The 72,089-nt window shown below is 36.6% G+C and overlaps 1 protein-coding gene across 1 annotated transcript; it reads left to right on the top strand.

Annotated features, from left to right (window-relative positions):
* Positions 1 to 13,791: 13,791 nt before the first annotated feature.
* LOC140138834 (regulator of MON1-CCZ1 complex-like) lies at positions 13,792 to 66,029 on the top strand. Its single transcript, XM_072160604.1, has 19 exons — positions 13,792 to 13,914; positions 27,559 to 27,635; positions 29,530 to 29,614; positions 30,518 to 30,574; positions 32,701 to 32,859; positions 33,413 to 33,481; positions 49,214 to 49,317; positions 49,940 to 50,029; positions 51,015 to 51,084; positions 51,834 to 51,869; positions 55,475 to 55,640; positions 56,975 to 57,087; positions 57,850 to 57,919; positions 58,752 to 58,858; positions 59,761 to 59,868; positions 61,173 to 61,250; positions 62,624 to 62,797; positions 63,466 to 63,691; positions 65,129 to 66,029. Exons 1-19 carry the CDS (start codon positions 13,804 to 13,806, stop codon positions 65,203 to 65,205), a joined length of 1,977 nt encoding a protein of 658 aa, XP_072016705.1. The 5' UTR covers positions 13,792 to 13,803; the 3' UTR covers positions 65,206 to 66,029.
* Positions 66,030 to 72,089: the final 6,060 nt, after the last annotated feature.

Below are 72,089 nucleotides of genomic sequence, written 5' to 3'. Positions count from 1 at the left end.
TTTGCCAAACATTATTTGAAAGTAACACAAGCTACAAGAAAGCAAATAATCAAAAATGCCTTGATTGATGTTTTGGTCGGGGAGGACATTTTTGATGAATCCTATTTGGAAGAGAAACTTGAAGTAGAAATTGGTGGGGACTCAGCATTTAAGTTGAAAGAGTTGGAAATTCAATTAGAATTCAGGAAAATGGAAATGGACCAAAAGAAAATGGAAATGGATCAAAAGAAAATAGAAATGGACCAAAAAGAAAAACTGGAAATGATCAAGTTAGAGAATGAAAATAAAGAAAAACAAGAAAGGCTAGACATTGAAAAACAAAAACTAGCAATGGAAGACAAAGCGCGCCAAGAAAAGATGGCGCTTGAGCACCACAAATTAGAAACAGAAGAAAAGGAAAAGGTAGCAAAATTGGAACTTGAAAAACAAAAGTTGGAAATGGAAGAAAATTTGAAACAAAAAGAAATTGAAGAAAAGTACAAGTTTGAACAAGAGAAGTTGGCAAAGCTAGGTGACAAATACTCATCAAGTTTCTCCTCAAAGTCAGGGTTTGATGTTACAAAGTATGTAAAGCTTGTGCCTAAATTCAAAGAGAAAGATGTTGACGAGTATTTCCAACATTTTGAAAAGGTAGCTAAAATTTGAAATGGCCTCCAGAGCATTGGACCCTACTGTTACAAAGTAGTTTTGTGGGGAAGGCCAGGGAAACTTACTCAGCTCTACCAATAGAGAAGTGTAATAATTATGAAGAAGTCAAACAAGCAGTCCTTAAGGCCTATGAACTGGTGCCTGAAGCATACAGACAAAAGTTCAGAGATTCAAGAAAGCAAGCAGATCAAACCCATGTAGAATTTGCTAGAGTAAAAGAACACATGTTTGACAGGTGGCTTGGTTCAAAAGAAGTCAAAGATGATTTCGGCCAACTTAAGCAATTGGTTCTTAAAGAAGAGTTCAAAAAATGTGTCCACGCTGACATTAAAACCCACTTGGATGAAAGCGCTAGCAAAATTAAAACGCTAAGTGACGCGGCGACAATGGCGGATGACTATGGCTTAACTCACAAATTGAATGCGAGTAGATTTAGTCATAACAGAAGTTATTCAAACAGGTTCAGCCAAAACCAACCTAGAGCAAATCAGGGTGGTACACAAGAAGGGAGATCTCAGTCAAATCACAGATCCTGGTCTAATTCACAGAATAGTGCTGGTGGTAGAGGGACCCCATGGAGTTCAGGTACCAGACCAACAGGTGGGACTGAATTTAAATCCCAATTAGTTTGCCATTTCTGTAAGAAACCAGGACATACAGTGACCATGTGTCGGAGCTTAAAAGCCAAACAAGATGCACAAAAACAGCAGCAAACTGCTAGTAATACTGTAGGATGTGCAGTGTCACTTGAGTCAAAGAAACAAGTCAGTCAAATCAAAAACAAGAATTCCCACAAAAGGGAGGTGAGACAGACAAGGTGTGTGAAGAATTTGAACCATTTGTGTTAGAGGGAGTAGTATCACTTGGTGATAATGGTAGTCCAAAGCCCATTAAGATTGTGCGAGATACGTGTTGTGCACGGTCTATGATTCTGGAAGGAACTTTGCCCTTTAATGAGGATAGTTCAGCTGGTAATGCTTTGATCCAGGGTATTGGGATGGAAATACTTAATGTACCTCTCCACAAAATTAACTTGACATCTGACTTGGTTTCTGGTCCTGTAACCATAGGAGTTAGACATGAATTGCCAGTCAAGGGAGTGTCCATGTTGCTAGGAAATGATTTGGCAGGGGGAAGGTTTTCCTGACCCAATAGTTACAGATAAGCCCTGTTTACAGGATGATAGTAGTGAGGAAAAGGAGATATTTCCTGCATGTGCAGTGACACGGGCAATGAGTAAGAGAGCCTCATTAGAAACAATTGAGGACAACCAAATTGATGACATAGGCTACAGTTTGGAAGACACATTTGTGTCAAAGTTGAATGAGAAAGAAGATAAACTTCCTTCTCCAGGGGATAAAAAGACCCTCAAAATGACACAGCCTCTGAGCATGAACAAATTGGGGAAACATTGAGAGACCCATTAAGTCATGACAAGCTGATTCTGGAGCAACAAAATGACCCAGAACTCAAAGAGATCAATCAAAGGGCATTGACCCTAGAAGAAGCAGAACAAAATTCTGTCTGTTTTCACAAACAAGATGGTGTGCTAATGAGAAAATGGCGCCCACCTGATGCACCTGCCGATGAAGAGTGGAAGGTAGTGCACCAAATTGTGGTACCAAAAGTCTACCACACTGAAGTTATTAACATAGCACATGATAGTCCCATGGCAGGGCATTTGGGTGTTAAGAAAACTCATGAAAGAAATCTGAGACATTTCTGGTGGCCCACTCTCAGAAAAGATGTTTCTGAATATTGCAAAACATGTCACATATGCCAAGTAGTAGGGAAGCCAAATCAGAAAATACCTCCTGCTCCATTAAAGCCAATTCCAGCCTTTAATGAACCATTTAGTAGGGTTATTATTGATTGTGTAGGCCCCTTACCAAAGACTAAGTCAGGTAATCAGTACCTTCTGACAATTATGTGCGCGTCAACACGCTTTCCTGAAGCCATACCATTGAGAAATATTAAAGCAGTGACCATAGTGAAAGCTTTAACCAAGTTCTTCACATTTGTGGGGCTCCCCAAGTCCATACAGTCAGACCAGGGATCAAACTTTACTTCTGGAGTATTTCAGCAGGTCATGTATCAATTAGGTATAGAACAGTATACCTCAAGTGCATACCATCCAGAATCACGAGGTGCACTAGAAAGGTTCCACCAAACATTGAAAAACATGATCAGGACATATTGTTTGGAATTTCAGAGGGACTGGGATGAGGGAGTACACTTGTTGTTGTTTGCTGCTAGGGAAGCAGTTCAGGAAACTTTAGGATTTAGTCCTTTTGAGTTAGTGTTTGGACACACAGTGCGCGGGCCCTTAAAGTTGTTGAAAGAAAAGTGGCTCAATGAGAAATCAGATATCAATTTATTGGATTATGTCTCCAATTTTAAGCATAGGCTTAACAGAGCAACTGATATCGCCAAAGAAAACTTGAAACAGGGTCAGGCCAAAATGAAACAATGGTATGATCAACATGCCAGAGAAAGAGTGTTCAAACCAGGTGACAAAGTTCTAGTATTGTTTCCAATTCCAGGACACCCATTACAAGCCAGATATCATGGTCCATGTGAAGTGGAGTCAAAAGTGGGTGAAGTAGATTATATTATCAAGACTCCTGGTAGACGCAAGAGCAGGCAGTTATGCCACATAAATATGCTCAAAGAGTATGTTGAAAGAAGTGACAGTGGCATTCCAAAACCTGTGTGTACAGTAAAACATGCTAATGTAGACACACATGCCGATGTAGACAAAATCGCCAATGTAGACAAGAGTAAAGATGACAATTCTGATGTCACACTTGACAAGGATAAAGAGCTGGAGCACAAAGAGTATAATGTAAAATTGAACAATTCTGATGTGCTCATTAATTTGGACTCAAAGTTAGGTCATCTTTCTCAAGATCAACAAAGTCAAATTGCAAATTTGATTCACAAATTGACAATATATTTCCTGATACGCCAAGTAGAACAAATGCTGCATTTCATGATGTAGATGTTGGTGATACAAAACCAATCAAGCAGCATCCTTACAGAGTCAATCCATTGAAAATGGAACATCTCAAAAATGAGATCAATTACATGCTAGACAATGATATCATAGAACCAAGTAGTAGTGAGTGGAGTTCACCATGCATTCTTGTTCCCAAGCCTGATGGTTCATACCGATTGGTCGCAGACATGAGAGCTGCAAATGTTCATTCAAAGACAGACTCATACCCAATTCCAAGAATTGATGATTGCATTGACAAAATTGGGAATGCAAAATTTGTTAGCAAATTTGATCTTTTGAAAGGGTACTGGCAGGTTCCACTCACAGACCGTGCCAAAGAGATTTCTGCCTTTTGTACTCCATTTGGTCTTTACCAATACAAAGTTATGCCATTTGGGTTGAAAACGCACCTGCAACATTTCAGAGAATGGTAAATCAAATTGTGGCAGACATAGAGGGATGTGAAGCGTATGTAGATGATTTGATTGTTTACAGTCAAACTTGGGAACAACACATGGAACAACTCCATCAATTGTTTAAGAAGCTGTCTGAAGTACAGTTAACAGTCAATCTGGTAAAAAGTGAGTTTTGCCATGCCACAGTCACATACTTGGGATATGTTGTAGGTCAAGGTCAGGTGAAACCTATCAAAGCCAAAGTTGAAGCAATTGAGCAATACCCCACACCTGTAAACAAGAAGGCACTCATGAGATTTCTAGGAATGGTTGGCTATTATAGAAAGTTCTGTCCAAACTTTTCAGAGATAGCAAGTCCTTTGACTGATTTGTTGAAGAAAGATGCAAAATTCATTTGGTCAGAACAGTGTGAAAATGCTTTTCACAAAGTCAAATCTATACTCATGAGTTCACCAGTGCTTACTGCACCTGATTTTCAGAAGCAGTTTAAGTTGACTGTTGATGCCAGGCCAGTGACATAGGCTGTGGAGGTGGTTGTGATGCAAGAGGGTGAAGATCAAATAGATCACCCCATTTGTTACTTTTCAAGGAAATTCAACAAGCACCAGAGAAATTACTCCACAATTGAGAAGGAGTGTCTAGCATTGCTATTAGCATTGCTACATTTTGATGTGTATTTGGGTACCACAGTTTACCCTGTGCTTGTTTTCACAGATCACAATCCCCTCACCTTCATCAACAGGATGAAGAACAAAAACCAAAGACTGATGAGGTGGAGTTTGACCTTGCAAGAGTACAATCTGGACATCAAACATATTAAGGGAAGAGACAATGTAATGGCTGATGCCTTGTCCAGAATTGCATAAAAACTGACAAACAAAAATTCCTTTAAAAAGGAACTTGTGTGACAAGTAGTCACTGTGTATGTTGAGTTAAGCACTCGAAGTTAATATTATGTTGAAGTTGATGTAACAGAAGAAAACATTTAAGAAAGTTTTCATTACATTCAAACTTTCTTCTTTTAAGGGGAGGTGTGATGTGCCCTGAGTAATTTAATTTGATGATTTATCTTTGTTTACAAAGTTACATGAGTGATGACATTTTAGGGAATTCCCTCTCAAATTGAGCAAAACAAGTTGAATCATATCTAATTTGGAATATTTGGAAACCCCCTTTAGATTGTAAAGAGATGACATCATATATGGGATTCCCCTCAGGAAGTGATGTAATGGGATTTCCCCTCAGGAAGTGATGTCATGTGAAAGGTTAATGTTATAATTAAGACTTTGGAATTCCCCAGATTGAGCATAATGTGAAGGCAGTAAATGGCCCAGAATAGAATGGGGTTTTTCCCATGCTTGATATATAAGAGATGTAAACACAATTATTGACACAGTTGATAGTGTTGATCTGGGCTATGCTTACAGTCCAATTCCTTGAAAGAAAGGAAATTACAAACCAGAAATATTTTATGTAGTCAAAGTACTACTATTTACCAGTGTTGTCGGAGAAGATCTAGAATACGCCAAAGAACGTTATTCTTCCAAGAAAGGAAATATATTCTTCTGTCGACTTGCTGAAGTCTGGTATTTTGATTCAACGCAACTGTCAAAATAAGTGGGGACACCTGCATCGCAGTCCTGCTTCCTGAAGATATTGTGTGAAAGGTGGAAATAGCACCAAGTTTGGAGAAAGCAGCGCAAGGAGTTAAATTTGGAGAACGGCGCAAGGAGTTTAGCATAGGAGAACGGCGCAAGGAGTTTAGCATAGGAGGACGGCGCAAGGAGTTTAGTATAGGAGAATGGCGCAAGGAGTTGTAAACGTGTTTGGAGAACACCATTTTCGTGTAAGGATTTTATACGCAAGGAGTTATCAATGCAAGTGTACAAAGGACTTCGCTGATTGTCGCAGGACAAGTGAATAGGGATATATTACATCAGTCGTCCAGAACATTACAAGAACTTTATGATCACCAAGAAGAAGAATGCTGGCTAAGTACAAAATAGATAAAGAGTGATTATATTTGATTAATGTATATGTGCATTTGTAGTCATTATATTGTACCAAAGGAAACTTGCTTTCAATTAAAGACTTAGATTTTGTTAGCTTAAACGAACAGTGTATTTGTGTTGTGCATTCGTGTGAGTTCGGGTAAAAGGTGATTTTGGCCTTGAGTCAAGTACGACTCGTAACAACGGGCTGTAAAGCAGTATACAGACTTTTTATTGTACGTACAATATTGTATGTACAATATGTACGTTATTTAAGTAATGTTTAAGTTCTAACGAATGTTTGATGACGTAAAATCGATAATATATTTCTGCTAGATATTGTATGTAACATATTATCGATTTTTCGTCATCAAACATTCGTTAGAACTTAAACATTACTGGAAATAGAATGGCAATAGATTAAATAACGTACATATTGTACATACAATATTGTACGACAATACTGGAGTCTGAAGCGCTTTATTTGAAGTGCTTTTATGTTATTGCAAAACGCGGGATCGTGGCGAAAGCTAATAAATAATTCATACCAGGGTTTAATTGATCTGGGATGCGGACATTTCATTATTCGCAAACCACCGGGATTCGATATAGGTTTGCGTTGTAAAATGAAAATGTGAATAAGAGTGTCATCCCCCTGACCCCAGCCTCCTCTCCAAGTGTACGGAAACCCCATTAAGCATGTAACCGACTTCAGATAACTAGGCTCCATGATGGTGTCCAGGGCTAGTGACCCGAAGAGACGGAAATCTCTTGTTTGGACAGCCTAGCCCTCTGGAAATTAGAGCAACTGTGGAAAGTCCTATCATCCTAATTTCAACCAAGGTTAAAATGTTTTCACACAACCTGCGTCACAGTTTTACTATTCGGCTGCGAGTCGTGGGTAATCTCTAACATGTCTAAGGAGATGGAAAATAAAATCAACTCATTTGGCACATCCTGCTACCGTATTATGCTGAACATCAAGAGAGTAGACAGAGTACCAAATTCTACCATCTACAATCTGACAGAGACAGCGCCACTTGTTGAGAAAGCCATTTGTACTATTGTAGGGCATATACTCCGCTTGCCTGACGATGAGCCAGCAAAAGAGTATGCATTGTATGTCCCAACTCATGGCAAGAGGAAACCCGGACGGCAACGAACCTTGTTGTGGAAATACATCCAGTGTCTTTTGGGGGGATACGAACAGCATGCTGCATGCAGAGTCAAGGTCAACTATCAGCAATGGCTCAAGACCGATGTAGCTGGAGGAAACTTGTAGTCGCCTGCTCCGCAGCCGAATGATGATGATGATGATGATGTATTCTATTGCTAAAATGTTCTGAAAGACAAGTAAAACTTTATGCAAATGGTTAAGAATGAATTTACAAACCAATTTATTTATTTTTTAGATACATGTATGGGCAAATTCCAAGGTAACTCGTGCTACACTTTTGGGCATATCAACCTACGTACGTATGGGACGTCAGCTGTGGAAAACGATAACTCGTGCTAAGAGTATAGACCCTCCCTCGGGTCTATGGAGAACGACTGGTAATGTAGATTATATGACATTAAATAAACCCGATACATGAACCCTCCCAATCTGTAGACAATTTCCCTTCCCAGCATTTTGTTGGAATTCAATTTTACCGATCCTAGGTCAGACGAGTTTTCTATTATCACGTCTGTGGTCTCACTGTCTTGCCGTTTGTGTAAGCGGCTACTAAGCATGACCAATCAAGGGGCTGCCTGGGGAGGGTAAAATTGGGGGCGGCAAGACATTTTTGCGAGCCGAAGGGGGGGGGCAAGCAAGTTTTGGGAAGCCGAGAGGGGGAAAGTGTTTTTTGGCACACATTCTTAGGGTGCCTCTTTTAAATAAAACGCACTTAAAAGGCTTAAATATGCAAATTTTCCTGCTCGCTGCGCTCGCAACATGTATATAGTCCTTCAAGAATGACTTTCGGCTGACAGAAGTTTAAAACTATATAGCGAGGCATATTTAAGCATTTCCGTACGGTTTTCCTAAGCCTTTTTAGAGCGTTTTATTTAAAAAGCGCCCCAAGAATGTGTGCCAAAAATTGCTTGCCCCCCCCTGGGCTCATAATTAATTATTGCACAGCCCAAGTTATAGGCTTTTTAATGGATATCTGCTGAATAATGTCATACACTTACACTTAGGTTGATGGACAATAGTTAGGTTAATTCGCCAGGTTAATTAGCCTTATGACCCCATATCCAAATTCGTGCTGCCAATAGGTGTCTATCTTTAAGATTTTATGATATGTGTTAATCCAATGGCAACATCAAAAATGAGGATATCGCCCCCCCCCCATTATAGTTTTGTTGAAAATACAAATCTTCAGGATTTTTCAAACATTGTCAAATAAAACAAGTGTCACCTGCTTTCTTGTTCTTTGTTTTGAGCAATTTTGGAAAATGACCTCAAATGACCTTTGACCAATAACATAGCTTACATAATTAATACCCCAGGACCCACTTAATCGACAGAGGCCTTAAACTTTCGAAATGGGAGTACTTAATTTTAGAATACAAATTTTAGAGTGACCCCTCTAGATGACCGTCAACTCCAAATTCATGAGTAGGCCTACCTCTGAGGAACCCTTGATAACTCCACTGAAGTTGCATCAAAATCCACTGGGCAAGTTACATGGACTCACTTTTAAAAAGGGAACAATTTTATTGACAGTTTTAAATTATGCACCTTTTGTTTATTCATACAAAATACTGACGTTTAATATATTACAAAGAAAATTAAACAAAATGGTCAAAAGGATCATCCCCTTTTACAAGGAAGAAAATTGAAGTAAAATAAAAAGATCACATGTATCACACACTAAAGTTTGCAATCAGATTCTTCAATGTTTTTATTCATGCAGTTCCACAGGATTTGCCCCCCCCCACCTTGCGGTCTTCCAAAAGTCTTCACTCCCATTGCACGTGCCAAATTCTGGGAACCCAATTTGCAAAACCTGATGTGTCCAGATATATAAAATGTGAACATAAATTATACTCTGGTTGCTTCGAGGCTACGAAAAAGGTATAAAAATCAAAACCACTAATCCCTCCAATTAGCTCCTGCTGATTTCCCATTATAGAGCTATCAAAAAGTGTGCCAACATCAACAGGTATCATAATAACATTATACATAACGATTTTCTATCTGTTGGATTGTCTGCTGTGGTTTATCATTGGGGTGGGCTTGTCCAGCTGGAAGTGTAAATTGACCAAAGGGAGTAATTATCAGTAATTGGGCCTGGATTAATCCCCTTTTTTCGTAGCAAACATGTAGCGAGCAGAAAATTTTGCATAGAACGTTTCAGTACTGTTTTCCCTTTGAGCACATTTTTATTTAATTGCCAAATACCTCTTGTCCCCCTTTTAGTGATGGTAGGTCAATTTTCTTCTTTTTTTAATAGATCAAGGGTTAAGATTTGTTCATACATTTCCAGACCCTCTGGTAATCTAATTGTGATTGGTGCATCCCTAAGGTTTCTCTTCGGTATGAGTTTTGATGTGTCTTGCAAGGTTACTACGTACCTCAAAGTATTTCTGACAATATTCACACTGATAGGTGTTCTTATTGGTGTGAATTCTGATGTGCCCTTTAAGATTACTTTTAAATGCAAAGCATTCCTGACAGTACTCACACCGATAGGGTTTCTCTTTGGTGTGAGTTTTGATGTGTCTTTTGAGATTACCCTTTGTTAAAAAGCGGTTCTGACAGTATTCACACTGAAAGGGTTTCTCTTTGGTGTGAGTTCGGATGTGTGTTGCAAGATTACCACTTTCTGCAAAGCATTTCTGACAATACTCACACTGATAGGGGTTCTCTTTGGTGTGAGTTCGGATGTGCATTTTAAGATTATCATGTGCTGTAAAGCATTTCTGACAATACTCACACTGATATGGTTTCACTTTGGTGTGAGTTCTGAAGTGTCTTTTGAGATCACTATTGGTTATAAAGCAGTTCTGACAGTATTCACACTGAAAGGGTTTTTCTTTGGTATGACTTCGGATGTGTCTTGTAAGATGATTACTTTCTGCAAAGCATTTATTACAATATTCACACTGATAGCGTTTCACTTTGGTGTGTGTTCTCATGTGTATTTTCAGATCACCATTTGTTATAAAACAGTTGTGACAGTATTTACACTGATAGGGTTTCTCTTGGATGTGAGTTCGGATGTGTGTTGCAAAACTATCACTTTCTGCAAAAATATTTGACAATGCTCACACTGATAGGGGTACTCTTTGCTATGAGTTTGGATGTGCGTTTTAAGATAATCATGTGCTTTAAAGCATTTCTGACAATACTCACACTGAAAGGATTTCTCTTTGGTGTGAGTTATGATGTGTCTTTTGAGATGGCTACTTCGTGCAAAGCATTTCTGACAATCCACACACTGATAGGGTTTCTCTTTGGTGTGAGTTAAGATGTGTCTTTTTAGACTACCATTTGTTGTAAAGCGGTTCCAACAGTATTCACACTGATATGGTTTCTCTTTGGAGTGAGTTCGTATGTGTCTTTGAATGCTAGTTAAGTGCGAGAAGCATTTCTTACAATACTGACATTGATATGAGCTTTCCCCTGTACATATATATGGTCTGCTGGCTCTGAGTCTGACAAACGTATTCTGGTGTCTGTTATCATGTCGCTTATATCTATCAAAAGAGTGAAAATAAATTCCGCAATATAAGCATGTGTACGGTTTAAGCATCATTACCGTCTGCCTTAAGGAATCGTACAATGTAGTAAGGATAAAAATACCGTAGATGACCTTGTGAGTTTTAAGAATGCTTCAGCCACAATTTACCCGCCTCTGTAAATGTCGATTTCATTAAGTAGTTTAATACAGAAACAGTCGAAATTTTCTCTCGATGACTACCAACGGTAAATTTTCCTCTTGAACTTCAACAGAATCAGAAATGTACTTGCAGTCTTCAGCCCGTTAAGATGCCATTAACACCATGTAGAACCAAGCCAATTACATCTGGAAACAAAAATAAATTTAATGTATAAGGTGTTTCGGATAAGAATGGACCACCTATATTATTAAGTATGTTTAAATGAATACCACGCAATATATTTACATGAATTGTGGAAAAACTGTACTTTTATTTGAAGTTTATGAACCGAAGAACTGAATGTTGACGAACTTTCCTCTCCCTGGTTCTCTATCACTTTGTGGCAGCGATTCTTCCTCCCGCGAGAAGATTTGGAAGAATCGTAGGACCTCACAATTTCACATATAATCCTGTGGATCCTTGATTTTTTTGACCAGTATATGTTCTTGTTTGTGGCTAGTGGGGGACAGTAGACTTTCTCTTCCATTATGGACCACACATTTTCAACTGGATTGAGGTCAGGGGTGTTTCTTGGCCAAAAATCCTTGTCCCATTATGAGGGAAATATGTGACTATTTTCCCATTAAATCAAAGATGCCGGTTGCAAGTTATTTGTTCACACTACATAATGGTCTGAAAATTAACAAATATTGCTCCAATTTCACGGAGAAAGTTTCTACATGGAGGCTGACATGTTGTCTTGAAAATTCATTGATACTCAGATGTTTAGTGCTAACAATAACTACCTGAGGGCAACATAACTGATCATCTGCCTAGTCCATACTTATCCGAATCACCCTATATGTATAAATCCTGAGTTTAATTGGATAGCATGTGAGGAAAAACCATGCTGTGCATTATTTGCTGCAGCCCTACCCACCCTAAAAAACTTGTCAACTGCACACAGTTTTGCCAATCATATATCTAAGAAGTTTTCCATCCAATTTGTGGTACCGTATTGGAACTTTTTGGTGATGGAAAACCAGTCCTCGAAATTGCACATATTATGAAAAATCCAAAATCGAAATCCGGTAGCTCGGACGAACAGACGGACAACCAGGAAACATAAAACCCCCGGTGGAGGCATAAAAAAAAGATTTACCACCCCCACTCTCAACCATATGACTTGATGGTAAAATGTATCTCCCTGTAGGAATATTAAATAATATCTCCCCCTGTACATGTAGGAGACAGTAGGACTCAGTACAATAACAATACAACAAAACAAACACAAAGCATATTTATTAATAGGTGCATTAAAAAGTTAACACGTTTTAAAGCATTAAAGATAATGGCCTCAGATGTGTGGCTAATTAGGTCATTATTTGAGATGTTCATACATGTAATACTGTTTGATTGCTTTAAAAGGTATAAGGCCAAATAAAAAAATAAACATGTTTCACATCCCCTCCCGCTTCCTTTTTTGAGGTTTACTCAAATATTTTTTTATTTTTTGAAATTCAGTTATAAATTTTCAAAAAACATGTCTAGGAAGTTGGGATGCTTTCTATAGCCTTGATAAGATACAACAAACATTTTAGGAAGGTTTTGTGATCATTAGAGGGGTGTAACTCTCAGAACAACAAATAAAAAGTGCCTCCTCCTTTTTCCAGGCATTATTGTACACGCTAAAACAGCTCCAAGTATGGGTATTTACACCAATTTTATGCGATAAAAATAGAAAATAAAAAGCCCCTCTTCCTCCTTTTTTTCAAAACCCGGACGTGAAACATGTTTTATTTTTTACTTGGCCTAATAGTTAATTCACTGGATTCAAGATATATCTTCAGACAGATGAAGGGACAAAATTCTTGTATGTCAGTATGTGTGTGTACACCGGTATTGTATTGTGTTGGTGTGAAAATATTTAGCCTCCAGGAGCTTTCAGTGCTTTTAAATAACTTAATTTGACACCCTTAATGTAAACAAAAACAAAATTGGATGTTTTATTGGGGTGCGGACAACCTTGTTATTCGCATCGCAAAAGTCCGTTTTCCAAAATAATGTAAACTGTTAAAGTTTTTAGCCTTACCAATTCTTGAAATTCAGTACCATAATTTATTTATTTCGAACAAAATTTACGGGTAGGGCCTATGCATGTAGGCCTACATGACTCAGACTAAATGAGACTCTGAGAGTGTACTACATGATCCTATGATGATGATGTACTACATGAACTGCAGGGGTGAGCATTCAATGATTCATGCACATGTAATGTTAGTGCCGTACTATTACGCTGACTTTCGTATTCGGCGAGGAGGACGATTTCGACCTCCTGGTTTGTTTACAAACAGAGAGGTAGACAAAAACCGCTCCGCTTGTCCAAACACTCAAGTATCAGAAGGATGGTCCACAATAGCGTGATTCACGTAACCTGAATAGGGATTAAAAAGCTGTCACGTAGAACCATGTGCTTCTATTGTCCAATTTGCCATCAAGATTTCATATGGAAACAGTTCAGACCCAGTACAAGATCATGTCAGAAATTAATATTTTGTTCTGGGTCCGATTATTCGGACTAATGTAATGTATGTACCGTACTTAGGGTACGATACCGGTACTCATTAGTCATTAAATTTTTATTTTAAGCTTACTCACATTTTGATTTTTGGTCAGCCACATACAATGATAAATGTGCATCCTGATGCATGCATAGATGGACACATCGACGTTATTAACTGCTACTACTAGTACAGAGCAACACAAAGTAACCAGGATCAGAGCTTTTGTTGCTCTGCCTAATTAAAATTAGTGAAATCATTAATCATCAAAATCACTCACCCATCCAATATGCATTGATTGGAAAAGCAAAGAGGGCGGTATGCTTTTTTCTATACGACGAGCTGCCAATAACGTCCCTCGCCTAAAAAAAAAATAAAAAATGGCAAGTCCAACAGATCAAAATTTCTATGTGCAGTTATCGACAAATCCTGTTCGCTTTGAACCAATCAGTAAAGCAACAAATGTATTTTATGATGAAGTAAAACGTCAGGTAAGTTTTGGAGTGGTTGTCAAGACTTTGAAATATCTAGATTTGTTGTGGGGCAGGAACAATGCATCCGTATTTAATGCAATAATGATATGGGTGCTCTGTCACTGCTCATTCATGTCATTACATCCTGCCAGTTCAGTTGGTCAGTACGACAGCAACTTAGCTCACTTCGAGGTATGTGAGATTGCATTTATGGCCAATTGGACGTGGCAAATGGACGCGCGTCCGTTTTGAAACAGACGCCAAAAATGACCAAATGGACGTGAGAAATGATCAAATGGACGCAATGTCACTACTCGTGTCCATTTCCAAAACGGACGCGAGAAGAGGACAAACAGACGCGGATTGAGAACTCAATCCAACACTGCTGTCACTGACACTGTACTGCGCCGTGGAGTTCACCGTCATATTTTAGTATTAGAAAATTAGTAGGCCTATGCCTATTGTAAGAAAAGTAACATTGTAAAACTTAATTTGTTTATTATTTTATTTCTTCTCATTCTTCCTGTTAATTATGTATTTATTATGTATTGCTTAATTATTTATAGGTTGTTTATTTATTTATTTATTTATTATTAATTATTTATTATTATTTATTTATTTATTATCAATTATTTATTACCGGTATTTATTATCATTTAGGGGTCTACTTAAAGTGTTAGTACTTTTTTGTGGAAACTATTTATCTGTTCATTGCATATTGATAGTAGGTTATAATAATAATAAAATAATGATAAAAGATAATAGGCCTAGCTTAAAATAGAAGGTGAGGATTATGTAGGAAATGATATCATAGCAATATTTTTGTATTGTCCACTTTATAATAAGGTGATTAGCGCAATGCCACGTTATACAATAGGAACAATGGCCGAATAATGGTTAGGATATTGAATTCGTTGGTACTAATCAGTGTGCTATAAATAATCAATGGTATTATAGGCCTAGAATACTACATGAACGTTACACCTCTAAAGACCTCATTTTTGTCGAGTTTTCACACTTGAACGGCCCATTTTTGCTCCCAAGATCTTGTGGAAAAAGTCTGTTATACTCTGAAACCAAAAGCCGCAAGTTTTAGAATAACCAGAAAGAACGAATTTGTTTGGTCGTCCTTTCTCGAAAGGTCCCACATTTTAGCATCTGCCACCGACGAAAGACCCTATTTTTCGCCCCCCCCGAAAGACCCCATGTTGTATATAAAGTTACTACCGCATATGCATGTGACTTTATTATTGGAGTGACCCCACCACCACCACCAGTTTGAACCATTTGATTGCTGACAGAGTTTACACTTGGCATGTGGTTCAGTTCATGGCCCATAAAGACCGGGTTTTTCGCACGACCGCATAATTATAACTGAGTCCTCTAAATTAATTTTCTAGATTATAATTTTCTAAAAGGAAGACAAGACTAACAGCTACTAACTCAATTTCGTTTTGTTCAAACTTTAATGAGCATAATGTGTCACTCGAATACTATTAGCATGATATACATGTGTATTTGCCCACCTGAAGACTGAGTGGTTACTTATTTTATTGTTTTTGTTGTTGTTGTTGTTGTTAATTGTTGTTTTTTAAATTCATAATAACACATGACACAGAAAACAAAGGTATTATTATTTGCGCAAATTCACTCAGCAAACAACATCTATTACTTTTAGCAATAAAGGACTACTTGGCTAACTTCCAAATCTGGGTGTTTGATATACCTAGATTTGGAAGACGTATGTGCACTTTATTCAGTCGTATGTAAAGGCCCCTATACGGGTGTAACTGATAATTGATAATTTAGTTATTATCAAATTTATATTCTAAAGTTATTATTATGTACAGGCTAATGCCATGTTGAATTCGTGAAAATACTATCATTCATTCACTTTATTTATACACGGTTACATGTTCAAAAATATTTGTTCTTCCACACGTCCGTGGTGTAAAACATTAAACATGAAGTTTCCTATGTAATAGCTTTTATTCTTATCAAATTTGTTGATTATCTTCAAGATCTCCGAAATTTATCTTTTGGCATTCTGCGTTCAAAATCTTTCAAAGTCTGTCAATGATTATGAGGTGCGTGTTTAGTGTTTGTTTATGTGTATGGTGAGTATAGAAAAAAGAGGGATCAGCTTAGTGTGTAAATAATAAATATAGGCCCTGTAGTTAATATGGTGAGTCGTTTGTGATGCCATTTATATGGGGAGCTCAAAAGGCATTTTTTCGCATTTTGCGCTCAACATGATCATGGTCCATAAAATGTAGTGGGTTTTATTAGTCCGCGTGATTTGGGTTTTACTCTTTTTTGTCTTCCTTGGTGGTTACTTATTTATTTATTTTTTTATTTCATAAGAACACATCATGACACGGACAGCAAATGTAGGGCCTATTTTTAATTGCGCCTATTCACCAATTCAAACAACATATATTTATTTTTTGGTAACTGTAAAGGACCAATTTAATTTATTCATGCATATGAATGTCGTATGCTACCGGTATGTTTCATTCATGAAAATGCTATTATTCACCGAATAATTTGAATAAGATCTTTCAGGGATTTCCCTTTTAATAAAGGAGCACTGATGCAGTACAACGCACTGCAGCTGTCATTGGCATGTTCAAATAATCATTTACAAATCAGAATAGTCAGATTGCACATTTTTTCATAAAGAAGTATGATTAATGCTATAATATAAGCTAATATAGGCCTAGGTGTGATGTGTCCTAGAAATCAGTAAAGATATATGATATGCAATGTACCGGTATCATGCTAATTGAATTGAATTGAATGTACATGCCGGGACGATGTATAACAGGCAGAAAGGTATAAGCATTTGCATGATAAATGAAAGAATCATTAAAGATAAATATATATTTTATTTCCATGCCAAAATAATACATAGGCCTACATAACATTACATACATTTCATAGATATATTTTTAGATTAATAACGAAATACTCCTTTAGGGAGTGTTCATTAATACTTTGGTAGGGGGGGGGGGGCTGGTACACCTCAAATTTTTCGCTCGAAAACTTTTTTGACCCCCCCCCTCGATGGACTGCTAAACTTTTTTGACCCCCCTCTTTTGACAGACAAAACTTTTTTGACCCCCCCCCCCTTATCGTATAACAAACATTAACATATTTATTACTTAAAGGAGTATTTCGTGATCCTAGCATCCTCTTTTTATGGCATTTTTCAGTAGATATCCACGAAAAAAGCTTATTCCCAAAATTTCAGTTGATTCCGATTTTGCGTTTGCGAGTTATGCATGATTATGTGTATTACATTGCTCCATAGACAATGTGTTGTAATTTCGTTCTGGTGCACCAGAACGAAATTAAAATTTCACGATATCTTTGCCAAACGAATTAATCTGCAAGAAATATTTTGTACATAAACATTATGTAGCCAGAGGTTTCCATTGATATAAAAATCTCAACTTTTTTTGAGAAAAGTGGGGGGATGATGCTGTGGATCACGAAATGCCCTTTTAATAGTGTTGTTTCCAGTGGTGTGGTATCTGTTTCACATGTCATTGAGGGAGGCAAATGTTTGAAACATTAACATTCTCGGTGGGACAATTGCGCATGAAATATATACAAGTAGGCCTACAAGGAAATTTTCATTTTATACTTAATTTAGATTTGTCCCAAATCAGGGTGTTTATCTGATTTTACAGGGATAAATGAAATAGAGGATTTATTTGGAGGTTTATAGGCACGTCCGCATAATTTGGATCCGTGGCTATTATGATAGTACAAATGCTTGGCATAAACCACGCAAAAAATTTGGCCATATTGAGGCTTGAATGGTCAAATATTGTTTAAATTGGAACAAATTTAATATGCAAAAAGCTAAAATGGTCAAATGTGAGATTAATTTGGTCACGCAAATGTACACAGGTATATGCCTACACAGAAAAGGCACACTCAGCCCTTGAGCTAGTCATTTTGAACATTCATGTGTCAACTTCCATAAACATATTGACCAAACATTCATAATGGCTAAACATTTGACATAGTAGGCCTAAATAATGTTTCCACATAGGCCGTATTTATAATACAGGACCAAGTATTTATAGAAGCACGAATGTGTACACAGAAAAAGTCTCAAATTGATAAACACAGGTTTTGCAGTGTAGGCCTATTATACCAGGAAAAGTTTGAAACGCTTTCAATAATAGTACTAATTAAATTAATAATAATAATAATAATAATAATAATAATAATAATAATAATAATAATAGTTTCACAGTCGGATGCAGGACCTATAATCAGCACTTCGCTCTGGTTTCATGTTTCAATAATGCAGAAATAAAACAAAATCTACCGTGTTTTAAACACGATAGAATCTAATTTTCTGTCACGGTAAACACAAAAATGTTTTACGAACATCGATCAGGCCTAATTATTTTGCAGCAAACTGTACGGGCAAAACACGCAGTATGCGGCCCGTCTCTACATAATAAAGCTTTTAAATAAATATGTATAGTACTGAAACGGCTGGAGATAAAGACTATCACGTCCATTTCCCACGTCCATTAGGGCATTTTTGCCGCGTCCATTTGCCACGTCCATTTGGCCATTTTCCACGTCCATTTGGCCTTTATTGCAGACTGGACGCGCGTCCGTTTTCCACGTCTGTTTCGTGCTTTTTGCTCTGTTACATACCAGTCACTTCCGGTAATTTTTACCGACGTGACCTCTGCTGTTACGTAACGCAATGTTGAAAATCAGGTGGCAAATACGGGTTTTCAGAAAACATCAAAAAATGGAATACACGAGTCGCTCCTCCTTCCTTTCCATATTGAGCCCATAGATAAGATATGAAACATGAGTATAAGGCAAAGATAGGTAGAATCATAAAATTTTGAACTTTAGAATATCTCCTTAAAAATGCAATTAAATGAAAGATGACAATTTTCTTTAAAAAATGATGGTTCAACCATGTCTGCAGGTTAAATAATTACAAAGTTATGACCAAAAGTATGTCGCCTTTTTATTGCCAAAATGTGCATTGGCAATTGCAATTTTTTGGATCACAAAAAGTTTGTTCACCTCCTAATCATGGCTTGCCATATAGCATGATTCGACATATTCCCATTGAAACCTGTGCTAAATTTTAAACCATTTTAGCTAAAATTAAACTTTACTTTCATGATGTCCAGTTGCTTGTGTGTGGTTATTTAGGCATCTGTGAGTACACCCTGATATAAGAGATTTTACAACATGGGATTTATGAAGAATAAAAATGAATGTTGAATTTTACCCCATACTTTTACACAGTAAAGTACACTGCCAAATTTTGCTCACATGGCATGCCATGATGATATATTTTAGTATGCTATAAAGGGCTCCCTCTATAATCAATGATGTGAACATATCTAGCAAAGAATAACGTGTAAAAGTTGAATTATTGTGGAAAAAATGAATGCTTTTGGTGCGCGAAGTAGCCTAAAAAATGAGAGAAAATGCATGTCACGATCACTAAAATGGTTATATCTACAGCTTGGAGGAAACGCCGGTCTAATGCTTTTCTGTTATGATAAACATTAATTAACCAGAGCTTGTATTAAATTTTCAGCGAAAATGAGCGGTGGAACAACCTAGTCGTAGGTTGAAAAGTTGTGTTCTTTGAGTTCTCGTGTCGTAAGCGCACGTTGCAAGTGTCACGATGCTTCACGAAATGGATCCCAGCCGGCGCTGTCTATTATGCATGTTATATTGATCAATATAGGTAGCAATTAAAAACGTCTATTGTTATATATTTTATTAATGCAAAATACTCTATTGTGTAACAAAATATTGTAGTCGTCAAAGAAGGTAGTATCATCTCATTTAAACTGAAGTACACACAGTTTTAAAAAGACTGTTGATGAGTGAGATACTTGAACATGTTGAACGAGAAATAAGATAGCAAAATAATACCCGTTGCAAGAACAAGATGCGATGGCTTAGTGGACATAGCGAAGGTCTGCAGTGCGGAAGGTTGAGAGTTCGATTCCCATCATGTTATTGTTAGAATTTTTCAGTTCCATTTTCTTTCTTTTTTTTCTCTCCTTTTGTCTTTAATAATATAGGCCTAATGAATGCAGCTTGAAGGCCCGCCTTTTTCATGATTTATTTCTTGTTGCTAAGTATTTCATATTTAGGCCTAATCCTACATTTGATTTGATCTTTTTTAAAAATTGCATTTAAGTTCAGTAGCTTTCATGAAATAATTTCAAATAAAGCATGTCAAACTTAAGTAATTTTTAGTTCAAGATTATATAGGCCTATCAAATAAAGGAACATCAACACAGATTTTCACGATTTTTTAATTGGACTAGACCCTCCCTATCGACAACATATTTTATGAGCTTTTATGCATTCATATTAAATCACGAGATGCAATTTCAAACCTAATATTTTGGCATATTTGTCATTTTTACACAATGTCCAACTTACACCTCGGATTACACCTAATTGGAATCAGCAGAAGTTCGTTTTCCAGATAGAGCTTTGATGTCTTATTTAATCCCCCATTTAGGTGTTTTCTTTCATTTTTATCTCGCTACTCCTATCCTGCTTCAAATGTAGGCCTAATGTGAAAACCTTCCTGACAGTTATTTATTAATATTATAAATATTGTTATAATTTTGGAATTACAAAACTTCAAATTTAATAAAAATATGAAAACTAGGATTTAAAAAAATTAGTTAAAATAAAATCAAAAATCAAAGAGAGGTGCTAGAGGGGTTCGAACCAAGATCGAACTTCCAAATATTTAATTTACCCCCGGTATTTACCACCAAGCCATACCAGTGATTTGAAAGATACGGTAATAATAGCAATGTTATTCCCACTCATGGCTCACTCGTATATTCTATTTCTGGAATGAATTAACACCGTCCAAATAATGTAACACAAACCTTTATGCTGACTTTAAAATTGTTTAAACGTTGGGAGTATTATTTTCAAGGTAAATAACCAACAATGAACAATTGACAATGCAAGTTTCTTTGCAGGAAAAACATCGGCCTTACAATATATCGCGTGACAGTAGTCACGCACAAAGATAAACATTTCAACATGTTCAATATACGACTCGGAATATACCCCAACCAAAATTGATGAAATTTTCAGGCAAGCTCACTTTAGTTATTCTATAACATGACACCCATTTTTGATTCCGGCGCTTTTTCTTGCTTGATGATATGAACATTTTTGTGTTCGTGACATGCAATTTTTCTCATTTTCCGAGCTACTTTTGACATGATCAAGCTTCTTTATTGTCTATTTAATTCAACTTTTACAAGTTATTTGTTGCTTTACACAATGTTTGATATCTTATCTGTGGTTAGGGTACATAAATGGAGCAATATACGACCCGTGTCTTCCATTTCTGGAGCTATTTTGATGACGTGTTTGCCGGCTAAAATTTCAACATTGCGTTACGTAACTCGTGTTCACCAACCCGTATAAATTTTCTGTCAAACAAAAGAGGTCACGAAGTTGCCGTCGTACTGTGGTAGGATGGTTGACAATAATACCCTACCCGAGAAGAAAGCTTACAAAAAATGTAGGGGTGGTGCAATAATTATGTGTACCCCGGTGGTGAATTATAGGGGGGGTCTCACCCTTCAAAAAAAAAATTATGTAATCGCATTCACGATATACATAGAGCAAAAAAAAAAGTTGATATTTTTAAATTAAAATTTAATTCATCATTCATATTTTCCCAACACTACTTCCTACCATTTTTATAATGCAAAATTAGTTTCCTTGTGCAATTTCCTTTCAGAAAATACATACATTTATCATGATAGAGTGAATATTAAAGTAGATATGGACCCTTTGCAGTTTTTGCACTTGATTGCATTGACTTCTCGCCAATTCCATGCCAAAAGTGCCTTTTGTAATGTCCGTAACAAAATTTTAGAACATTATTGCTCAAAACAGGAGCATTTATTTCAAATTTGCTAATCATGCCTCCATAGATTGATGTCAGACCTACTTCAAGATAGTAAAGAAAAAAATCTGAGGAAGCACCTTGACAGTTTTTTTTTCATTATGAAAAACGTTACGGATGTTACATTTGAGATACAATGTAACGTCCGTAACACTAAATCAACAGTGTAGGACGGTACAGGAGTATTAATTTCAAACTTGCTTTTCATGTAAACTTACATAATGGAGTCAGGGCTTGCTCAATATAGTTAACAGAAAAAAATAAGACACAGAAATGAATGGCGATTCAAGGATATGTACCATCTGTCAAAATGGCAGGCACTTTCGCGTAACGTCCGTAACGCTCGTTTCTAATTTCTGTAGCCAATTAACTAAGGAAGCCAAAACAAAATTGCTTCATTATATTGAACATTAGAGTGTGTACTAGAAGCATACTAAGAAATAAAGTGTTATCCTAACAGCAAACATGTGTGCTATTCACTTAAAAGTTGCAAGTTGCATGTATTTGTAACATCCGTATAAATGGTGGAATTGTCCATCTGTGCATTTAGAGGCAACCTGTGGTACAAAATGTAATGAGAAACTAATGTGGAATATGAAATTGATCAATTTTGAAGTCAATCTTCTTTCTTTGAGTAATTGGCTCTAAAATGAGACATTAAAAAGCTCAATATGACAAGGAGTTATGAAGATACAATAATTTATTCAAACCAACACTATGGAAATCTTACATTTTCCTATGCTAATACATTACTCCTGACCCACCTGCTCCTGACCCACCTGCTCCTCCACCCGTCAATTTTCAATTCCAACTGATGCCATTTATTTAGTTTGACTCACTTTTCAGTACCGTACTAGTTTACACAGTTTTAGCCCTGTCCTTTAGCTTTAAAATGAGACCCAAAGTAGCTCAATACATGTAGGACAAGGGGTTGGTTCACTATGACATTTTTCATTCGCCTACATTCGAAAAATTGTAACACCTCCACCTTTTTTGGGGTACCAACTTGTGACATGCGACCTTTTGGATTCTCCCAATCCCAGTGCAATTTTGCAAGAATCCATTCTCGCCATATTTTTGTATACTATGATAAACTGAAATATTTACACGAATCATTTAGATTCTTGCAGTTTTGTTGACAAGAATCTTTGCGAGAATGGATTATCGCCGAATTTCTGACCCTGGATTTTTGGCAGTCATGGCAGACCACTTTGAGAATTCACCACCCCGGGGAAGGGTTGTAGCTAGGCCAATTTCTATGCCAGGTGGCAAAAAATTATTGCGAAGCAGAGCACGCTCTGTATTTTTCCTCGGAAGCTACCACTCCCTCGGAAAAATACCTCAGCCCAAAACAAAACCCTCCGATTTCACACAATGACCTCAAAATAGATGGTGCGCAGTTATTATCTAATTAATATATTTTGTAATTATTGGGAGTTCATTCTCTTGATAAGAAATCAAATGTTTGGAATTATTTCACATTTTCTCTCCAGATGGACGCAACATGAGAACTTTGACGTACCGTAATTATTGTTTTAGAATTTAAAATCACATGCATGTCAGAACTTGACCAAACTTCCGTTAGGCGTGCCTTCTGTTAGCTTGTTTTTAAACACCAACATTCACTTGTAAATATTACAAATACTTATAGTGTTGGGTGACATGCACTTTTCTGAAGTCGACTAGTCGGAAGCTTTGAAGTCACAACTTTGACCAAGTCGGCAACTTTTGCAGGTCATAAATTTTGAAGGTTGGATTGTTAAAGTAAATATAGATGAAAACAATGCATGCGGAACTTGTATAATTAATAATGTTAAAAATACCATGCAGCAAAATTGTCTTCACTTTGAAGATTCTGGACATTTTTCTTCAATTGTTATTTTTTAAGGGGGTACTACACCCCTGCCAGTTTTGTGCCTATTTTTGCATTTTTCTCCAAAATTATAGCGCATTGGTGACAAGTAAGATATGTATAGTATAGGGGCAAGGACTACAACTAACTGCACTGGAAATTTTATTTCAGCACAGACAACAGTTGTGGAGTTACAGTCAAAAATGAGGGAAAACCAATATCTGATCAATAACTCAATAACTACTTGCCTTGAGTTGCTGAATATTCAGTGCAGTAGTTGTAGTCCTTGCCCCTCTTGCTTGTCACCAATCCACTATAATTTTTGAGAAAAATGCAAAAATGGGCACAAAATTGGCCAGGGGTGTAGTACCCCCTTAAGACAATGGAGAAATTTAGGCCTGAAATAGGCATTTTATAAGACAGCGTTCAAGCTTTGACTTCGATTTGGAGGACAAATGTGTGAAAAATTTATTTAGGGGTGAAAACAATCAAAATTCTTGATCGTTTATATGTTTCCAAGGGTAAAATATCATCTATAGTTTCAGATTTTGGCACTTAAAACTCCCTATCTTTTATAGATTTCAAGAAAAATTCAATTTTATGTCCGATTTTGGCCAAAAACAGCTGGTTTGGGGTGACAAAAAAATTGACTTGCAGATTTCCTGTGAGTGTATGAACATGAACACTATTAAATAGAGCCTAATTTTTTATGCTAACTGTGTATTAAAACAAGGGTACACAATTGTGATATTAAAAGCATTGAATGGGATCCTTATATTTCTTTATTTTCATAGCAGCGGTAGAAACTCGAGCATTCGGGTGACAATTAATTTGGAAAAAAGTACAATATTTGCCTCGTTTTCGAATTGAAAAGGCCATATCTCCACAATGGTATGAGCTATAGGGATGCTTAAAGTGTCTTTTTGCTCAGTATTTCAATAGCTAAATGGTGATATAACAAATAAGTAAGCTAGATTTACTGAAAAGAAAATAACTTGCAATACATGTATGCTACATGTATGCTACATGTACCCCCACCCCTAAGAATTTTGAGCGTGTGAAAAAATTATTGGATTTTCTAAAAAAAAATAAGTCCTTCAAAACTGGGAAGTTAAAGCTAAACAAACACAAACTTGCTCTTACCAATACCTCCCTCTAGCATAGGCGTGGATCCCGGGGGGATGGGGGGATTTATCCCCCCCCCCAATATTTTGCCAGGGGGGGATGCTCCATACAATCATCCCCCCCCCAATGTTGATGCCTGAATATAGGTTTCTGACCAAATTAACCTCATATTTGCCCATTTTAGCCCCAAAAATGCAAATTTTCAAGCGCTTCGCGCGCATTTATTCCACTTTTGCACCATATTTCATCAGTTTTGCTTCAAAATAGCAAAAATTTTCGCGCGCATTTGTAACATCAACTTATTCTGTCGCCAAAAGGTCCTGGATTCACTATTCTTCAAGACTTTTTTTCAACACCATCCCCCCCAATGTCAAAAAGAAATCTACGCCACTGCCCTCTAGAGCAAGTTTGTGTTTATTTAGCCCTAAGTATCCCCATTTTGAAGGACTTCTTTTTTTTAGTGCAAATTTTCCCTCAAATTTGAGGATTTTGGCAGAAATATGCCTGTAGGCCTACAGTGCTATGGGGACATTTTCAAGTTGATAATTATGCATTTTTTATGTTCAGATTCGGTTTCTACACAAAATTTCACCCTAGAAAATGTTACTTTAAGTAGGATATCTTTCACTTTACGTTTCCACCTTTCTGGCCACAAAAAGTAAGTCGAAGCTTGAACGCTGTCATAAGCTAGTAAAAAGTCGACTTTCACAATAGCAAAGGTTGAGTTGCCAAACTGGTGTTAACAGTCGCGACTCTGACTTAAGTCGACTGAGTTGCCCAACACTAATTACAAAATAGTGTAAAATTACTAATTCTAATCTAATTCTGATCATATTGCTTGTATAGTGATAAAAGACCCCCCCCCCCTCAAAAAAAACCCCTTTTTGCTTATATACAATATTATTAAATAAAGTACAGTAAAATTAAAAGAGACAAACATATTATTCAATAACATGGTAAGACATCACTTAATGTTGAGAAAATATATATCATAAGCTTTAAAATGGTATCATTTGACTTCAAACAATATCCAGAAGCGGGGTTATGGTTTGTTGAACTTTGCTCCTTCAACAAAATGGTACCTTTTTGGTTCTACATGTCTCTCTTTTTCCACATCAATTGCTGGTAAGAAAAAACGAAACAAAAAAACCAGTTGTTGTAAATACATACGGTAGGGGAGATTGGGGTTAGTTGGAACGCGGGGTAAGTTGAAACATTGTATTTTTTTCTGACACAAAAAATTAATTTGGTAAAATACTGGCACCTAGTAATAGGTATTAGTAAGGGTCATCCACCAAATTAACAACAGCACTGATGCCCCACCAGTGTTGGCTTGGGAAAGGAATATCTGTTTTTGACTTACTGACTAATTTTATACCCCTCAGAAAAGATCGTTATCTCCATGTTGTTTGAAGATTCAGGGGATTATTTTTTGAGTATCATAAGCACTAGTAGTAAGTCCCAGAGTAATGTTAAATAAAAGTTTTATTGTATTTCTTATTTTGTGTAATGAACTTTGAAATGTAAAAATAGGCATCGGGGTTAGTTGAAACTTTTGAGGTGGGGTTAGTTGACACGTGAAAATCGCATAGAAAAATATGGTTAAAAATTTGACTTTTTAAAAATTTGTAACATGTTTACCATTTCTTCAATATTGCTTTAATATGGTTAAGAAGCAATAATACAAGCAAAAAGTGCACACAGAAAGTACATTTTATAATATTTTAGGCTTCTCATATTTTGGTCAATGGTGACACTCGTCACCTTGTGTCCAAAGTATTGACCCGAACTCCCACATATTTATTTATTCATTTTTTTTTTCTGATTGTATGTTAAAGGGTGCCTTCAAGGGAAGTATAACCCTAACAACACAATAATAATTATTTTGAAATTTTTACAAGCCGTGTTTCAACTAACCCCACCCTGTGTTTCAACTTACCCCAGAGGTGGGGTTAGTTGAAACACTTTTTTTCAAATTTTCAAATTGGATTATATGAATAATCATAAGCAGGTCCAATAAAGTTTAAGGCTGTATTTGTAGCATGTATGTATATGTTTATACTGATATGGTTAGTGTTTCTTGAAAGTAATCGGTTTGCGTTAAAAAGACGATTTTGTGAAAAATGTTTCAACTAACCCCAATCTCCCCTACCTCTAGAGACAAAATACAATGCTTTGTATTGTAACCCACCATTTGAACAGGATTTAACCAAATCAAACAAAGACTTAGAGCTATTTAAGAATTCTGTAGACATGTAGAAGATTATTATCCTCTTCAGCAATATAGGATTATTGATTGGTTTAAAAGGTGTTTGACTGGTGCTATCAAAATGAGATAAATGTTGCACCAAATTGAGGTAGGTATATGAATACGACCTTCATGCACATTTTACACTGTAACTCAGATTACAATTTGCCAACTTTACGGCTCATTCGTGATGTACGGCCAGTCAGGCACAATTGAGAAAATTTTGGTGCACTTTACCCCGATTCAGTTTTTTTTTTTTTTTTTGAACAAGAAAATGGGATGACTTATAATGTCATTATCCTCTTCAAAATTAATCTGAGGATACGCCATTTACATTGCATTTGGCCTTTTGGGCAGGGATTTTAAGGATTTAAAATTCATGTGTTCTGGGCAAGAAATTGAGATAATATTGTTCAACAAAGTTCAATATTTCTGATTATTATTACCATATTTGATCTAATTCTGTTTCAGGTGTTTGCTGTCCGTTCAGGAGGTGCCCTCGGCGTGGTTGTTAAGGGTCAAGATGACCGCCAAAGTGCATCATTTAGGTAAGAAATTGGATGTTTTGAGCCAAATGTAAAATAATAAAAGATCCTCATGATTCTAAAGTACATGTAGTCCTACATTTTTATACATTGTATTACAGACATAAAATTTTAAGTCATACTGGTGTAGTAAATTACATTTTTAACTACAAAGTCAGTTGAGCAAAGTTATGGGGCTATTCCATTGAAAATACACATTACCCCCGCAGAAGATTTTGGAACAGGAGGAGTATGAATTTCAAATGGAATGAGCACATTAGGCAGCTCCATTTGAATTTCACACACCCTCTGAGAAATATTCAACCTGAATCTGCCCCTGAGCGAGAGCGAGTTCAGGCCTTGCCGTTTGAGGCGATAAGCTCTCGCTTCGCCGCCGCTCGCCTAAACTCGATTTTTAGTGAGCGATTTTCCACTCGCCATAGACACTAAATATCACTCGCTGCGAATCTCCCAAAATCAGCCACTGAATCAGCCATTTCAGTATTTAATCGATGCTGTACTCCCTCCAAGCGTGAAAGTGAAAAATGTTCACAGCATTTCAACATAAATGTACATAAATACCGTGTCAAGACAGAAACTCTACTTGATTATTTCCTAAATAAGTGATATTTGTGAAAATTCGACCACTCGCCTACAATCATGCTAGCGAGTGATTAACCACTCGCCCTTACAATCTAAACGGCAAGGCCTGGAGTTTCAAATGGAGCTGCTAATAATGTGTTCATTCCATTTCAAATTAATACTCCCCATCCATGTGGAAGATATTTTCAAAATCATCCACAGGGATAGTGTGATTTTAAATGTAATACATATCATGCAGCCCATTGTTGCAAACTGCACAGCCATCAGGCGTAAATTCATCGAAGTATCCGGTGCTATCTTCATTAAGTCACTTGGTCCTGCCGAGCCTTATGCTCGTGCATCTAGACCAAGAGGGTTTCCTTATCTGGTATATGACACAAAATGCACAAGTTTATACCTCAGTGACCATGCTCCCCTCCCCCTCCTACTAAGGCGCATCCTATCACCATAAGGTCTGGTCATCCTTGATACAAGGCATACTCGGCCAGGCATTTTGATTAATTCTTAACTCTTTCCAATGGATCGGTCCGCCTGGTTTTAAGAAACACCAGGAGCCACTGCTGCCACCCGTTTGTCACGAACACCCCAGCCATTAAGTATAATTCATTGAAGTATCCTGTGCTATATTTGAGTCACTAATTGGTCATGCCGAGCCTCAAACCCAAGACATTGTGGTGAAAAGGCTAACGCACTAGTGCATAGACCAAAAGAGGACCTCCCCGTCTGGTCTATGACACTAATATGCACAAATTATACCTCAGTGACAATGTTACACAGGTACAGTATGTGCATTGTAATGAAGCAATGATAATTAAAAATGTTGATGAAATAGATGTGCAAATGTCCACCTCTCCTTTCTACATGTAGGGGGTTTTTTTTTCGGTGGCAGGAGGCATTCATGTTAACTGCACAAAGACTATCTCTACACTTTAGAACAAATTTAAAAGTGATTTCTTTTTAAGTAACTCTTTTAATGAAACAAGCAAGGAATTTATTAACCCAAACACCCAACTCTGCTTTTTGCTATCGGAAGTTAAAGAAGAAACGAAAAATGAGAGAAGATGAAGAAAGAAGTCACTTGGCACCCACAGGATTCGAACCTTAGACCTCTCGCATGCCAAGCGCACGATCACAGACCAGTACACACACGGGTACGCTGCCCCGGGCAGCGATTCCATGAGCATATAACACTAAGGGTGATTGCGTCATTGCAGACCCTGGGATTCATGCGCAGTGGTTTTCATTGTGGTATTTTGTGGTATCTACATGTATGACTGTTATGGTTAATATTTGTCATGTTCTTTTTTATTTCTAGAATGGAGGATAAGGGGCCTGTGATGTCCATCAAGTTTTCCCACGACCTAAGGGTGCTGGCTGTACAAAGGTCACATAAGACAGTTGTAAGTAGACTACCTATTTATTTCTTGGCATAGATGCATGTAGCTGGTTTCATGTCAAAAGCAGATGGCTGCTTAGTAAAACACATTGCATATTTGGATTATTTTGACATGTGTCTGGTAAATGTCAATTTGAAGTGTTTAGGGAGCACAGTTTTTATGGTCTACTAAGCTCAGCAGTGCTTTGCTGTCTTCGATAGCGCATTGTATCAGAGAGGTACCATGCAGGCTTTTATCAAAGCCCACACCCATTAAAGCCTGTAGCAAACTATTTTAGGCTCCGCTCAATTGACAACTCTACTCCGATACAACGCATTGACCAAAATATCGATGGAATCAATTTTACGACCATGCTTGAATTAACAACCCCTTGAAACCTAATTACACCACTTTATGTAAACATAAACTTACACACATTATTTACTTTCTATTGAGCGCAGACACGACCCGAAACATGCTTATTTAATGACCACTTGAGTAGTTGATGAATGGGTCGTTATGTACTTACTGAACACAAAGGAAATTGATTTTGGTTTTACCATCGGCCGTGTTTATAATCCTGCTGCTCTGCTGAACGTTCCGATAGATATCAACAAACTCGTATACTGTTCGCTTGTTCCTATCGAACATGACCCATTATCGAAGACAGCAAAGCATTTCTGAGCTAAGTAGACCATAAAAACTGTCCTCCCTTATTTGTATTGTGTGGGCAGTGGTTGTGTCGATTAGGTGTGCAAACCTTTGTATAACGCTCAACATTATTTATAATAAGCTGTGTTTGCAATCCCAAGGGTACTGTGATTCATGATTTTCTTGTCCGCTATTTTAACCCCCTAACTGCACCTGGTTTTCCTAACTATTCCGATCTTGATTTGAAATGGTCTTGATTGATTTTTATTTTCACAGGAGTTCATTAATTTCACCAAGGGAGCAGACCCTACAGAGTACTCACAGACTTGTAAGGTAAGGTCAACAATTAGACATTTGATGCTCTACATGTATCTCCCTATTTATTGTACAAATATACCTTTGTCGTACTAAGCAATTGCAAGGACTGTAGTATTTTGGGTGACATGTATCAAATTCCGTCACACATCCCTTGATTGGAAAAGCGACTGCCGATATATCGATCAGAAGTTACTACCACACCAAAAGTGCAACTTACTAGTGACATTACTAGCCACAGCTGGTAGCAGTTTTACCATCACTGTGAATTTTTGTGCAGTTGTTGTTGCATGCTGCAATTGCATCAATGATATGTGTATTTTTATCTAGACAACTGTACAGCTCTGATTTGAAGCCAGAAGGTGAGTGCCAGTTCTTTTTGATGAGGTCAATGACTTTTTACCTTTTAGTAGGATTTGACATGTTAGACATACATGTATAAAACCACCATTTAAAAAGGGGGGGGGGTGAGCTGATTGACGACCCTACCCATGCTGTACTCCATCAGAAGTGAGACTTTGCGCTCAGAGAAAAAAATCATATTTTTGTCATTACCCTGAGCAGGGTGGTGTATAGCTCTTTATAAGAGCCCTTGGGATATAACACAAGTCCAGTCTATAATGACTATGGCGTAAACCATGCACAAATCCTCTGATTAGCACAGTACAGGTCTGATTGCAAAATGTGTATGCACAGAGCCCTTGTGATGACATCCTATTTAGTGACTAGGGCACACCCACCATGCACACAATCTCTGATCACCACAGGTCCTGAGACTGCCCCTTCCCTCTGATCACAAAATATTTGGTGACCACTGCCAGCAACAACTTGATTCACAGGTACATCTAGAACAGCTCAGAGAGGGTAGGTGATGGTTTTCACATTTTTTATGCCTCCACGGAGGTATTATGTTTCCTGGTTGTCCGTCCGTCCGTCCGTCCATCTGTCCGTCCGTCCGAGCTTGCGAGTGAAATTTCTCGGAACTGGTAATAAGGCGTATAGTGATGCAATTTGGTGGAGGGGTGGCAATTGGTGGTCTCCAAATTTTAGCAGGTTTTCATCACAAAATATGGTAATGAAGTACCTAATTGCATAATTTATGCATATCAAGCAAAACCCTTGTGCACAGATTATCTGGAGATCTGTACGAGTTACAGTGATGAAACTTGGTCGAGAGTAGCACAGCCAGAGGTACATGATCTGATTTGCTTTTCAGCACAAAATTTGCGTAATCGCAAGGCCATTGTGAGGTCATTTGGGGTCATCCGGGGTCAAATCGCCATATATTGTTGCAGGTTCATGAAATTTGGTGGGAACTACTACTGTAGGAAAAAAATGTCAAGGTCATTTTGGGGTCATCCAAGGTCATCCGAGATCAAATTACCATAGATTGTCGCAGTTCATGAAATTTTGTGGGGATGACCACTGAAACAAGGAAAAAATGTCAAGGTCATTTTGGGGTCATTCAGGGTCATCCGGGGTCAAATCACCATAGACTGCTGCAGGTTCATGAAATTTGGTGGGAATGGTCACCTTAGTGAGGCAAATAATGTGAAGGTCATTTTGGGGTCAAGTGAAATTGCACCGGTTAAAATGATGGGCGTCAAGATGGAGGTATTGCAGCCGACTCTTTGCGTCAAGAACCGCGCAGGTCGAGAACCGCGAAATTCTAGTTTAACATGAAATAACTTAATATGAGGACTAAGGTTCGGAATAGTGGTACAAGAGTATTATAATATTTGATATGAGCTAACGTGATTATACAAATGTATTAAAGTTTGCTTTGACACGTTATATCCATATTCCTGAAGCAATGTGACTCAAAGCATTTAGAATAAGAATGTTTGGGTGATAAGCCTCCATTTTTGGAACAAAATCATGCGATAAAATCATTCTGCCCAAATTAAACATACCCCTCTCAATGATAACATTCATGCATTTGATTTAAATCAGAGATTCACAATGCATGTAGGCGGGCCATATCCAATATGCCAACCAATTATTTATTGATGTTGGCCCTTGAACACTCTGAAATGCACAGTAATCAAAGCAAACCAATGTATATTTGGCCCTTAAACACAAATCTGATAAATGATTTTTCCCTCTGTTGCCTTTTAACATTTTTTTCCATTTTGTACCAATAGGGGAAAACCACCAAAATCATAGGGTTTAATTGGACCAGTGTGAATGAGATAGTCTTTATCACAGACCATGGGTTAGAGCTCTACCAACTTATACCAGAAAAGAAAACATTGAAGTCACTGAAGACTAGCAGTTTAAATATCAACTGGTTTGTTTTTATGGTAAGTTATTTATTGTGCAGTCAGTACCATGTCAGTCTTGTACACTACAAAATTCCTAGTATTGGGACTGCCTGCACAGGTACACCGTCACCAAGGTACTTGGCTGGTAATGTGCAGTACCAGTGTAGTACCAGTGCAGTACCACTGTTGGTGGGTCCTGTGCAGTAGGAGCATTGATACTATATGTAGGTACTCGCGTGTACCAGTCACAATAAGAATCTTGTAGTATAACCAGTCTAAATATAGTGCTGGATGAAATGTTATGTCTAAACAAAATGTTTTGAGGTGATTTGACAACTGATCTGAGGAACAAAATGCAGTTGTACTTAAATGTTGTGCCAGTCAGCAAGACCTCAAATTCCTTTTGAGTGTCAGCAATTGAGTATTGGTTGCTGCATACCAGTACAGATCAGTGTAGTTACATAACTCAATGAACTGAAAAAGGCGATTGATCAAGGTTGATGGGGACAAAAAGGGTTTAGAGCAATGATGTTTATTTTGGATTCTAATGTTTTCATTCATACTGTATTTTTGTATGCTTCATATTTTCTAGGCTGAGAATTCTCTGCTACTAGCTTCATCCTCTACACTAGGCAATGTACTCAATCCATTTCATTTTAGGGTAAGTAGTTCAATGGTATAAATTAGCAGTGCCAGACATATTTGTGTTGCCTGTTATAGCAGGAGAGACACATGATTTTTGTTTGTTTGTTTGTTTGTTTGTTTGTTACTTTGCTTGATAGGACCATCAATTAGATTCAAAGTGTCTCAATCAAATAAAACCAGGGGCTTAAGTTTGCTCGTAGAGTTGAACATAGAGTTCCCAGCCCCTTCAGATGAGAGTCTGGTTTAATTGTTATTCCCTTGGGGAGCCTTTTTGTTCAAATGGAAATATAACCTATTTCCCAGTCACATTGTCTCAATGGTAGAATAAATATAAATGAAAGTTAGCTCAATCAATAACATATTTGACTATGGTTCAAGAGATTGCGAGTTTGAACCCTGGCAGTGGTTAGTACGCTCTCGTGTAAAAATTGAGTTACCTGTAAATTCCCCTGGACAAGGAACTTACTGCTAATTGTCTTGTTGTAACCGATACAAAACTCTGGGAGCTGATCATGACTACGATGGTCAACTGTGGAATGTCTAGGTGTGCGCTTTTTAGCGGCAAGTCCCTGTGTAGTTTAATGGAATGATATGGATCAGTAGTAGTCAGGGACATCTTGTATATTGTGCTGAGGGTTGTGAATCAATGTCTAGGTGTTGTGCCTGTGTGTAGGAGGAGGTGTGGATATGGAGGTGTGGACACAGAGCCATACAAACTGTATGGAAAGGATCCAGCACAGTTTGATGACATGCTTGTTTTCCCTTTTATGTTGATAAACTAAAATCCATGATTAATTTAGTATCAAGGTTGATAGCAATCATATAGTACTTAAATAATTAAGTAAATTTCAATTCATTAATTAGACTAACAAGCTGGTTTGTGGGTCACCCCATGTCTTTTCCAATGACTTCTATGTAAAACAGTCAATTTTCAGAGTTGCTTGTAATAAGTCCAAAAGTGTCAAATGAAGAGTCTCTGTGGTTTGATTATTTGTGACTTAAACCACTTACAGTATTTTAAACAGCTATTTGGCATTTATTAACATTTTTTAATAATTAATTAGGTATAATAATGAAGAAAAATTTGATCACCCTGTATAGATAAAAGCAAGCATCGCACCCTGTACAAAGTTAAAGCTATATATTTTCTGGTGTGCTTTTTCAAGCTCTGTTTGATTTTGACCACCTCAGATTGTGAAAATGCTGCTGAATTAATTGGTACACCCTGTATATTTTCTCACACACCCTGAATGTTGATTTCAAATTTAGGTCATTGTAATCTATGTTCTTTATGCTTTCCATATGGCCAGCAATATATACTTTTACATACTTGTAATTGGTATATAAAAAGTTATAACCAATATCTCAAAACTGATGTTTTCATCCAATTACCTATAAAAATAGCATGTCACGAAATTGGGTCCCAACGTATGACACATGGCCATATACATGTGCTGGCTCTGATACATACAGTACACTTGCATACATATAATATATACATATATGGTTCATTTCATTTCTTTTTTATTCAGCACTCAAATATTTTTTGAAATTACAAAGGTTATATTTATAACTGTACCTGTATTAAGAGGTATGCTACATGCATTGAACATCATCTTATGAATATTCATAGCAATCTGTCACAAATGGGAATATTAGACCTCAAAACAAACTGGCAACACAGCCGGCCAATACGGCATTAACCCACTTCATGGTCATGACTGAAATCACATGTTCTTCTGATGTTGAACATTGCTAATTTTACATACACTATTTGACCATGGCATCATCCTACTTGACCAGTGCAGAGGAGGATTTAACATGTCCACTGTGCTGTTATCTATTCATTGACCCACATACACCAAAACAACTAAGTTGTCCTCATATATACTGCCAACTGTGTCTGGGACAGTTGCTGCAAAAAGGCACACAAGTTATATCATGTCCAGAGTGTAGGAAAATCAGTCGCGTTCAACATGGGGACATCGCCTTGCTACCAACTAATATCAGATTGAGAAGTCTTGCTGAGAAGCACCAAAAACATGTCAAAAAGCTTCCCAATGTCAAGCCAAGTTCAACAAAACCTGAAGCAGTAGCTGGGAAAAAAGCAGACAGTGTGCCATTGTGCACAATACATGACGGTGAAAAATTGCACTTTTACTGTTTGACTTGTCAAGTCGCTGTCTGTTTAGCATGTCTTGCTATAACTCATGAGCGACCACAGCATAATGTCAAAAATGTGACAGAGGTACACAGTGAAAAGCTACAGATTATGGAAGCCACAGTGAAAAGAAATGAGAAGAAAATATTGAACCTCAAGAAACAGGCACAACATGTAACTAATTGTGAGCAGAGAATTCATATTCATCTCAAGCAATCAGAGGACGATATTGATAGAGCTGTTGCGATGGCTTTTGCTGCTGTAGAGGAGCAAGCACAAAAACTTAGGACCAAATTACGTGAAGGTCAGGAGTTGGAGAAATGTGAACGTCAAAAGGTGGCATTGAATAAGCGAGTGCATGATCTGCAAACTGTAGTTAATGATACTAGCGTTGATAGCAGAGGGCACATGTCATGAATACTTAGGTCAGCATGCAGCATTGGCAAAAAAGTTTAATGACTTGGAGATTGCAGATAGAGAAAAAATAGCAGATAGTGAAGTGTACCTCACTTCATATGGATTCATGAAAGATTCTTTACTAAACTTGGGACAAGTATCATCTGTAAGAGTGCGGAAGGTAGAGCTACATACATGTTGTAAATTTAAGTTCCGTAACATTATCATTAACATTTCAACAGGGCCTGGTGGTATATTAACATTAACTTTTCGAGAAAGTAAGTCAGTTCCAGTTTACAAGATGTGTCAGGATACAAAAGCCAAGCTTATGCATCAGTTTGATCTAGTTTCTACGGACACTGACTATTGTTGCAGTGACTGAGACAGGAAAGTTTTTGGTTGGAGGAGCTTCATATCAATCTCCATGTACGAGGCTTCATGTGTATTCTGCATTAGGAAAACATGAAAAATGTCATATCCTCTTTGAGGATCATGAATTTAAGCTGGTTATTGTTGCAATTACTCAAAGTGATGAGAGATGGCACATTCTTGCAGGGGATTTCCATTATTGGCGTATCATGTCATACACTGCGACATGGGTCTCTCCAGAAGAGCTTCAAGTAAAGCCTCAAACATCAGTGAATTTGCAATCAATACAATTGGTGCCGTGGCAGATAGTTCTTGTATATGAGCAGTATGGAAATATGCATATTGCGGTATCAAATCTAGAGGACCGAGTGTGTGTATTTCGTTTCTGGGGTAAGGACTGGTGTGATTTGAATCAGGCCTATTATCGTCAACCAAAACATCATGAACATTTAGTGACAAGCATCGAGATCGCTAATCCCACTGCTATGTGCTATGATAAGGCAACCGACTGTTTGCTTATTGGCCGTAAAGATGCAGAACAAGATGCAGAAGACGGTGGTGTTGTAGAGCAATACTGCTGGCGCACTGGACAAAAAATAGCATGCCTTGTGGAAGGACTGAAGGACCCCAGAGCTATCGCTTTCACAGACGATGGTTTGCTTGCTGTAGCTGATGATAAAGCTGTTAAGTTCTACAAAACATCAGTGTAGAGTCTAGATCCAAAGTAGATAATTGACTGAGTTTCTAACTGTATTTATATGTAGACAAGACTATGGCATAGTCAATTTTTGATGATTAAAAATATGTTATCAATCATGATGAACGCATTCAATTGAACTCGGAATTATACCGTTAAATAACTGTGTAAAGTACAAGATTAATGGACTCATAAAAACACCAAATAAACCAAGACCTTTGTATTGCTTAAACCAGTTTACCGCCTCTTAGAACCTGATATATAGACGGTGACATTTGACCACAAGATCAACGAGGCAATGAAACGCCTCTTAAACCGATGGCCTTTGTTTGTTAATTACCATAAAATCCACAAAGTGGATACATTTTCCAGATTTTTGTTAGTGATCGAACCAAAATAAGATTTGATATACTGGAAACAGTAAGAAGTCGTAAAATATTTTAATGAACATACCAGGAGACAAAGTACACTATTTGGTGCAACCCTGTGCTTTCCATATATATATCCTAAAATTGAGCAAGCTATATGATGTAAATTTTAGGATCTTATCTTTTTCTCTGGTGTGTTGTAGAGCTGCATATCCACACAAACCCCTTGCGTTTTGGCTACTTTAATAGTCAAGTGGTTGATCAGTATAAATGCATTATAAATAATAAATTCCAATATTTTGGTTTTTATCTATCCAATGGTAAAATTTGATCATATTTTTCCTTTAAAAAAATGTCTTTTTCTCAGGCAGGTTCAATCATTGTTAAATGCAGATATTTAAAGAAAAATTATGCCTACGTGCACTTTGCAGTTCATTGCCCTTTCATACTAGTAAACATTGCACTTGAACAGTTGTTTGTTTACTGGTCAAATTAAGTTATCTAATCTAGCTACCAACAGGAACCTTGCTAGATAAATTAAGTTCTAAAAATAATAATTTGCTGTCTGAAATTTATTTGATTGTCTTTATATCTTTCATTATCTATAAACAGACAGAGACCTGAATAGCCTTGCCCAAGCCTAGCTGATATTTTGCTGTTATTGAAAATACCCCTGAAGATGTAGTGTGTGGCTTTAGATTTCACACCACCAAATAGATCCCCATATGTACTAAATTTGCTTTCAGAAAACGTCATTTTTTCTTTGCAGGAACGACCCAGTTCTTAGCGACAGCTATGATGGTTCAAATTAGCCCTAGCCTGATCCTTCTGGGTGGGTAAAAATATAGGTTGACCGTCATTATATTTTACGACTGGCCCTGAAGTCTATGATGTCTGGGAATTACCTAATCTACATTGTACAGGCAAAATTGTGCCAGTGTTTCTGTATAGAAAAGGCTGCTTAAAATCATTAAAAATACTCGATCTCTCCCATGTGTGGCATACTTGCAGGAATTAATATTACTAATCATGATCAATCCAAATTTGGCTAAAATTATGCAAATTTCTGCTCATTGTAATGCTTAATTTGGCATGGGTTTTTCTGAGAAATGAAATTCAAGGGCGCACAACCATATAATACTATTTGGTGGTGTGAAATCTTTACAGTGATCAGAAAGTGCTGGTTTCATGTCAAAGTATGTCCACTTTAATGGTATTTGAATGGTCTATACATGTCAAGTGTGTAAAAATCATGCCAAAGGGGAATCAACATTGTGCAGAAATTTCTGATTTTTCAGCCTTGGATCAAGCTTTTAAATCAGAAGATCAATTTTGGACATGTAGCCAAATCTTCAAATTATGTTCCAGAACATATGTGTTGGGCATACAGTGTATTCATTCCATTAACCGCCCATACCCCTATTAAGCACCCACCCAGTAACTCTACTACACATGATCCTCCATGCTCCAACTACACATGTATCAAACACAACCATCTCCACATACATGTATTTTGGGCCATTTTTTACATATGCAATTATGTAAACAATATAATTAGTGCTCTGGGCAGTTATAATGGAACAAATTGACATCTTGCTTTATTTTAAGATCTCTAAATATATGACAAGTGAAATATGTGTGTATGGTGTTCATGTTAATGATTTTGCCCATTCTGGTGAGCTGGTTTAAAACTGTCTACAAATTTTTAAAACCTCTCGGGTGGCACGTATTAAACCATTTGCCGCATTAACTTAATAATAGTCTAACAGGAACCTATATAGCTATTTACATGGATATAAGTTCTAATATTTGTCTTTCTCATGCATACAACTCATGGCTTGTTTAACTACTGTGAACTTTATGCTGTCTTTGGCATTGAACTTGATCAAACTGGATTTCATGGTTTAATATTTAATTAGTCAGGTGATGAATATGATTGTGTTGTACATGTACACGGCCAATTCTCATTTGTATCGTGGCTCCTTGATGCTTGTGTAGCTGTGAAGGTACAGTGATAATTGTCGTAATTTATAATGCAGAACAAGTTTTTTCATTTTTTTAAATCTGGGACAAACATCAGCAGCATAAATTAATTGACATAAAATAACAAAATGCATCAAGAATATAAATTTTTATAGGTATGCATTAGCCTGCCACGACATGGTATAACCTGTTGCACCATTATAAGTAGAAGGTGGACATGCTCAATCAACTTACATTGCAAAATACTTTAGCCTGAGCACCTGCAGCTGGGAAGTAACAAATTTGGTTAGCATGACTTGGAAATCTCGATGAAAAATGGGCACACATTAATAGATGAAATGGGTTTTAGGTTAGTGGAAATAAACCATTTAAAATGGTGCGTGTAACCTCATGAGAACTACCTGCCGATTGGTCAAAAAGTTTTTATTATCAATTGGACCAATCAGCAACATTGTTAGAATAATTTCACCACACAAAAAAAATGGGGTGAATTACATGTACATGTATTTGCAAAGCTCCATTTAGATTGGCGATTTAAATGAAGATATGTAATTGACCAATCAGAGCCAATGTTAGATCGGCAGGGAGTGCTCAGGGGGTTAAGGTATAGAATCCAGATTAGGTTTCAGATTTAGAGTTTAATAATAATAATATCTACCTTTGATCATTAGTATGCTAATGGTTATAATGGGTTATATATAGTACCAGCACAAATGCATCTTGGGTACATACATGTACCTAACTTGTACAGAGGGAAGATGACTGTGTATAATATCTGATATCTGATAAGTCAATCAACTATAAATATATCCTAGTATAAATCTAGGTGCTTCAAAGCAGTTTGGTCGATTGCTGGCCTGCATCTACCTCACATTGTTCAAATGATTCGAGCGCTGTAGAACTCTTTTCATGCGACATTGTCAAATGTATTTATTGTAACATGTAATGATGGCTTCATCCTACTTGGCTAGTGCAGAAGAGGATTTAACATGTCCACTGTGCTGTTATCTCTTCATAGACCCACACACACCGAAACAACTGAATTGCCCTCATATATACTGCCAGCCTTGCCTGCGCCAGCTGATCCAAAAAGGCTCACACAAGATTTCTTGCCCGGAGTGTAGGAAAATAACTTGCGTTCAAGATGGGGACATAAGTACGCTGCTTACTAATATTCGATTGAGAAGTCTTGCTGAGAAACACCAAAAGCACACAAATAAACTTGCCAGAAGTAGGCCAACTTCAGCTAAGAAGATATCACATAGTGTTCCATTGTGTAAAAAACATGAAGGTGAAAAACTGCACTTTTACTGTTTGACTTGTCAAGTTGCTATATGGTCATTTTCACGGTAAAGGGTGTAACTTTTGATTTTAGGGTCAAAATTTCAAACCACTTAAATATGTTTCTGTTTACTGTAATCATGCATAGAAGCAACTTAAATTCCAGTAAAATAGTGTTTCAAGGCTTAAACCTTTTGATTTCTGATAAAAAATTTGACATTTCCATAACATTTTGGTTAAAATCTAAGAAAAAATGTATTTTACATAAGCTCAGAAAATTATGACATGAAAGCTGGAATACATGTGAAATCCCATTCCAAAGTAAGTCAACAGATATAAGTTAAATTTTATACCATGTTTTGCTATGTTTGTAATTGCAATTTTGAAAATTTTTAACATCAAGGGTCATTTGCAATGGAAATTTCCCAACCGTAAACATATTTTTTAAGTTTTAATTGGGTTCCTAAAATAATTTAAATGTCTAACTTCATGTACAAATACTACTTGATGAAAGGAACCTCCCAGCCAAGTTTCACAGAAATTGGAGTTATTTTTAGAATTGGCAATTCAAGCGATTTGTGTTTGGAGGCTTCAGTTAACAACACAGGTGATCATAAAAGTAAAATATTTGGCTAACTACTACCAGTTGACATGAAAAAATAGGTAAAAAATATCACAATTACCAATTTTCATGCTTTGCTTCTAAGTATTGAATTTCAGTTGTGACAAAAATTAAATTATCACAGCAAGTCATTTTTTTTGTTTGGAGGCTTCATGTTTACAATGGTTAAACATGGCAGAAGTAGTTTTTTGAAAACAACACTGTTGGGATCATCTAAGCTGTTATTTTCTTGTGTGTATTGAATCAATGATTCTATGCGGCAGATATTGCAGATTTATAACATGATAATTTTTTCACCCATTTGTTAAGTATGGTGTTGTTTGCATGTGAAGCCTCCGTAATGGGCTTTGTTGGATATCAGTATATTTTTCAAGCATTAACCATAATATCAATTTTTTTTAAATTTATGACATTCTGCACATATCATGCAACAATTACAATGCAGATATCAATATGGAACATACCAATTTAGATATGCATAGATGATAATTAAGTTTACTGTTGTTTGGAGGCTTCATTTGTTTGGAGGCTTCAATTGTTAACGGAAAGTTTGTATTGGGTCCCATTTTCAAGCGGTGATATATATCTCCATGATTTAAAAACAAGTGACTTGAGGATCTACTTTGCTACATTTTGATAAATAGATTGGATGAGCTCTTTTATTTATATTTGCCCAAGCTTGCTGAACAGTTTGTTTCGAGGCTTCAAAAAGTTAACGGAAAATCGGCTCTTTGAAGTCAAGATTTTATAAAAATTTTAAAAGCTTGCAAATCAACTAATTTTGTTACCCATTTCAAGTTAAGATATCAACTGTTATGAATCAAGAAGAAGTGAAGAAATAACCAAGAATTATGAACCAAAGCTATACCCACAAAGTTTGTTAACAATTGTTAACGGAAAATGAAGCCTCGAAGCGACAAATATCGAAGTCCGGTTCTCAAAAATACAGGGCTGTTCACAATTAAATCTAATGTGGCAGTGTTTACTGAACATATGACCGTACTTTCAGGATAAGAAAAATTATCCATGAACTAACTGAAGAAAACACAGGGTTTTACAAAAATGTTACTGTTTTTACAGTTTTTCAAAATGGCAATATTAGGTACATTTAAGCCTGCTAAAACTGAGCATGTAACTCCGAAGATGATTATGCTACCCAAGGTAGCTGCTAACTAGATGACTTATGTGGCCAAAAATCATGGAATTCTGTGGCTTTATTAGAAAACTACGGATCAAAATGTTAAAAATCCAAAGTTACACCCTTTACCGTGAAAATGACCATATGTCAAGCGTGTATCATTGTAAGTCATGAGCGACCACGGCATCATGTCAAGAATGTGATTGATGTACACAGTGAAAAGCTGCTAATTATGGAAGCAACAGTGAAAAGAAATGAGAAGAAAATATCGGACCTCAAGAAACAGGCACATTATGTAACTGAATGGGAGCAGAGAATTCACATTCATCTCAAGCAATCAGAGGATGATATTGATAGAGCTGTTGCGATGGCTTTTGCTGCTGTAGAGGAGCAAGCACAAAAACTTAGGACCGAATTACGTAAAGGTCAGGAGTTGGAGAAATGTGAACATCAAAAGGTGGCATTGAACAAGAGAGCGCATGATCTGCAAACTGTAGTTAATGATACTAAAGCGTTGATAGAAAAGGGCAGCTGTCATGACTACTTAGGTCAGCATGCAGCATTGGCAAAAAAGTTTAATGACTTGGAGATTGCTGATAGAACAAATGCATCATCAGACAGTGGATTGTTTCGGCTCACTTCACATGGATTTTTGAAAGATTCTCTAGTAAACTTGGGGCAAGTAGTATCTGTTCCGGTACGAAAGGTAGAGGTCAAAAGAAACTTTAAGTTTCACACAACTATTGATCAAATTGCAACAGGGCCCGGTGGCATATTAGCAGTAATTTTCTCAGCAAGGACGTCAGTTCCAGTTTTCAAGGATGAGAAATCTGAACTCAAACACCAGTTTGATCTGGAGTCAACAGATGATATACCCTGCGGCATTACAGTGACTGAGACAGGAGAGTTTATGGTTGCAAGAAGGTCATGTCTAATTGATACATATTCTGTGTCAGGTAAACATGAAACAAAACTGAAAGTTTTTGAAAGTAATGGTTACACTTCAGAAGTTGCAATTGTGAGAGTTGAGGATAACAGCTGGTTTATTCTTGCTGGGGATATTCATTGTATGGATATTGAGTGCTATTATGCTAGAAGGGGGTCTGATAGAGAACTTTGTGTTACTAGATGTAGGTCTGATAGCTGCATATCAATAACACCATGGCGAATTGTTAATATCATGAATAAGTCACCATGGCATAGCTATGTTGTTGTATCAAACTTAGAGGACAGTGTGTGTGTGTATGATTTTAACATTGACATTGATGAATTGTACAATGTGGCAAGTCTAGTGACAAGCATCGACATCCCTAATCCCACTGCTCTGTGCTATGATAAGGCAACAGACTGTTTGCTTATTGGTCGCAAAGACGCAGAACAGGATGCAGAAGATGGCGGTGTTGTTGAGCAATACTGCTGGCGCACTGGACGTAAAATAGCGTGCATTGTGGAAGGACTGAAAGACCCCAGAGCTATCACTTTCACCGATGATGGTTTACTCGCTGTAGCTGATGATCAAATGATGAAGTTCTACAAAACATCAGTGGAGAGTCTAGATCCAAAGTAGTTATAAACTGACTGAGTTTCTGACTGTAGAGTGATATTTTTAAACATGAACTCATAACAGAACAAAGTGACAGTGGTCTGTGTATGCATACTTTTTATATATTCTCTGATATTACTTTGGTGACAACAAACAAAAATCCCGGTTGGTTTGGCTAAAATGACCCTAAAATAACACCAAAAGCTTACTGGCAAATTAAAATCTGGCCAAATATTAATTTTTCAAAACATTTTCAAAATATGTAAATTGCACAAATTTTGCAAAATTATTTTGAAAATGTTTTGAATTTTTTTCAAAACTTTTCAATCCAAATCAATAAATTTTGGCCAACTTTTTGCCCAGAATTTAGCTAAAAAAGAAAAGCCTTCAGAATGCAAAATCTGGGTCGGTCGGGCCCATAAAACAGGGTTTTTTTTCTTGTTGCGCCTTATCCATAGGTTTTGGTTATAAATTTGTTGTGATAATATTACATAACCAAAACATATTACTGTCACATTATTCTACATTGATGGTACAAATTACTATCACTGTCAAACTGAAACATTAATTGGCAGCACTAGGAATTTTGGTGGGGGAGTCTGGCAGAGTGGCAAGTGAAATCTGTGTAAGCTATTGCGATGATGTTCAAAAAACATTGTCCATTGATATTGAAATGAAAACATCGACTAAATTGAATATTTGTGACCCGCTCTAACTTAATGAGCATACAAAGTCAAGAAAATAATTTTTTGAGATAATAACATTTTAAATATTTACTTCCAAACTTACTGTGATTTCACTGATTTGGTTGTTATTGTTTCCACTTTATTAATCAAGAAAGTATAAAGTGTTAGAAAAGTACTGCTGAATTCCCTTTTCTTGTCAAAAATATTGACAATTTGATGATTTCAATTTTGTCAATGTTAATGATAATGATTGAAAATATTGACAATATTGATCCAATTTCAGGAAAAAAGAGTATTTTCCATCCATGTACCTAACTTGTTCCAACAGCAAAACCTGTTTCAATAACATGTTATTTGGGAACAATTAATTAAGACCATAAAAAGCAAAAAAAAAGTTGATTTTTTTGTTGCTTTTTATGGCAATCAATGCTTGCAAATGAGATGTGCACAGATTAATAAAAATGTTCAGTGGCCTTGCAAAGAGTTTCAGGAAACTAACACTTTTTTGCAAGGCCGTTGAACATTTTTATTATTCTTTGCGCATCTCATTCACAGTCATGTAGTATTAACCCTAACCCAACTGAGTCTCGCTAAAGCTCACTATTAAATAATGGTTTTGACTGAATGGTACAACCCTAAATTATTGAATAAAAGTGATAAATGGATCATCATTTTAAGGTTAAATGGGTATAATCAGTGATTCTAAATGAAGGCTCCAAAATTTTGTCACACAAAAATGGCGTTTGTCGGACAAAAATGACCCAAAATCAATATTTTTCTCAAAAACTATACTAGATACAAGGTTTTAAGTGGTAAAATTAGAAACTACAGACAATTGTACCCCAGAAATGACCTATAAGCATTTGTTTTATTGTTACATTGTATTTTCACCCTCAAATGTTTTTTTCACGCTCGTGTCAGTCAAATCGGGGTGAGTTCTCGAATACTGTCGTATAGACAATATTATATCCCTCCTTGAAAGATGTTTTATAGGGATACAATCATGTTCACCGTTGCTCATCGTTTATATCAGCGTGGTTTGCAAGGCAGCTTTAGTGGCTCAAGCGAAACAAAAACATACAGACGTTGTTAACGGTGATGAACAACAAACATGATCCCTTTCAACATTAGAAATAAGCTGAAGATCATATAATTTGCATGACTATATCATGAGGAATATTAGACTACCCCGTAGCCCACTTGCCCATTGTGCATACTCTGGATATTGTATTTAAACTTAAAACTCTGATTTAATTAATGTGTGCACAATTGATAGATTTTCACATCTGATCTTTTCAGTCACCCTACTCCCTCTCTTTGTTAGCTTCCCAAGTGGACTACGGTACTGACTTTGCCTTGCGGTTAAGATTTTTAACACGGGACTCTATGGAGAGTTAGGCCAATTTCTGGCCTAACTAAAATTAACCATGATGTAATGCATCTTTAAATGGATCTGCCTTGTGATTGGTCGCCCATATCTCGCTATGGTTCAAATCTTCTGGGCCCGCACCATTACCATTAACTGCACCGTACACAACTGTCTGTGGTATTTGCGGCGCTTTTGTGTTGACGCGAAAGTTGATCTCTCATCAAACATCCAGCGCGTCTTGTACTATACCATGTTTAGTACTTGTGGTTAATGGACTGATAAACAAGTATGCTTGACAGTGTGTTTTAGAGAGCAAAGTCCAGGGGTAAAGTTCTGCTTACAATTCAAAGTCCATAGTCGAATTTTCGGGTTACGCTATCAATAAACTGGTAGATTCCAAAATCAGAATTGTTCAGTATTAAAGTGAGCCATTATAATTATGTAAGATAATGTTGCATTCAATTACTTTTATTGTCACAAATCATCTGATATTTTTAACTCTTTATGACCATTTTACTATTGAATACTTTAATTTTAATAAACATCAGTATAATTTTGAGTTCAACAAAATGGGTTCATCATGACTAATAATAACATATTTTTAATAAAATTCGAACTTGGCATAGTCTAGAGGAATATCAGTTAGTTATTGCTACTCAACATTACAAGAAGATTGATGATTTCTCTGTTGATATCATATAAAAAGGCAATGTTTAGCTGCATCCTCTAAAGTAATGAATTTAACATACATAGATTGTATATGCACACAAGTTCCAGGCAACTTTCTTCTGCGTATATGTTAATTATGTATAAGTGTGGCCTGTTCAAAGGTATAGGAAAAGTTGTTGAATCTATGCTACATGTACATATATAATTTGTAACTTTTGAAATTATTCTTAATGAACATTATGCATAATAAAATGTATGTCAAAAATTGCATCTGTGTATTCGATGAATGATGATGGGCGAGTTTTCAAATCCCATAAATGTAACATCGTTAATATGCACAATTGCACATTTCCTAATAAATATACCAAGAATTTATATTACAGTGCAATTGGCACTCTAAATTGCACTTTTAAGATACCAAATAGAATACAACCTTCAATGCAGGGTGCAAAATTTTCAATTTACATAGTATCATCTTATTGTTGTTGTTGTTTTCAATATACATAGTATCATGTTGTTGTTGTTGTTGTTGTTGTTGTTGTTGTTGTTGTTGTTTTTTTTGTTTTGTTTTTGGAGGGGGAGGTTTGGAACTGGGAGGAGAACATTTCAGGGTGTACAAAAAATTATGGACTTTCCATGATGTTTTGTTCTGACTAGGGGTCCATGCCATATCATTAAACAATTTGTCATTGGTTTCGGCACCAGCTTCTCAGAATTTCTTTAAATTTCACTCAAATGTTGTACCTACAGCCATTAAAAAAACCAAAAAAACATCAGAGCTCATAATCCTAGACTTCTCAATATCTTGTTTTCTTAAAATCTATACGAGTTTAGGTGCCTCTAAAACACATAAAAACTATACCCCTTCACTTTAATTGTGCCACCTCAGAATTACACGTATGTACATGTAAGGCCTCAAAAAAATTGTTTGAATGGCGTAGCCCGACCGACCCAAAAAGTAGGCCAGATCCTAGACTTTTTTTAAAGAAAAAAAAGAAGTTCCAAGGCCTCTATCAAATGCAATTTACAGCTATAAAAGAAAAAAAAATCCCTACCTACCTGGTTTTTTGTTTGTTTGTTACGCCAAGGAAACACTTAATTTTTGTAGGCCTAACCGTTATATTTTCCAATTTATTATGATAGTCAAAACTTATACCGTATTCATTCCATTAACCGCCCAGGGCGCTTAACAAAGTCATTTTGGGTGGGCACTTATTTTTTATATTGTTTACATAAAAATAGGTAAAAAATGGCCCAAAATATGGATTTTATGTGTAGATGGTTCTGTGTTTATTTCATGTGTTATTGGATCCTGCACATGATGGAGGATCATGTGTAGTAAAGTTGCTGGGTGGGCGGTTAATGGAATTAATACGGTAATTCAATAAAAAGAAAACAATCTGGGCAACAAGTTTTGTTGGCTATAACATTTATTCTACAGTTCATATATACTCTAGCATTATTTTTTTTTGTGGAAAATGTCAAGCTTTAATTCATAAACACATATAATTTTAACACATACCCATGTACAAAATAAAGCTCAATGAACTAATTTGTTCGAATACTGCATTCATGAGCTTGTGATCCCTGATGTGCTGCACTAGCACTGCTGTTGTTGTGGCACAGTTGTTTTTCATAAAAAATGCTCACTATGCATGTACATGTACACAAAGGTTTCAAATCTTGTTTTTATATGGATGTTGAAAATAGAATAAATACAAGCAAAGAGGTTTATAATAAAAGAAAATGTGTTCTTGGAGTCTGTGTATTTTGTAGAATTAGACATACATGTATCTTTGATCAACCCTGCTATGGCAAAGGGGGCTATAGAAATGTTTATAGTGGGAATTCCAATTGAATGAACGCAGCTTTCATTAGCATGACGAATTTTTGCGTACACTGCGCGATGTACGCCAGCGTGTGCGACTGTGCGTGAGTAACGCTGAAGTGAATCAACCATGCCAACGCACTTTTCGGGATTGGTTAATTTTGTATCCAAGGTCGATGCGTTCATGTTATGAAGTTTGAAATCGCGATATACGATCGCGGTTGGATCAAGTGCAGCTGTTGAAAGCTGCGTTCATTCAACTGGAATTCTTACTATAGGCGTCTGTGTGTCAGTCCGTCCATGCGTTGTGACATTTGTGCACCCGATAACACAATTATCTTTTGACCTTAGGGTGCTATATGGGTGTCCATCTTCGCAGAATAGATGTATCTCAAGTAGGTGGTGGTTGGTTTCCGAGGTGGGTTATGGGTCAAAGGATTGCCTTTTATACTACAATTAAAATGCTGCCTTCCATATAATATTGTTCAATAGCTAGACCGACTTTTTATTATTGCAGCTGCTATGGCAGGAGGCCCAGTGGTTCAAGAGCCACCTTCTATTTCTGTAAACAACCTCCTTGCCATATTCAGTCTGCAAACTCTGGCCCATAACAATTGTATTAAATTGTTTCTTTTCAGCCTGGTAATATTATCAAGCTTCCCAAGTTTGAAGTAGATTTACCTGTGGTCCCCAAGCCTGCAAAGTTATGCCTACCAGAGAGAGATGTCACCATTGCAAGTTTGTAAGTAATCTGTCAGAATAGTTATGAACATGTTGTATTAGCAATAGATTAGGCTGAAAGAATTTTGTCATCTATCAACTGATCATGTCATGGGTTATGCTTGACGAATGAGAAACAGAGCATTCCAAAATGATGGACACAGGCACATATGCGCACAACTTTTGTTGAGGACCATAGCGTGATTTTGATGCACCTGTATCTTACTGCGTCATATGCCATTCTGCCAAGATCTGCAGAATGTATATCAAATTCCAGGCACAGGTTAAATAGTTATTGTGGACACAACCGAGCAAAAACCAGTTCCCCCAGTTCAGTTATGCATGCATTTTTCAGTTATCAACCATAACATTTTAACCGTGTCTGCCAACTTGACGAACCTCAGGACTGTACCAGTTGCGTAGCATTACGGGGGAGGGGGGCAATCGATTACAAAATTTAGAAAATCCCATAGAAAAATTGCTGAAAAAATGGCTTGTGCCCCCCCCCATCAGACCTGGTGCTCCCCAATCATGGTTAGTGCCCTCCCCCCAATATGATGACCCACGCTTGGCCACTGGACTGTACAAAATTAAAGCCATGCCTCAAAGTAAGTTGATTATTTTTTATACTGCTTATCTTTCAGGTATGGGCTTCTGTACATTGTAGTTCTGCGTCATCAACCAAGAGGACCTACCAGCAAAGGGGCAGAGATAGTTCTCTATCAACTACAAAAGTAAGATTTCAGCTCTTTTTCACACTTTATATAGTATTTATAGAGTAACAAAATCATCAGATAAAATGATTGAGATAATACTTATTGAAGGAAAGCATGTGGAAAACTTCATAAAATTGTTTTCAAATAGAAAGGGAAGCTTGGGTGAATCGACATAAGTTGAGAGACAGATGATCACATCTGAACTAACAGGGATCAAACCAGCACACTTGTATTCCATTCTTGTTTTACTGTGTGTGTCAGTGAAGTAAGCATATTATGCAAAACACAACTTACATAGATGCTGCGTCCAACTGTGTGGACGCTATTCTATATCAATCCATGTTATGAGTCGAGTCGTTTTTAAGTCAATCAATGTATAGGGTGCAGTGTTTGCTGATATTACTTGTCTTCCTAAACTGCCTTACACCCTGCTAAGGCGAAGTCTGTTATCTTAATTGCAAAGAAAAACAAATGTTTTGTATGTTTTGTGTAACCTGATAATTTATAAGAATCATTTATTCCCTCATCATTTCTTCTTCCTTATTATATAGTGCCTCCCTCATATGTATGAGTATTATCGCACTGCGTACAGACAAGCTGTACTTATTTTTTATTCTGGAACCTAGAGTAGATGAGTGTATTTTTGAAGTACAGTCAACAGTACCGGGATGATCCCCTGCTCTTTTCTCATAGCCTGTGACGTTCTTTAACGTGCACACACTGCATTTATGTCAGAAATACATATACACTGGACCGACGGCTTAAAGTGCCCTCCGAAGCACTAAGCAAGTAGAGTGAAGTGCCTTGCTCAAGGACATAAAGAGCCAGCCGAGCTCAGGCGGACCTCGGATTCGAACCCTCAACCCTTGGATTCACAGTCCAACACCTTAACCGCTAGGCCACACTCCCCTCTTGTTGTTTTCAAAAAATCTCATTGTCATGTTAATGATTACATTTAAATTATAACAATGTCTTTACTGTATTTGATTACTGTATCATCCAGAGAGTCACCAGCTAAGAAGACCGATGTGTTGAAACTCAACATGAGTGGACGCTTTGCAATCAATGTTGTGGTCAGTATTTAGGTATTTTAGTATTTAAGTAAATCTAGAATTTGTGTAATTGATTCTGATATGATCATTAAGTTTTAGGGAAAAAGAATTGACCATTGGTCTCTTATCCAGTATTGGCACAATAGTACTGACCCAAAGTGCAAAGTAAAGAAGCCCTCAGCAGTTGCCAATTATTACAAATTTAAAAATCCAGCTTACTAAAGTCAAGTGAAACAAATTGAAGAAGCTTTTTAAATATGGGGACCAGAAAATTCCCCCTATACATTTTTGTATGAAAATGAGTATAGGGAAGTACAACTTCGATGGGAAGAAAAGAATAATGTATACCTAGTACCAGGCGCGTAGCAAGGTGAAAAAATGGGGGCCCAAAGTTATGATCCTGGAAGTGGATTGAGTGAAAGTGCAAAAAAAGTGGGGCGCCCGCATGCGACACGCATGCCTAGGACTTCATTCGATTAGGGTGAGGACTGGTAGCACATTATATTGTGTGTGATGGCTTCATATCAAACTAGCATAATATTATTTATGTCACATGATCTGCTTATTAATCAAAGTTTATTATTTAGAATGGTTCAGTTTTTTTAATTATTTACATACTATTAAAATGGTGGTTCTTTTTCAGTAGCGTAATCATGGGCAGTTTCTTAATGACTGGCTTTTACATCCAGGCTGGTTATGTGTATGCATTTCTCCCATTTTTTTCTCAAAAGAGTTAATTTTGATTGATTTTTTTTTCATTTTCATTTAAGGATAACCTTGTGGTTGTACACCATCAAGCATCAAAAGTAAGTATCTTTGTCATTTTCAAGCTTCCTTTGAAGAGGTCATCAACACTAGTATAGATGTGTTGACTTCTGACGTCAATGCCTGGCAGTATGCACAGTGTTGCACACGCATCATCACAATTTCCATTGTTTTTTGCCTGCCAGTATGCACGTGCATCATATTTTGTTCAGGGCTTGTGTTATTAAAACTCCCGCCACATCACAATAAGACTATTGAACAGTGTAGTGGTTGCATGGGGTTCACTCAAGCATAAAGATATACCAGTCCCTTGCCTTTGTTGATAAACATTGAGGTCAACTCATCTATATGTGCCCATGCACCACAAACCCAGTGTAATGTCATTAGTGCTTATTCAGAGATATAGACCAATAAGCATTACAGAAATGGTATCGTCGTTGGGCAGGCAAAACCTATGTACTGGTGGCCCTTGAACATGCTTACAACAAACCTGTGTTTACAACAAACCTGAGGTTACAGGAGGTTTTGCTAATAAACATGTTCAGGGGCTATTGAGCATTTCCTGCTCAATGACGATATCATTTTAAGCTATGACGATAACATTTTAAAGCTTGTTTTAGAGCGAAATCAGAACGTTACGGTTTGTCATGAATGGTCACATATACGAATGCCAGGCAACTTATTGCTGCATTTACATATTTAAAGTAGGCATTTTCTTTTCTGTGAAGGCATCAAGGCTAAGTCATGCAGGGCACCAAGATCACTTGCCATAGTTTGTCCAAAACTTGGCCACCCAGGCAACATCAAGGGGCAGAAAGGCAAATTATCTACTGCCTTATTTTGGTTCCTGAACCCAACTCATACTTGGGGTAAAATATGTTGGTACATACAAGATATTATAACAAAAATGCTGCTCTATTTCTTGTGCTGGATATACATGTAGTGTTGTAGCTTATTATTAAAGTTTTTTAAGTGATTCAGACTTTTTTTCAAAGATTATCTTTTCAAAATTCAGATTCAAAAAGGCAAGATGTATGAGATGTAGGTATCAGGAGGTACAAATGGTAAGGGGGTGATAGAGTTACGCAATCTAATGTTCAGATATCGGTAGGCCTATATTTTAAGAGAATAGATGGGTATAGCTATATATTATACCTTCATGCAAATTAATTGCTAAGTTTTAGGTAAAAAGAAGCTATGTTTTTGCTATGCAAAAAATGCGTATAGAGGTTGTAATATGGGTGGTTGTGAAGAAATTCCAACCAAATGGCCATTAATTCCGTGTAGGAATAAAAGACACTTGAGTTTCTCTATTTTTGAGAAACTTATAGAAAGCTATCGTGAGGATGCGTTTTTAGATTAATGGTGATCAAGATTTAGTTGATCTTTTATTAATCTCATCAGCTACATTTTGCTCAGCTTAATTTTAAGATCACCTAGTATTTTGGTATATTTGTTCACAGTAGGAACATGGATCTGCATACCTAATTAACTTAGGTCTAAAGTGCCTAACTTTTTGACACTTGCAGTTTGGTCCATTTTTAGTGGATGTGATGTCATGTCACCCATAAATTTAATTGGCAAATAAATATGCATCAATTTCTGAAATTTTGCAATAGGCTCAACTCCACCTGCAGCATTTTACAGGTAGACTCTCATACTAGTATTAGGGGGTGGAATTAGCATCAACTTTTTTTTCTGCATCTCTTAAAATATGTAGCTGACCTATCTTAACATATAAATCAACTTCATTTTGAAATCAAATAATTCTAACCCCCCTGTACATACCCCTGAAGATTTGAAATTAAGGTTGCCAAATTTGGAAGACTTGCACTGTACAAAGGTATAGGGAATTTGTGACCTTCGGGATAACATTGTTCAAATACAATTTATTACCACAAATGTGGTAATTTAAGAGTCTATAATTGTTTGGCAGACATGAAAACATTTATTGTATGATATTTTGCATTTAATATTCAATCAACTTGGGGCACATAGGCTTACCCCGGCCAGTATGTATACATTCACACAGGTATCTCAGTTCATTGAGCTAATTACTCACTAAAGTCAAAGTTTATCTGTTTTATATTGTATTGTAACTAACCTACTTGGTGTAGAACATCAACAGCAGCATTAAAATCACCAATGCTTGCTTCAGCTAAACCATCAACATTGTTCAGATTAACCTTCAAGATTTTGGCATACCGTAGGTGATTAATGGCAGGTTCAGTCTAAAATGTCACTACTTTTTGGTATTGACAGAGCTGGTCTACCTGGGGGGGGCACTCCAACTTAAGAGGTGATGCATATGTAGGGCTGTTAAGACCCCCTTTTTCAACATTGCTGTCACCCAAAGATCCCATCCCATATTTTTTATGAGCATGTGCTCTGTCACCCAAAAGACCCCATATTTCCTTTCGATCTGTCACCCAAAGACCTTTATATTTCCATTTGAACAGCAACACATCATCTATCACTGATTTGGTTACTTCTTTGGAAATTACAAGCCATTAAGAAATCTCACCCAACGCCTCCATAATTTAGATCGAAATGGTCCGTCTCTCACCCAATAATCCCATATTTTGTAAATTTTGCTCTCACAGAATGCCAAAAAACACACTCTCACCCAATGACCCCATATTTTTGATATTTTGCTCTCAAGAATGCCACTTGGTGCGAAAGTGCCAGCCCTACACCTATCCATTCATATATAGTGAAGGAGACTTCACTATCTATGAATGATACATTTCATATTGAAGTGCCTCCGGGCCAGTCTACCTGATCTAGGCCCACCTAGATCTTTCTGAAGATCCTTATTTCTTCTATCCACCCTAACATTTGCGATTTCTTTGACAGTTAGACCTTCCTTGGTAAGCACTTCCTGTTTCAGATTCCAGTCATAAATAAGGATCTGAAAGATCTCGGTGGGCCTTTCACAACATAAATAGTGAAATAGAAGAAGAGGGAAAGGTGTCAAGACTTTATCCTGAAGTATGGTACGCCCGAATACTGCTCTGTCAGACTAAAAAGGGATTACAAGAACCTGCCAATAATCACCATTGCCAACTCTGAACAATATGTTACATCAAAGGCTGAAGCAATCATTGGTGATTTTAATGCTGCTGTTGATGTTTAATACCAAGTAGGGTAGTTACAATATAAAACAGAGAAACTTTGACTTTAGTGAGTACTTAGCACAATGAGCTGAGATCTGTGTGAATGAATACATGCTGGGGTATGTGCCCCCCCCCCCCCCTCTGTTGACTGAATATTAAATGCAAAATATCATACAATATATGTTTTTATGTATGCTAAGCAATTATAGACTCTAAAAATTACCACATTTGTGCAAATAAATTGTATTTGAACAATGTTATCCCGAAATCACAAATTCCCTATACTTTTGTACAGTGCAAGTCTTCCGAATTCGCAACCTTAATTTCAAATCTTCAGGGGTATGTACAGGGGGTTAGCTTTATTGATTTGATTTTTTTCTTTTTGATAATTTATTATCTATGGTCTGTACATATTTTAAGCACTGCAGAAAAATAATATCTGTTATTTTGTAAAATAATTCCACCCCCTACTAGTATATAGAGATACAATTTATTAATTTCTTTTTCAAATTTACTTTTCCTTTATGTAGACGTCAATGGTATTTGACATCCGACTCGCAACAGATGAGACCGATGGATATGTGAACTTTCACCTACCAGTACTTGCCCCCCTCCCCATCAAACCTGTCACACTTACCATGGCTGGGATACCAACACAAACAGGGCTGGAAATGAGAGAAGTTGGAGTAGACTTGTGTATCCTTTTGATTTCTTTTAGGAGATGGGCAATCACCATGAACCATTGTGCATGTTGACTTGCACACTTACAACAATTCGAGGGTTCAGAACCAGAAAGCTGTAACTCACTATGACCAGCTCTCACAAAATAAGCATAAAGTTGGCTCCTTGCTTTGGCCTTCAAAAATCAATATTTCCTTCACAATGTCGTTTATTTTCTATTATGTTTTGTCATGATTAATGGACTGTATCTTCTATATTGCATTGGCGACTTTATACTCATTTTGTGGGAGCAGGTGATTGTGAGTTGAGGCTTTCTGGCTCTCAACCCTCAAATTTATTTTGCTGCCACTGAGATACATCAGAATATCAGAATAATTTCACTTCAACCTCTATCTCACCATGTTGATGCTGCAAGGATTCGAACCCACGCCTCAAGCTATCCCGCAATTATGAGTCAAAGTCTTCACTATACTGCAACACAATGCCCTCAGTGAGCTTGTGGACTAAGCCCCAAAGCCAATCTGATGTGACTTGCTAAGCTTTCTACGATTCTGCTAAAAATCATCTCTAAAAAGTGTCAAATTTGCCACCTGTCTCTAGGCCAGCAAGGTGAAACTCCTCCAAAATTATTGGCCCAACTAGCTAGTAACATGGAAGAACATTGGCATGATCGACAGGAATTAAATATAGTAAACATAATTTTACACCAAGTTCACTGTCCCAAATAATAAAAGAGAAACATAAAAAAAAGATATCCTGCCTGGGAATCGAGCCATGGGCCTGGGGTTTACGAGACCTGTGCCAGTAACAGTAGCTAGTAACATTTTGAAGGGTGTGTTATTATTAGGTGCAAGGAACTTCAAGGGGGATTCATTCAAATTAGTTCTCTACCATCTCCGCTGGAGAAAAACATACTGTGATTTGGTAATTTTCCCCTTTCCATTCCTTTTAAATTACAACACACTAAGTGTATAGTTTTAATTTTAATGTTAATCACTAAATATTTAATAAGCACATTGACTTTTGTGACAAATTCTTATTCTCCAGACTAATTCAATGTCTTTTATAATAGATTAATGTTCTTTTGTTCATACTTGGCGCAAGCCACATGTTCACAAATATTGTCACAAACCGCTCACAGAAGTATCCTGCGCCTTCTCGAGCCACTTCGGGTCCTGACGGGACTCCAGTCCAAGACCCTGGGATAAAAAGGCGAGCGCGCTAGTGTATAGACCAAAAGAGGACTTCCCTGTCAGGTCTATAACACGAACACACTTATACCTCCGTGATGCCAATATGAAAACATAACATTGGTGGGAATTATCAGCCTTAACAAACTGTCTGCTCAGATTCACCCAATTGGGTGGTATTTCAGCCCAACATTGTGATTGATGCTAAGCTCGGTTGTCTGTGGCATGTGTACCTCAAATTAGAACCACTTGTTACTATGATACCAGACAAGGTAAGTTTACACCCAGTTGGGGTGTTTTGTGGTTTAATTTCATTGAATGTAAACTTTCCGTAGCTTGCAAGATTGCTCCTGTGTTAAACACAGACGCTAATGTAATGCTATGGGAAGCAGTGTTGAGAGACAAGTCATTTGTGCATTTAATATTATTATATTTAAATTGTCAATATTCAAACTGCTTCCCTTCAATTCCAGGAGCCGCTGATTTTTTTTAAATATTAACATATGCATGGGAAAAAGATTCCAAATCATTCCTTATAAAAATAAGCGAGATAATTTGGCTCTGTTGAACTTTTACAATTTCTTGTAAAGAAAAAATATTCCAACTTATAAAGTTTATTTATAATGCTCTTCCAAACTTTTGTATTGGGCTATTCCAGTTGAAATCCACACTACCCCTGTGGAAGATTTTGGAAATGTCTTCCACAGAGGGAGTATGAATTTCAAATGGAATTAACACATTAGCAGCTCCATTTCAAACTCACTCTCCCTCTGTGGAAGATTCATGTTGAATCTTTCTCAGAGGGTGTGTGAAATTCAAATGGATCTGCATAATGTGTTCATTCCATGTGAGATACATTCTCCCCCTGTGGCAGATATTTCCAGAATCTTCCACAGGGGGAGTGTGGATTTTACTTTGACATGGTAAAGTTAATTTATATGCACCTGGTTGTTTTCTATTCTTACTTTCTGTAAGGACACAAACAATAAACAGGTTTCTCAATGTTTCACTTTAAACGTATATTCATTTTGCAGAATCGACTGATTGACTTCCTTCTTCTTAGAAAAGATAGCAAGAAGGTTATACTGAATGTATGCCGACAAGGTAAATACTAGTTTCATTTTGACACCTCAGTGAACTATTTGTTATCATAGTAGAACTATTTCTTACTGTGGTGAATACTTAGTAGTGAATATGTAATTTTAATGTTTGAAACCATAGCAACAAATTATGACTATTTAAGTTTAAGAATCATATTGGATGGATTGCAGGGTAATCTATTCCCAGAGTAACATTTGCAATTTTAATATGGCCCAAATCGAGGAAGATGTACACCATAAATGTTGGTCAGTTTCTTCCCAATGTTTCAAGCTGACCATTCCAAGTTTAAGCCAGTTGAGCCCATTTGGTGTGGCTGAGGAGGGGGCAAGGGCTTGGGGGATTGCTCCCATCCCCCGACAACGCAAAGAAAAAAAGAAATATAACCTGTTCTTAGAACTGTTTAAATACGCACACATTCAGTAAACACCTTGATTTGGGTAACATTAAAAATTCTACATTTTCGTGCGCTTTGTGCGGAATGAACCCAAAGTACATGTGAAATGAACCCAATATGCATATTATTAAATTTCACTTCAAATAGTATAAAACTGAAAATTTCACATAGAGATATGTTGGGCGAACTATTGCTGAATGGGCACATTTTTTCTTTGGCTCAGACAAAAAGTCCAGGCATGCCGCTCGTTGAACCTAACTTGTACAACCATATTTTACCCCACACAGAGCAGGCCCATATAATAAAATTTAATAGAAAAAATACTGACCATCTATGTATTGTCTTGTATCTTTCAGCTCTTGTACCAGGTCAACAGTGTAATCTAGCCATAATAGCCAAAGTGTATGATACTGACCATTAGTATTGTCTTGTATATTTCAGCTCTTGTACCAGGTCAACAGTGTAATCTAGCCATTATAGCCAAAGTGTATGATCAACTCAACCAGGTATATCGGACATACTTAGAAGGTGAACAAGGCGCAGCACAGGTATTTAATCTAGTTGTTATGATAGATCTTTTTCAACGTATATCGTAAATCCATCATCATACATATTCTGCTGATGCACCATATTAGTGTTACGTTAGCAAGACACTCACTGATTATGTACATCTTCAACCATACCATTTCATCTAAAAAATAATGATTAATTAATTGGTTCAAGGTGGTGTTACTGGAACTAAAGGTGTTTAGCCAAACTTGACCAGGCTTATGACAATATATAGACTAAAAACTATGCATAATCAGAAAATTTTACTATTCTTTGCATTCTTGCTTAGTTGGGAAAAAAATGAATTAATAATCATATCAGTCGCAAAAACAGAGCAAACATTTTTGTGAAGAAGTCAGTGGAGAATACCAGACAGAGACAGATAATGATAGGAGACATGCAGGTTGTGCATCTGTAGACACATAAATTTACTGCGACAAAGTACTAACTTCACTGCCTTAAAGTCATAATGTACGATCTTATAATATGAATTTGGTTAATTTTTTTCAAACCTGATGTTTTGGCATATTTGTAATGCTTACACCTGTCACAACTTGCACCTAAATGGAATCAACCAAATTTGTTGTGTTTGTACGTAAACAGTGCAAAGTTCGCCATAAAGTCTTAATTCAAGAAATTATGACTTTATGTCCTACCATAGAACTGCGTGTTAAACGGCCAAAATAACAAGCAGTGTTTCTTTCACGTTACCTCGTTATTTCAGCTCAAAATGGACAGAAACCATTCCCGATCATTATTACTAGACTAAGTATTATTTCAGCATTTTGAGTATATAATGACAAATTTAAAATTTGAAAGAAATCGTACATTAAGCCTTTAAGGAAACCAAAGTATAGTACTGATACATGTTTACAGTGTTGCTCTCTCAATTTATCTGCAGGGTGCTGAGGGTACTGTGTCACCATGGCCACCAGGGTCAAACCTACCAGTAGTAGTGGATCAATCAGATATGTACACACATGTATTGACACCAGTAGCTGAAATTAAGGTATTTATAAATAAACCAACTGAGACATTTGAACCATGAGCATCAATTGTCATGATTACCGCATAGTGACATATACCAGATGTCTGTATAAACTGTCCTTTTAGAGTCTGCGATGTGCCACACATGATTTACCGAGGTTGCTACAGACCATGGCAAAAATGGTCATTATTATACAAGATAGTTAAAGGGTACCACGGTTGTTTGATGTATATAGAATTAGCTTCATTATTAAGTAAATGAAAACTATAGATGGCGCTATTTATCCTAAATCATATTTCTTTATATATAGGTGAAACAAGCAACAAGGAAATTTTTATAAACATATTTTATAAAACAATAAAAGGAGTTATTTGTATTAAAAGCTTGAAAGAGTAATTTTCAGTAACTAAATAGCGCCACCAATTTTATATACATTTTATATCCGAAAAAGCTGTAAAAATGCTATAAAAGTGAATAATTGTGTAAAAGAGGGGAAATTAAAGTTGAGAATGACTCAAAAGCATCTGTATACATTAGCATGATATCGCATTTAGCTGTTTAAGCCTAAAATTTGGTTGTACATGATGTTTTGTTTGAAAACTAATAAATGATCCCATCAAACAACCGGGGTACATGTCTATGTTCACAAGCTGGATAGCCTATATCTCTTTCAAAGTGACTTGTTGCCAGATTCATATGTGAATAATGTTGAATAAAGTCAGTACCCATTCACACCTGGGTGAAATGAAACAAATATGACCATAGACACAACACGTTGGCTGCGATGTGATTTGAATCCTAGAGGTAACAGCAATATAATGTTATGCAATAATCAAAGCCCTTGCAGTATTGTTCCGTATTTGATTAGCATGTCTTAAATACTGAGTAATCAACCAACTTGATGAACCTCTTCAATTAATTCCTTTTCAACAATTGTAGTATTAATTGCAGCGTGACACACTGGTTAATACCTTTGGTGTGAGTGATCTTGGGTTCAAATCCCCACAGGGCCCAACAAAATTAAATTTGCTCTTCCCGTGGCTCATGTGGTAATGGCAGGGCAGCTTAACTATGATAGTAGACCTTGTTACAGTCGGTGCCGATGAAGGTAATAAGCCAGATTGTTGGCTACACTTGCCTGTCCTATAAAAATGCCCCATCACGCTATCTACACAATCCCCTTCACCAGGTTTCTTCACCTGGCTGAAGTTTCATCAGCATTATCTCCTAGATTTCAGCTGTTAGTGCCTAGACTTGGTTGACATAAAAAATAACAAAAACAAATGTTCACCACACATTCTTCCATCCTTTTTGTTCGTCTTCAGGATGTGAAGTACAAGTTCATGGTTGCAGTCTTAGTTGAATACATCAGATCACTGAATCACTTCTCCATTCCAGTCCAGGTAAGTAACATCATAATATATAGGCCTATATGATTTGTATGGTACACAGAAGTGCCACATCAGTTCGGGGGCACTCGTAATTCACAGACGTCTCAGATTTCAAAGACGGGTCAGTGATTTCACATATGGGGTCTGTGATATCACATACGTCGAGCTTTGTTGACAGCTGGGCATTCGATGCAGCACATTGGAACGAAGCTGAGTGTATTAGAATAAGCTTTCCTATGTTTAGCAAATATCTACCTGTGCAAAAATTATATCTATCTGCAAATTCTGACAAATGGTCCCAGAAAACACTTTAGATTGCAATGGCCAAAATCAAATGTTTTGAAGTAGAAAAATCCCAAGAGTACCCGAGCCTGCGCTTTAATTCATGAATTGGATAGTAAAATTAGCGGGCACTCAACTTGGGCTAGCTACAAACCCTGATAAGGTCTACTCACAAAATTATTGCCACTGCGCTGGCATGTTCACCAAAATTACTTATATCGTTTGCAACTGGGTTTTGAAACTAGGGAGTATGTGATTTATGAGACGTCTCTGAAATATACTGTTATGTGGCATGACGCTTCAAGAGTATTTGATATCAGAGACGTCCTCGAATTATGAGTGCCCCCGAACTGACATGTAATTATAAATGGAAAAAAGTTTTATATAATCTATTCATTCATTTTACTACACTCATGTAAGAAATTGTATGAAAAGAGAACCATTTCATGGCCATGGTAACAGGCTAAAATGCCAGGCCCTTTCAGGATCCCACCTCCTGGACCCTGCCTGGGGCCCTCTGCTCCCGGACCTCATGCAAAGGCTTGGTTCAATATCTTGGTTTTATTGATATAGTGGCACATTTTGGTTCACTAGTCTTGTGGTGCTTCAGAAAATCTTAATTGAGAGTGCCTGGTATAGAGTTTGACACAACCTTTCTTAAAATAAATAAATAAATTTTGGTGTTTTATATAGCGCCTTTTACCGGATCTTAGAGGGATCAAAGCGCTGTAATTTCGCTGCCATGGTGGATCATCACAATCAGATCGCATCAACTAGGCTGGTTGCAGCCGAACTTGGCGCAAACCTATCCGCACCGATTGTAACATCCACCAATTATCTATGCAGCTCCCCAAATTCCATTGGGTGAAGGAAGTTTTTGATAGCCAAACAACTAATCACCGATTTTTGAAAGCAGGAGGAAACTGGAGATCCCGGAGAAAACATGCGAGAGCGAGCATGGAATCGGGATAAACCAAGTGCACATGAGTCCTTGGGCCGCGCTGGGGCTTGAACCCGGGACCTCAGTGGTGCAGGGCGAGGGAATAACCGCTGCGCCAACTCGCCCTCTTGTAACCAGACTTGTTATTCTCATTTCATTGCAGCATTTTCTGTACGAGTTAGTCATTAATACCTTAGTACGTCATAATAGATTCTACCAACTCCATCAGTTTCTTCAATACCATGTGTTAAGTGACTCCAAACCTATAGCGTGTTTACTATTGTCTCTGGAGAGTGTGTATCCACCAGCACATCAACTAGCACTGGATATGCTCAAGGTAAAGTTTTATGGCCATTTTTTGGGTATCAGAAATGTTACCTACCCAGTTCTAGATATATTTGTTTAGAATTATATATAATAGTTATTGTCAAAACAGACTATACATACCATAATAATTCATTAATAAGCATATGTGCCTATTAACGGGTTGCTCAGACAATAGAGAATTTTGAAGTAGTTTGTTAAACTTTTTTAGTTAGGCCTATTGTTCTTTTAATTTACAAAAAAAATTAACATAAAAAAATGAAAAAGTTAAACAAACTACCCTAAAAATTCATTCTTGTCCGAGCAATTCGTTAATAGGTTCATATCCTTATTAACAAATGTTTACGGTATCAGTTACATAACTCATTTTCTAAATAAATATTTGTTTATATCTGCAAAGATATAATCAGTTTTCAATGGTGTTATTTATTGTTTTGTTTGTTGTTGTTTTTTCAGAGAAAAATTAGAATCACAATTTTGTCAAAAAAGTTCAAACAAAATGCCTTGTCACAAATGTCATGCTGCCCTAATTAACAAGTCGCATAGAAGTTAAACTTTACTTGTTTTCCCATGAATGTGTGCCATAGACTTATAAATAAATAGAATTACAAAAGGGAGTCAGAAACATACATAATTGAACTAGGAATACAAGTCTTATTTTTGCTCAATTTCTTTCTCCAGAGAGTCACAACAGCCAATGAGGAAATCATAGAAGTTCTCTTATCCAAGAACCAGCTTCTCTCGGCTCTTAGATTTCTACGGAGTGTTGGCGGCACTGACAACGCATCTGCACGCAAGTTCCTGGAAGCTGCCAAGAACACTGAAGATAGGATGCTGTTCTTCACTGTGTACAAGTTTTTTGAGCAGAGGAATCTTCGGCTGAGAGGGAACCCTCAATTTATGCCAGGTTGGTTTCTGCTTCATTGTTTCTAGTACAGAAATTGTGTGTGAATTTACTGCTTTATATTATATATTCATACATTTTCCAAGATATCAAAAAAGCCACCACATAAGGCCAAACAAATTGCTTGCCCTCCACCAACCGACCCAAAATTGGCCAAAATCAGGGTCGACCCTTTAAAAAATAATTTTTAGTTTTTAGTTTATAATTTTAATGTCTTTTTATTACTTTTTCTGTGTGTAAATTTCATTTCAAAGCTAAATTTGGCCAACAATATTTTCTTATAAGAAGAAATCATTAATGTAAACTCATTATAACATTTATAACTAAAAAACAAATGTCCATTCCTGAATCAATGTTTCCAATAAACTTTGCGTCTTATGCCTGCAAATATGCAGTCGTTCTATATTGAATCTATTTCTATTGTGTATCCGGAAGTGAATTCTTGATTTATCTTTCCACGTGACCAATGTTTATCTATACAGTACCGAGTCATTAAAAAAATTTAAAAGAAATATTTTTGCGACAGACCCACCCACCCACCCCAAAAATCCCACTGGAGGGCAAGCAAACAATATTTTTGGGGCCTAGTACTGTCTAGTTCAGTGTTGAATAAAGCAGTCATTAAACTATACCCTAAAGATGTAGAACTAATGCATTGGAGTTTGTATTAATTTTGAAATCATTTTAGTCTATGATATGAATGCAAATTATAACTTTGCATATTGGAGACACTAAAAACTTTTTTTTAAAGTCAACCATGAATGATCGTAGCATTTAGCTCTAGGTCCAGGGACACTCCAAATCCAAAAAAAAAAATATTTCCGCGATACTCGCCATCACTACGCATACACTCTCCACCTTGAAGTAAACAACCTAAAAAAATTGGGCAAAAATTTGACATTTTCTCTTTAAATCACACTATTTTGTGGTAATAGAATAGGAATGAAGGGTGCAGCATTATCCTTTACACCCAAATAATGTGTCGTCGGCAGTCAAATCCTTTTAAATAATGGATGAAGCGCAGTGCCTCGCCCATTATTTACATTTTCACTGCCTAAGACACATTATTTGGGTGTAAATGAAGGCTAGGAAAGTAATATTATTATTCATTTTAGCATTTTCAGTGCACACAGATTGGTCAATGACCAGCAAGAGGCATCAGGGCTAAAAATACACTGCCCCCCCCAATTTCATAAAAGAGCCCCCATGTAGGGGGTCAAAATATTTGTCAATAGCAAATAGTGCACACAATTTTCATAGATTCTGAGCAATGGAAATAACACTCATAATCAAAAACTATGTCGAGACCTTGCTGGATCTGTTGTGCACCCTTGCATTTACCTACTGTCCAACTTTCAAATACATGTACATCAACTTTGATCTCCTAATTCTCCATGAAATACTCAAGTAATATTTTGCTTTTTTGTTTTCATTTTACAGGTGAACACTGTGAGTTATACGTGAAGCATTTTGAAGATCTATTTGGTGCACAGAGCTTTGCCCCAATGCCGCAATAAGGTGTCTGTAGTTCAGATTCGGGTAATAGCTACGCTTTATTCATGAAGTATGCCCATGCAACTCATGCTTCCTATAATGTAGGCCTATAGTCCTCTTGCTCTATGAAAAAGGGATGTTTATCCAGGACCAATTACTAGTAATTACCCCTTTAGCCAAATTCACTCCCAGCTGGACAAGTCCATCCCAATGATAAACCACAGTAGACAAGCAAACAGATAGAAAATTGTTATGTAATAATGGTATTATGGAATCTGTTGGGACACTTTTCACACCATGTTGATAGCTACATGGCATCAGCAGGGGATAATTGGATAGATTAGTGGTTTTGATAGTAATTCCTTTTTCGTAGAGCAACCAGAGTACACGTTTCATAGATACTTTACAGAGCAGTGAGTACCCTGTGAATTATGTACAAATACTCAGCTGAGCAGTGAATGCCCTGTGAATAATGTGCAGTGATCACATTTCAAAAGCGAAGTAAATTATGCTGTTTGTCAAAATCAGGATATCTATAGTAATGTATATTTAACAATAATACATCTATTAAAAAGTGTAAATATGTTAAATATGTATATAATAGTTTATTATGCATCAAATCAAGATATATACATATTCTCCTGGGTACAGAAGTTGACATATGAACCTGCTGGTCAATATGATTGTTGTCAGCAGTAAGAATTTAAATTCATTTTTGAAAAGATTGAGAGAAAAGTGAACTTTCTTGATGCACGTATCACCACCACCTTCATTTTCCACATGCTTGTTTATTCTTGGTGATTAAATTTTCAAGCTTGAAATTATAATGGGCAAAGATTTTATTGCATACCTGCCAACTACTCCGATTTTCATGGAGTTACTCCGATTCAGTATTAAACCCCGAAAATCGGAGTACTCCGATTTTCTGAAGAAAAAAAAAAATTTAAAAGAAATGTTTTTTTTTTTTAAATTTAAATTTTATTTCTTTTCCAAAGTTTTCGGCGACTTTGGAGAGCCACTGGACCTATTCTGAAGTGCTAGGATCATTCACAGTTAATTTGAAAAAAATTGGAAAAAAATTACAGTTTGTTATCCTTAATATGCAAACCACTAATGTTTACCTCTTCATCTAGCACATATTATAAATGCATGGAAAACCAGTGCTTTGCCCCTGGACCCCCCGCCGTCAGAGGCAATACTACGGGCGCTTTGCGCCCTACGTTCGCCATGTACTCTGTTTTCTAGGTTTTCAATGTTGGCAGGTATGTTATTGTTGCTAATATCTGTCAATGACAGATTTTCTGTACACACTTTGGGAGTTGATTGAAACATGGATAAGAAATGTTATTGCAGATGTAGCCACTATGAAATCTTTACACTGAAAATCACAGTATCACAAAAGAAACTGTAACACTGAAATTGTTTTCATTGGTATTTTTTAGTGATATCTAGTGCCCATTGTCTGCTATAATAAGCAATGATCCAGGTCACTAAATTCCATAACAATAGAACAGCTAGGCCAGCTTATTTCAGTGTGATTACATCCATTTCAGTGGGATTTAATGAATTTCAATGGGATTAACTGGCCAATGATATTCAGAGGTGTTTCAGTCCATTTTTCAGTGTGGTTGGACAATGGTTATTTGCATATAGAATAACAAAAGAACTATTGTGCTGTTTATTGTGTTAAATTATCAGTGCTCATTGCATATGTCTTTGATTTATTTTCAGTTTAAAAATTGTCAGTACAGAACTACATCCATGAATGCCTGCCTGCGCCTGATTTATACTAAAGGTGTAGGTGATGCCCCGATTTATGCTATATAAATGTGACACTTTACTTATTTTTACACAATGTATTGTGTAATGTTTTGGGAAGCATCACAGGTCTTTTTGAAATAACTTTATGTTAACATGACAACAAATAAAAACACAATTAAACTATTCCGTACATTACTTCTTCCTTTTAATACATAAATACGTATTTGCAAGCAATAATACAATATCATGAAGAATACATTAACATACAGTCTAGGTATATAAAGTAGTAATGGTCCTGTATCAAATTTATAACTTGTGCTCATACAATGTATGGGCTTTGACCAGATTGAGGTTGCAGCAAAATTACCTTGCACATGCAGTTTTGCATTGAAATTGAAATTTACCCGATATAAAATCTGAGACTGGTGAGCTTAAAGCCATAATATATGATAATATAATATATGATTTCTATCCAATTTTGTTTATTTTATTCTTTACCCAAAATGCTGAAATAATACATTACGTTTCACTACCTGGAGAGAATTGATGAAAAATTGAATTTCCTCCTGAGGTTCGTATCTGTCAATGTGTTGACCAGATCACAAGGATGTCATTTAATATAGCTAGAGGCAGTATATAACACAAATGGATCAATGGGTTACATAAAAATGACCTTGTGTGGTATCTAGTTCCTAGGAAGTGAGTTTTGCCTGAGGTAATTTGTGGTTAAATGTTGATCCCTCAATACAAGAGTTATTACCGTCAATTTGGTTGAAAAAGGAGGTGAGACAAGATCAAATCTCTCCAGATAACAAAACGTAATGATTCGTAATAACTGCTGGGAAGGTTTCTGTCCATTTTGAGCTTTATATATCGGAGGAAAGTGAAAGAACCCCCACTGGTTATTTTGGTCATTTAAATTCTATGGCGGACATTTGGTTTATTTCATTGAGGTGTAAGTTGGGGCATGTGTAAGCATTATACAAATATGCCCAAAAAATTCAGGTTTAGAAAAAAATAATTTCATATTTTAAGATTGTACATTATTTATGGCTAAGTGATACACAGTATTGAATACTACAGCAGCCTACAATTAATTAAGTACATAAATGCTTAAAATATCTGATTATACAAGAAAATGTTATAATATATGCAGCACTTTTGGTCTATTGCTAATAACAATCTTTTCATATTCAACTGTATGTACAAATAAAACATGACATTAAAATATGGTCCAATGAAGAGCTTGTATAGATAATCAACATCTTTATACACTGGCCAAGAATCACTTGTTGTCATACTACAAATGGTGATGAAGAAGTAACTTTATGTGAGAAAAGTGCAGCATTTTTTAGTCTTTACAAACAATTTTAGATGTTTCTTTTTCATCCAAATTTCAAGTAAAAACAATGCCTTGTTTTCAATTTCACTGCTTTTAATGTTGTGTTCTTTTTTGTATGAGCCTCTTCTATTATAACTTGCAACAAACCTAGAATATATGGTTACAAAATTTCATGTCAAAAAGTACATGAAAAAAATTATAAATTTCCTGGTAAATCTGGAATGAAAGGCCCAATAAATATTTTAAAATGCATGTACATCTTTGCTTTAAACCTGAGACAATACCATTGATGGCACATTTGCCTCAGCTTTAAGTTTGAACCATATGCTCGATACATGATTATGGCAAGTCCCCGGTCCTCCAGGTCAATATTGAGCATGTATGCGCATGATCGTTCTAAATTTCGCAATTTCGTAGATAAAGGGGTATTTTTCAACAAGAAACTACTTGAAATAAAAAGTAGGGTATATTTCCAATATTCTAGGAACACATCTGTGTAGCAAAATGTAACTAGATCATATATCGTGGTTCCTTTTGTACAATTTCCCCAGGTTTTTGGGTTTTTCCCCCCTGAAGACTTGTTCCTGATAGTTTGTGTATTCATAAAGCAGCGCCGCCACATTTTGCCTGGAAAAATAAGCTGCCTGCAAAATGTCATTTTCAATAGTGTTTTTGAAATGCCATAATATGGGTATAGTTTCTTAAGTGTACTCGAAATTGTGAAAATAGGGGTAGTTTTTCAACCCAAATTCCTGTTCAATTGTACCCATTTTAGTAAAAAATATGTTACTGATAGTTCATGTATTCATAAAGCAGTGCTGTCAATTTTTGCCTGGAAAAATAAGCTGCCTGCAAAATGTAATTTTCAATAGTGTTTTTGAAATACCATAATATTGGTATATAGTTTCCTAAGTGTTCTCAAAATTGTGAATATAGGGGTAGTTTTTCAACCCAAATTCCTGTTAAATTGTACCCATTTTAGTAAAAAAAACAGTGTTGCCAGTCTTCAGGAAATTTCCTGATTTCAGGAAATTTTACTTGGATGATCCTGTACAAAGTACATATTTCTGGACATTTTTTTACCATTTCAGTATTTTTTGACAACACTGACTGGCATCTCTGAAAAAATAGGTAAAATTTGCTCAAAATGTTCTTGAAATTTGTGTCAATAGAGGTCATTTTGAATTTTCAGAACAATCATGAGTTACACCTTTGAATATGGACTTGAGGACTGGGGGGAGTCCTGCACAAACCAAATACTTTAAGAGGTTACTGCCAGAAAGGTCCATCTGAAATAGCTGCCATGTGTCCTATTTCTAGTTGTGTACAATAGAATGCAGAAATTGTCAAAATGTCTATAAGGCAGCTACTGCAGGTAGGGCCTTCTTGCACAGACTTAATTTTTACATAAATAACCAGAATACAAAATTTCCTGAATGTTGGTAGCCCATTAAATATCATATTTTGGCACTACTTGGCATTTTCAATAATAATTTTTGTCTGAAAGGCTACCATTAGTATTTTTAATACTATTGTTCAATGCTTGTAAAATATGTATTAACACAAATTCATACTCAAGATATGTACATAATATACAATCAGTATGTGTAAACAGCAATATATTCCTGGTGAAAAAAAAATCCCCTTGATCGCTAGAGTTGAATCTGTATAGATGAGTTGAGTCATCATTGCCTGGCAGTATGTGCACGCACCACCACAATTTCCATTGTTTGTTTGTTTTGCCTAGTAGTATGCGTGTGCATCATATTTTGTTCAGGGCCCATGCTTTTAAAACTCCCGCCGTATTAAGGCTATTGAACAGTGTGGTGGTTGTATGCAGTTCGCTCAAGCATATCAATATACCAGTCCCTTGCTTTTGTAGTTGATAAACATTGAGGTCAACTCATCTATATATACTCTGCACAAATGTATATTTTTGTAGCTCGGCTGTTCTTGTATTTAATTTTTGGACACAACATGTGCATTTAAAAGCAACTAATGCGTTCACAAGCATTCCACAACTGTGACGTTGTAAAATATGCATAAGTCGAAAAAATTAAACCAATATGCAATGTTGTTACTACGCAGCTGTTGCCACGGTTGGAGCTTCTGCGAAGTAGGTACATGCATTGGCATAACTCTAGACTTGCACTGCATGTACACCTACTTGAATATAGCAACAGGTCTTGCAATGAAAAGAAGGCATTTGTAGCTTTACAAACATAATAGAGATCATTGACATTGTTCACCATTAGAGGAAAATTAAAGAAAACCATGCAGTGAACAAGATGGGTTTTTTTTTAAACCAGGATTATATGTGAGAGCTGGAGTCAATATGGCACATACATTTGTGACTTATTATATTACAGGTACCGTATTCATTCCAATAAGCGTCCATGCCCCAATAAGCGCCCATCCAGGGTATATTCAATTTGCTAAAGGGTACCATTAATGTTGAAGTGACAGATAGATGTTGATATAGTGAAATAGCTGGAGGACTACACATCCGGTGTAAACTTGCAATACATTTTCTACATCAGAAAAGCTACTAGAACGTCTCAGGACCCTTTTATAACATATGTGAATTCATCTCTAATAATCGCCCCTCACAAAAAATTAGGTAAACCAGGTAAAAAATAAGCGCCCACCCAAAATGACTTTGTTAAGCACCCTGGGCGCTTATTGGAATGAATACGGTACATACATATGACATTGTAAGCACTATTTTCAAAAAGACACAATTCAAACATAATATATTTCAGGATAAGTACACACTGAAGGGAAAAAGACATTGTTGAGGTAACTTTATTTTAACAATTTGAAGAATAATGTTGATTGACTTTTCTACACTATTTGCTTCTTCACACTGCCAGCCAGATTTGCAAGGTGGAAGAGTAAGGTTGCCATCCTGGCTTGAAATACCAAATTGAACAAAAACATCGTGATGTGCTTCTTCATTTAGGCCTTTTTTTAAAGTGAAAATGACATAATGTTGAGCCACTTTTTTAGCATTATAATTCGCTGTCGTAGTGCACGTTACAATATGACCGTTGCCAGGTCAACTGGATCACGCTTTCTTTGTTACGAACCACTGATCGAAATGATCACAACACAAAGCCTATGGCATATCAAAATTCGGAAGAGGTGTATGAGCCCAGGCTTGGAGCAGTAACCAATGGTTACTAACGTGCACTACGACAGCGAATTGCTCTTGCTTAACATGCATTTGTCCCAGTCAAGTAATTATGAAGTGACATTTTAAGTTTACCATCCCCCTTTTGACCTATTGCGTGGTATGTCACTCTTTGCTGCCCATTCAACAACTCTTCCTCTTGTTGTAAAGCCATAATTTTTCCATTTTCTACACTATATAATTTGCCAATATTGTGTTTTACCGACTCTCGACACCACTTATTGTAATTGTATTCTACATTATATTGAATATTGAACACAAAGTGCTGGGAACCAGGTCACGAGCTGTCAGTAAGTTATCGTCATCAAATTTGGTTTTGAAGTAGCGACTTGATTACTATTTTCTGTTTTCTACTCCAGATTCCATGATTTTTGTCCATTTTCCATATCACCAAAAAAATGTGGCTTTATCTTATTTACATATGATGGCAACATTTTTTTCTAATCAAATGGAAAATCAATTTCTTTGTCATATGTACCGTAGTTATCTATCCAGTGACAAATTGCATGGCAAGAAACAATTATATTGTACAACTTAAACTGAATTACATGTATATGCCTAAAGTAAACAATGTGTCATTGTTGTAGGTTGAACATACGAAATGTACAAAT

This window comes from Amphiura filiformis, chromosome 18 (assembly GCF_039555335.1).
Source record: "Amphiura filiformis chromosome 18, Afil_fr2py, whole genome shotgun sequence".
Classification (NCBI taxonomy): domain Eukaryota; kingdom Metazoa; phylum Echinodermata; class Ophiuroidea; order Amphilepidida; family Amphiuridae; genus Amphiura; species Amphiura filiformis.
Note: the sequence above shows the minus strand (reverse complement) of the source record. Positions and strands in the feature narration are given on the sequence as shown.

Bases quoted from the DNA above. Each gene is read 5' to 3' on its own strand.
- LOC140138834 (XM_072160604.1), top strand. From the start codon at position 13,804: ATGGCAAGTCCAACAGATCAAAATTTCTATGTGCAGTTATCGACAAAT. The intron at 29,615-30,517 runs GTAAGTAGACTA...TTATTTTCACAG, and splicing joins AAAGGTCACATAAGACAGTT to GAGTTCATTAATTTCACCAA. The intron at 63,692-65,128 runs GTTGGTTTCTGC...TTCATTTTACAG, and splicing joins GAACCCTCAATTTATGCCAG to GTGAACACTGTGAGTTATAC.